The sequence below is a fragment of the Schistocerca nitens genome, chromosome 5 (genome assembly GCF_023898315.1).
Source record: "Schistocerca nitens isolate TAMUIC-IGC-003100 chromosome 5, iqSchNite1.1, whole genome shotgun sequence".
NCBI lineage: Eukaryota > Metazoa > Arthropoda > Insecta > Orthoptera > Acrididae > Schistocerca > Schistocerca nitens.
Genome location: NC_064618.1, coordinates 604,825,533 through 604,897,621, shown reverse-complemented (window position 1 = coordinate 604,897,621; position 72,089 = coordinate 604,825,533). Strand labels below are relative to the sequence as shown.

The window sequence follows — 72,089 nt, the reverse complement described above, 5'->3', positions numbered from 1 at the left end:
CTTGAATCCAGGTCTCTTGCTTACAAAGCTGTGATACTATTCCAATACTGGAGAGCATCGGTAATACTGAGAAAGTGTAACACTAAGAAGAGGAAAAAGAGCTGAACGCATGAAATGAAGTTTGTGTCAATTCATTTCTTTACCTTCTATCATTACCTAAGATAAAGTTGTGACTCATATGTCTCAAGGAAAACGTAATTCCAACAGATCAGGAATAATGATGTTTGGAATAAAAAGGTGTTCATGTCAATCTTTAGCTCTCAAATATAAACTAGCATGCGTAATTCACAGACAATTATTTTCATCATCCTGAGTTTTCTTAACATTTCTGTTTCTGTGTTTTATCTATTTTGTGAAATAAAATGTGTTTAAGTGAAATGTTCACTCATGGCTCACCATAATCCTACCACTTCCATGTTCCATAACAAACGTAACCAAAAATAATATTCTTCCACTCTGAGCCAAAATTACACCATTTTGTACCACAGATGTCATTTCACAACTTATTCAGTAGTTGCCACATTTCTGTTGAAGCGTGTAATACTTGAAAAATAGATAATGTGGGACACGAGGAATATCTAAACAACCATGCGGAATATACGTTTATGTGAAATAAGAATTAATGATATAGCTTTTATTACTAGTAAATTTTTGATGGCCACAGGTGAGGCAAAAATTATTCAAATAACAAGAGAAAACGTGTATATGAAGGTGAACTGCAGTATTAAATACATCGTCATAAAACATCTCCAACCCATACCTTCGTCTTCCTGCCACCACTCTAAGTACTCCCGTTATCTTAGTAGTAAGACATTTACTTGACTTGGTATCAGTACTATGACTTTATATATCATTTTGCAACTTCTTATTCCCGATTTTTTACTATTGATTAGTGTTTTCTGTTTTCAGGTACAAAAAACGTTAAACAGTGATAAAAGATCTTGAAAAACAAGTTGCAAGGTGATATAAAAATAATTTTACATAAAATTACGCTGACGGAAACTAAAAATGTTACTTCACAAATAACTAGACCGAACGCTACCATACTGGTATTTCCATATCTGTGTTACAAAAGTTACTTTCAAAACCCTGTAGAAATAACAAAATGATCAATAGATGGCGCTGTATATAAACTTGTAGTTCACTGAGTTTTGCCCGAACACTAGACATACCCGTGAGCAAGGTCCATAAAATCCTACGAAACGTCCTTCTTTGCTATCCATTCAAAATTACCTATGTGCACGAGTTGCTTCCTGTTGACCTGCCAGCAAGAGAGACCTTTGCTTTAGAATTTCTTGCTCTCATGGATGAGGACAATAATTGGCCATGGAAGATTTTGTGGACAGACGAAGCCCACTTCCATCTGACAGGATATGTCAATACACAGAATTGTCGAATATGGGCAATGGAAAATCCACACGCAAATCAACTAGTACCACTTCATCGTGAAAAGGTCGCTGTGTGGTGCTGGTTTACGGCATCATTCATCACAGGACCATATTTTTTCGAAGAGACAGGAGCTTCCGGCCCTGTTAAGCGCTATGAGTGTCTTTTGCGCAACCACGTCATTCCAGCTCTCCAACAGCACGGATGTGTGGACTGGATCATTTTTATGCAAGATGGCGCACCTCCACACATTGCAAATTCGGTTAACACTTTCGCTGCGGCTGACGCTGATAAGCGTCACAACAAGCCACGAGCCAGTGCGGCTGACGCTGATAAGCGTCACAACAAGCCACGAGCCAGTGCGGCTGACGCTGATAAGCATCACAACAAGCCACGAGCCAGTGCGGCTGACGCTGATAAGCGTCACAACAAGCCACGAACCAGTGCGGTTGACGCTGATAAGCGTCACAACAAGCCACGAGCCAGTGCGGCTGACGCTGATAAGCGTCACAACAAGCCAAGAGCCAGTGCGGATGATGCTGATAAGCGTCACAACAAGCCAAGAGCCAGTGCGGCTAACGCTGATAAGCGTCCGCACTCACTGTCGGGTTACTCAGTCTAGTTGCAACGTCTAAGCTAGCATCAAAGCGTGTAAACTTTGTTTTGTGTGGTCAGTTATCGAACGTATACTGTTCATAATGGCGGATAATGAACCAACACCTGGACCTTCCAATGTGAAAAGGAGCAGAAAAAGCGTTAAATTGACAGAGAAACAGTTACTTAGTGTACTAGACGACAGTGATTTTCTGTGTAGTGAGGACGAGGCATACAACGGAGATTCATTTAGAGGCTGCAAAAGAATTGCAGGGTGATGATAGTGTGGAAGCACAGCTTTCGAATCTGTTTCGTGACAGTTCCGAATCTGACGACACGAATCACGACGAAAAAGAGCCCGACCTCTCACACGGAGATAATCCAGGTGAGTCCTGGCATAAAGAACCACATAATATGCAGTATCACCCAAAGGAAGAAGTTCTGCAAATTCATCCTGCTGGCAATTATCCTATGGATTTCTTAAGATTGTTGGTAACAGACGAATTGTTGCATCTTGTAGGTGACGAAACGAACGATAACGCAGTCAACAAATTGCTGAGCGAAAATACAAAAGAGGGATCTAGGATCTGTAACTGGAAACCTCTAAGTGCAGGCGTCATCATTAAGTCATTATAGAACATGATCCTACAGATCTTACAGGGTCTTGATGTCGGCCTGTAGCTCGGGTGTGCTTAGGAGCGTCGGCTCCGACCGGTACCTGCCGTTTCAGAGTGTTACCGGCCGGCACTCGCACGTTGCCGCGCCGCACTGGAGAGTTGCGCGCCTGCACCCATGCCGCAGCGAAAGTGTTAAGCAGCTGCTGAAGGTCATTTCGGAAATGCTAAAATTATCAGCCGTCATTTGCCTACAGCCTGGCCGTCCCGATCACCTGATCTTAATCCATGTGACTTCTGGTTGTAGGGCTATCTGAAAGATGTTGTGTTCAGTGTTCCGATTGCAAACTTAGTTGCATTGAAGGCACATATTTTGTGCCAGTAGCACGGAAATTAATAATCCGATTTGATTTTGATTGATGCTTTTTATGCGGTTTTTGGCGTCATGACAACTAAAAACCGATGTGAGTTTTTGGCCTCAGGAACATTAAAAACTGATTTTTCCCATCCGATGTGATATGACCTTGCCGTGGTGGATGGGATTACGTAACTAACAGTACCACGCCTATACACCCATGCACACTGGATAGTACAATTTGTTTAATGTCAAACGTACACCTTAGGCATTTTTGTATGATTCATTTGTCATTTGTAGTGGGCCACTATTAAATTATGATGCTTACAGCGCCATCTATTGCTACATTTTGTAACTATTTATTTTTCATCTGCCATACGTTTTCCCCCTTCTCCGATAATATTTCGTTGCAATTTGACGTTTAACTTTAATTATAATCACCCTCTATATGGATACAAATTTCATCCTTAAGCACGCTTGTTTTCAGTACTTTCTGCACAAAAAAAGTTATTTCTACAGATGAAGAATTATGTGAATACACGATGGCTGTTGAGTGTCTCTAATGTTACTGGAACTATTGAGGTGTAGATTGCAACGCAGTATGCCCATAAGACGTGCGCCTTCAGATTACCGCCGTCTTTCAGACTTCAAGAAACATCAGATCACTGGCGTGAGGGACATGGAAGCATCGTATAGATAGATCGCACAGTCAGTTGACTGTAGTACAATGGCTGCACAATGAGTGGTGACGAGGTGATCTCAAGATAACAGTGTGGCAGAAAGGGTGGTCACAGGTCGGTCTAGAAGAACGACACTGTGAGAAGATCGTAGAAATGTTCGACTGACTCTGATAGACGGATGAGAACAGCTGAAATATGTGCAGAGTGCCACCACGAACTGTCGGAAACAATTTACTGGAAGCTGGGTTAAGATCTCCATTTGCCATGCGACTTTTCCTCCATCACCGTACCACAGACGACAAAGACTTACATGGCATAGCCCTAAAGTCAAATGGGACATTGAGTGGCGCATTACAGCATTCAACGAGAAGTCTCAGTTCCGTCTGTGGAGGTCAGACTCGCCAACGTGTCCGTAGGCAACCTGGCGGACAGTCACGGGCAGTGGCGACTCTCGAGACCAACACCACTCCTTCTCCTTGAACCATGGCGTGGGAAACTATTGGATGCGAGAATAGGACTGCTTTGGTAACTGTTTAAGTTAGAATGCTCGTTAGTATGCGGCAAGAATGGTAACCCTGTTTCCATATGCTTCATCAGGCTACAAAATAACATATCCCAGCAGGACAATGCGTGACCCCACTATGCCGTTCACATCGGAAATATCTTTAGCAATGTACGGAACGTTGACTGGTTTCCCAGTACCCTGGTTTGTCATCCACAGAACGTGTCTGGGCTGTGATGGGAAGATGTAGTCTGTAATACCAGCCTCCAGGAAGCGGTCGTCATAAAATAAAGCAGAATAGTTGAAGATGTGGGAAGAAATTCCCCAAGATAAATTTCAGAGTGTGTTTGCTCCCATCTACCAGCAAGACTGAAGTCGTGTCCATTGGGCTCACACATCGTACTGATGTTGACGATGGACACCAGTTCCAAGTGGAATGAAAGTTTAATCATTTAATGCCTGTTATGTGATGAACATCTTTACAAAGTATGATACACACAGGACTGATGCTTCATGGTTTAAAATTTTCCAGTTATATCAGTGTATAAAATAAATTATGCTATCAGAGAATGAACAAAAGTATAGCATTAGAACGAAATATTGTGTCTCGTTTGTTGTTATTTCCAAATCGCAACAACAAAGAACAAACCACATCTTTGTGTATGTAACTACCCTTTGGCCATCAATGAACATCGAACACAGATTTGTAAATTACATAGGAAACGTAAACAATTGTTGACGGCTGCAAACAAACGAAGATGACATGTTCTACCGTTTTTCTGGTACAGCCCACTGGAATACAGTCTTTATCCAATAAGAAACGTGTTGCACATGTACAGCGACAACGAAAAAGATGTTTTTCGTATTTCAGACTCTTTTGATGACATATGATATTTATTTAAATATCTCCTTCCTTTATTTCATTCAGATGAGGCACAAATAGGTTACTGCTCTGAGTTGATCCGCTTTTGTGAAAAGTAATGGACTTCGATTACGTAACAACTTACTCGGCGATTGTACCTTATGGAGAATGTATATTATGGTTCTAACTTAAATAATCGTACATTTTAAAAACTGTTTTAAGGATTTTGAGGTACATTTTCTCATGCATCACCCACTGAAAGGAAAGGATTTAAAAGCAAGCATAGCTGAAGAGGAGGAACAGACAAAATCAATAATTGCGATACAACATAATGTAACATGGTGTTCTTGATATAAAAAGGTTTTAACATATTATTTTTTGCATACGCTTCTTGCGTACCCTCCACCGTATTCAGGAGTATCACGAATCAATTTTCGCTTGTTAATGGTCACATCTTTGGTCTGTTCTGGGATGTCAGGGCTATGCGGCTTTTCTATGACACCGTTTCATTGTAGCACCTGTGATTTTCTGTCAGAGATTTCTCCCTTAGTTGTAAAATCCTAGTATTTAGGCATCTGGGACTCACCTTTCAAACTCTGCCTTTTACTTCGACTGAGAAAAGTGAGTCGCTCGAAACCCATACAGACAGCAGAGTACATACGACGGATATGAGAGATTTTTGGGGATTTTAAGGGATGTTCTGGAGAAGATTATGAAAAGAGTAACCGTAAAAGATTCAAATATATACTGAATAACAAGTACAGTAACTGAGCATAGAAAATACTGCAGTGGCCATAGAACCCTTGTGCTGTCCGCCTCTGAAAGCTTGCATATATGTACTAACTGCCAGGCGAAATTAGGGTACATTACGGTAAAAATAACGACGAAAATAGGCTATTTAACTTGACCCTTGGATGAAGAAGATGACGACAGTGGTGATATACATACGTGATACTACAGCGTATCGATTAATTTAGTAAATATTTTCAAAACCTTATGAACAAAAAATGTAACACGTAAACTTTGCTATAGACATATAAACTGGAGAAAAAAAACGCGGTAATTAGAAATTAAACTCAGGATCCAGTGCTCGTCATATGCACTTAGTATCAACTGCATTAGACACATCTACTCAGTAAAATGTTGCAAAAGGTTTCACTTGAGCGACTTTCAATGTGGACATCCATAGTTCCGTATTGTACCCCGCTGTTCTGTGCTGATGGCAGGAAGTTTCACCACCGCCAGTAGTATATTCTGGCCTGTAGCCGGTGAACGAAACAGGAATACAAAAGTACAAAGTCTTTATGTTGTCAACAGAGAAGCAGTAACGGCGTAATGGGTCGATCACGTGCGCTCAGGTATTTCGAAAGTGGGCTAATCACTGGATATCACCTAAGTAACAAAGCTACCAAAGAAATCACAGTGAATCAGCGGAAGGAATTAGTCGTCAGGTCCATAGTGCTGCCAGCAGTCGAACTAGCGCAATGACAACGAGTAAGGATTACAAAAGAGTGGGGTAACGTGGCGACCAGTTCCTCAAAGCCACGCTTTTCTGTAGTCCACGCTAAGCGACGATTGATGCGGTGTAATAAGCGAAGCCGGTGGACAGTGGAGACAGGAAACGAATGATCTGGAGTGATGAATCACGGTATCCAAAGGAAGGGTTTGGGTTTGGTGAATGCCTGGAGAACGTAGCTTGCTGTCATGTGGAGTAGTGCCAAAGTGAAGTATGGAGGAAGTGCTGTTACGGGGGAGGGGTGTTACTTGTGGTCAGTATGTAGTCTCCTTATTACGCTTAAGAAAACTGTAAACGCGGTGCGATACGAAAATATTTTACAGCATTATGTACTGCGTACAGTAGCCAAACAGTTCTGAGATGATTCCTGTTCTTATCAACATTATAATGCACCTTTTCACTGACTACCATCTGTGAGACAATTGTTTGCCCACAACACGATTCTTCAAAAGGATTGGTCTGCCTAGAGTCCCAACCTCAACCCAATGGAACCCCGTTCGGATGAGTCAGAACGTCGAAGTGACTCCAGACCCAGCGTCCAATATCAGTATCGTCTCTGGTTTCGGTTACTGAGGAAGAATGGGCTATGTTTCCTGAACCGACGTTCAGACACCTCGTCTATAGTGCCCCCAGCAGAGTTCAAGTTGTTATAAAGCTGATGAGCCTCAGACAGAGGTAGGTGTAGAGAGGGCACAACAAACTTTCAGTAGAAAATTGAATAAGAATGTAGGGAAGTCAGCAAAGAGAAAGAAAGTTTTGTTGTTAGGTAGTTCACATGCCAGAGGTGTAGGCCAACTTTTGCAGGACCAGTTAGGATCAGAATACCAGGTCACAATTTTTTAAAAACCAAGTTCTGGTCTGGGTCGGGTGACAGAGGATTTAGGTTCACTCTGTAAAGATTTTACCAAGGAAGACACCGTGGTTATTCTGGGTGGGCCCGGCAATGATATTGACAGAGATCCTGGGTACAATATAGAGTGTGACCTGGCAAAGATTGCATCAGCAACGAGACATACCAGTGTTGAGTTTGTGTCTATTCCGAGACGCCATGATCGACCTCATTTAAACTCTTCTGTCGGGAGAGTTAATTTGGAGTTGGAACGGCTGCTTGGGTCGGGTGCGGGGCCACATATTAGTTTCGTTCCTGTTGATTCTCTCAGTAGGTGGGATGATACTAGACATGGCCTACACCTCCACAGGAAAGGGAAGGGAAAACTCGCTGGACTAATAGCAGGAAATGTAAGGGGGGAGGCACTGCCATGAGTGGTAATACACCAGTGGTCATAGGTGATGGAGCAGCACCTTTCTTAGGATAGGTAGGACAGAACAAAATCAAGTTCTGAGAGAAGTAAAGACTGAAACAAACCTTCAGTTTGATAAAGAAATCAAACAGCATAATCCTGGCACTTTGGATCAGCGAACACAGCTGTTGGTTAAAAGCTTAAAGCAATTAGCAGAAATTTTATTTCCACCCGATTTCATCTCGGTAAATGTGAAATGCCAACTATCTTCAGTGCATCAAAGTATTCGAGGGCTTAGAAGTAAAATTAATGAACTGCTTATGTGCATTGATGAATTAGAGTCATCGAACCTAGTTGATATAATCTGCCTCTCTGAACATCATATGACCATTGGGATAGATATGTTAAACCTTACAGAATTTAAGTTAGTCTCCTACTTCTGTAGGCAAAAGATGGAGAAAGGAGGAGTTGCCACATTTGTTAAAAACAGTTTTAAATTACAGATATTGACATTAATAAATTTTTGCTTAGAGGAGCACTTAGAACCATGTGCAACAGAGATAGAATTTCATAATGGGTCCTTTCTATTAGTAGCCATATACAGAGCACCTTAAGGAAATTTCAACCTGTTTTTAAATGATCTTGAAGATTTATTATCTCATCTAAAATTACAAAACAAAGAACTAGTGGTTGCTGGTGATTTTAATATACACTCCCGGAAATTGAAATAAGAACACCGTGAATTCATTGTCCCAGGAAGGGGAAACTTTATTGACACATTCTTGGGGTCAGATACATCACATGATCACACTGACAGAACCACAGGCACATAGACACAGGCAACAGAGCATGCACAATGTCGGCACTAGTACAGTGTATATCCACCTTTCGCAGCAATGCAGGCTGCTATTCTCCCATGGAGACGATCGTAGAGATGCTGGATGTAGTCCTGTGGAACGGCTTGCCATGCCATTTCCACCTGGCGCCTCAGTTGGACCAGCGTTCGTGCTGGACGTGCAGACCGCGTGAGACGACGCTTCATCCAGTCCCAAACATGCTCAATGGGGGACAGATCCGGAGATCTTGCTGGCCAGGGTAGTTGACTTACACCTTCTAGAGCACGTTGGGTGGCACGGGATACATGCGGACGTGCATTGTCCTGTTGGAACAGCAAGTTCCCTTGCCGGTCTAGGAATGGTAGAACGATGGGTTCGATGACGGTTTGGATGTACCGTGCACTATTCAGTGTCCCCTCGACGATCACCAGTGGTGTACGGCCAGTGTAGGAGATCGCTCCCCACACCATGATGCCGGGTGTTGGCCCTGTGTGCCTCGGTCGTATGCTGTCCTGATTGTGGCGCTCACCTGCACGGCGCCAAACACGCATACGACCATCATTGGCACCAAGGCAGAAGCGACTCTCATCGCTGAAGACGCCACGTCTCCATTCGTCCCTCCATTCACGCCTGTCGCGACACCACTGGAGGCGGGCTGCACGATGTTGGGGCGTGAGCGGAAGACGGCCTAACGGTGTGCGGGACCGTAGCCCAGCTTCATGGAGACGGTTGCGAATGGTCCTCGCCGATACCCCAGGAGCAACAGTGTCCCTAATTTGCTGGGAAGTGGCGGTGCGGTCCCCTACGGCACTGCGTAGGATCCTACGGTCTTGGCGTGCATCCGTGCGTCGCTGCGGTCTGGTCCCAGGTCGACGGGCACGTGCACCTTCCGCCGACCACTGGCGACAACATCGATGTACTGTGGAGACCTCACGCCCCACGTGTTGAGCAATTCGGCGGTACGTCCACCCGGCCTCCCGCATGCCCACTATACGCCCTCGCTCAAAGTCCGTCAACTGCACATACGGTTCACGTCCACGCTGTCGCGGCATGCTACCAGTGTTAAAGACTGCGATGGAGCTCCGTATGCCACGGCAAACTGGCTGACACTGACGGCGGCGGTGCACAAATGCTGCGCAGCTAGCGCCATTCGACGGCCAACACCGCGGTTCCTGGTGTGTCCGCTGTGCCGTGCGTGTGATCATTGCTTGTACAGCCCTCTCGCAGTGTCCGGAGCAAGTATGGTGGGTCTGACACACCGGTGTCAATGTGTTCTTTTTTCCATTTCCAGGAGTGTAGATGTCCTGAAAAACACTGTCAGTGAACAATTAGTGAAATCGGTTACATTGTCATTCAAATTAATTTCTACTGTAAATTTCCCAACTAGGGTATACAAATGTTGTAAGACTGCCATTGATAATATATTTATAGACAATTCAAGGGAACTAAGCCACATTACAAAACCAGTAGTAAATGGGCTATCTGGCCATGACATGCAACACCTAATATTAAATTTTGAAAACTGTCAGGGTAAAACATCTATCAGAACTGAGTACAGAAGGCCAATAAAACAGTCAAAAACTGAGAAATTTAGGATATTGTTCAAAGAAATTAATTGGATGGATGTTTACAGCATCCAAGACACAAAAAGAAAATACAAAACATTCATTAATAAAGTTAGCACCTTATTTGAAAATTAGTTCCCCTTAAGGTAACTCAAATTATGCAGAAGTCATCAAGAAACCATGGATTACACAAGGGATAAAGATATCATTGAGACAAAAAGGAAACTCTATCTGGTACATAGGGAAACCTTTGATACTAGCATTATAGCATATTACAAAGTTACTGCAAAATATTGAAGAAGGTTATCCAGAAATCTAAACACCTGCATTATGAGAAGAAGATAAATAAATAAAACAAAAACAATATGGGATGTAGTTAACTCAGAGAGAGGTATGACCAGAAATGAGGAGGAACAAATAGCTCTAAAAATAAATGAAACCCTGGTAACAAATGCATATTGTGTTGCAAACCATTTAAACAGATATTTTGTCTCTGTTACTGACAGCATGGGGTTGCCAGGTTCAGTAAATAATTCAATGGAATATCTGAGACCAGTGCACACAAGCAATCTCAGTAAAATGGAATTGACACTTACTTCACCCAAAGAAATAGAATTCATCATAAAGTACTTGAAATCAAAGCATTCTAGTGGTTATGATAACATATCAACAAAGTTAATAAAAGAGTGTTCATGTGAGCTTAGTCATATCTTAAGTTATGTGTAATCAATCACTTGTCACAGGAACATTCCCGGACTGTGTTAAATATGCTAAAGTTATACCTCTCCACAAGAAAAGGGACAAAGCAGTCTCGTCAAATTACCGAACGATCTCACTTTTGCCAGCTTTTCCAAAAATCTTTGAAAAGGTTATGTTCAAGCATCTACTTAAGCACCTTAGTGAAAATAACATACTGTCAAAGTCACAGTTTGGGTTTCTTAAGGGTTCTGATATTGAGAAAGCTATTTCCACTTACAGCGAAAATGTCCTTCATTCATTGGACAACAAATTAGAGGCAATTGGCATATTCTGTAAGCTGTCAAAGGCGTCTGACTGTGTGAATCAAAGCATTCTTTTAAGTAAATTAAAACTTTATGGCGTCACTGGTAGTGCTGCAAAGTGGTTTCAGTCATATCTTACTAACAGAAAACAAAGGGTGTCAATACATAACACTTCAGCAGTAGGCAATCAGACATCATCTGACTGGGAAAAAATTACATGTGGTGTTCCCCAAGGTTCCATACTAGGTCCACTACTGTTTCTTGTATATATTAATGACCTGTCATCTGTTATATTACCAGATGCCAAGTTTGTCTTATTTGCACATGATACAAACATTGCAGTAAATAGTATATCAAATATAAATTTAGAAAGGGCAGCTAATCAAATTTTTACTGACATTAATAAGTGGTTCATAGCCAATCCACTGTCATTAAACTTTGAAATGACCCACTATATGCAGTTCAGAACATCCAAGAGATTTCCTTCTGGTGTGCGTATAAAATATGATGACATGGAAATAGGAGAAGTTGAGAGTGTAAAATTCTTGGGATTACAACTTGATAATAAATTCAGTTGGGAGCAACATACTAACGAACTGCTAAAGCACCTAAACAAGTCTGTGTTTGCAATGCGAATGATGTCAGACATAGGAGATATAAATATTTTTAAAAAAACTGGCATATTTTGCTTATTTTCACTCCATTATGTCATATGGTATCATATTTTGGGGTAACTCCACAAACAGGATAAAATTTTTAGAGTACAGAAGCGTATAATAAGAGTAATGAGTGGTGTAAATCCAAGAACATCATGTCGAAACCTATTCAAAGAATTGGGCATATTAACCACAGCTTCTCGGTATATTTATTCCTCAATGAAGTTTGTTGTAAATAATACATCTCTTTTTCCAACTAACTGCTTAGTACGCAGTATCAATACCAGGAATAAGAACAATATACATAAAGATTTAAAATCACTTACTCTTGCCCAGAAAGGAGTTCAGTATTCAGCAACGCATATTTTCAATAAGTTACCAGCAACCATTAAGAATTTAAACATAATTTAAAAGAATTTTTGGTGGCCAACTGCTTCTATTCCATCCATGAGTTTCTCAACAAGTGCAATAGACCATTTTAATGAAAATTTATTATACTTTAATTTTTGACAATACTTGGTTGCAACAGCGAAGTAAGTACCTACTGTGTGAATGATGGATGTATGGAAAGTAGATGTAAGTGTTAAGTCTCTAAATGGTGCAAATTTAATTTTAAATCTTGTACATAATCTGACTGCTCTTAACTGAGAATCACTGAAATGAATAATTTACTTTAATTTTTGACAATACTTGGTTGTAATAGCCAAGAAACTACCAAATGTCTGAGTGATGGATTTAATGAAAGCAGATGTAAGTATTAAACCTGTAAATATTAGAAGTTTAAATTTAATTCATGTACATAATTTTACTATTTATTGACTGAGGATCATTAAAATTAATGAAACTCAAATTTTTCTAATTACATTTTTATAATGTGTTTATCTGACTTGTTCCACACACAGGAGGATTCCCTCGTTTATGGGTCTATGGAATGAATAATTAATCGAATCTAATCTAAAGCCAACAGTGGAACATCCCGTATTAACGTCCTTTATTAGGTATCCAGATAATTGTGATCATATAGTGTATTAGTGTCTTTTGCTGCAGAACAATGTTTTCCCAAGTCCTGTGTCCTATGTTACTTATATTTTTATAAAAATTCATACAGAAGCAGCTCTCAGTCACGAAAAAGCCATTACATCGGTTAATTTCAGGAGCTATGAAGGACCACATGAGTCCCTTCTCGAATGTTAATGATACTGTACCAGGAACCCGATGCTTTAATCACTTCGTAATGCCTGAAATCTAACTCTACTACAATAACAGTTACCTGAAGTACAATGAACACCTCAAGACAGATCTGCGGAAACCGAAATGCATCGAGTAGTTTATCAAAAGACTTATTTTCGTGACTGAAGGTGACTATAAACCATAAAAGTAATTTAATATATGCAAGTTACAGAAAGAACAGAATTATTCTTTTTTGTTGTTGCTTATTTTGTTGTTGCTTAATGGCATTTTTACAGTGAGGTTATTGCACTTGGAATACTATCTCAGTTTTGATTAGGATACAGACAAGCATTGGATTGAGTTTTATCGTAAAGTCAGTCCTTCGGCTCCTCTAGAGTTTATTCCTGATACCTGTAGGTCGCACGAGGCCTACAATAGATGACCGGACAACTGCCTGACCGTGACTCGCAGCTGTTGTGATTCCAGAACTTCACCACCGGGCGGCGTCGCTCACCCTCCACTGCGCCAGCGCCGTTTCAGTGTCGGAGTGTTCCTGTGGAGCGGCAACTGCCGCAATTTTCCCGCTCTTGAGCCGCAGAGCGCCCCTGAAGAGCGGCAATTGCGGGGACTTTCGCCCGAGCCATTTTGTGCCTTTGCGTGTCCGGAGGCGGTGCTTGCTGCCAGCGATGCTCGCCGTGTCGCGCGGTACGTGGAGCTTAGGCCCCGACACTGTGCTCCAGGGATGGTCAGAGACAGTGGGGCGTCGGCGACCCGGTGCCGTGGTGACCCACACGGATTTTGACTGGTGCTCTGCTGTGGTGGCATTGGCGGTGGTGGACCCGCTGCCGTGGTACATCGCCGTGACCAGCCGCAGCGCGAAGTGCGGCACCTCAGCCAGGGACAGCACACTCACCCCTAGGAACAGGCTCAGGATGCCGCCGAATGACACTGCAAACGCACGACATTGCTCACAGTCTTCGTGTTATGCTTTCAAAAATCACATTATACAAGGTATCTATTGATACGTAATCAGCATGGTTTCAGAAAACATCGTTCTTATGCAACGCAGCTAGCTCTTTATTCGCACGAAGTAATGGCCGCTATCGACAGGGGATCTCAAGTTGATTCCGTATTTCTAGATTTCCGGAAAGCTTTTGACACCGTTCCTCACAAGCGACTTCTAATCAAGCTGCGGGCCTATGGGGTATCGTCTCAGTTGTGCGACTGGATTCGTGATTTCCTGTCAGGAAGGTCGCAGTTCGTAGTAATAGACGGCAAATCATCGAGTAAAACTGAAGTGATATCAGGTGTTCCCCAGGGAAGCGTCCTGGGACCTCTGCTGTTCCTAATCTATGTAAATGACCTGGGTGACAATCTGAGCAGTTCTCTTAGGTTGTTCGCAGATGATGTTGTAATTTACCGTCTAGTAAGGTCATCCGAAGACCAGTATCAGTTGCAAAGCGATTTAGAAAAGATTGCTGTATGGTGTGGCAGGAGGCAGTTGACGCTAAATAACGAAAAGTGTGAGGTGATCCACATGAGTTCCAAAAGAAATCCGTTGGAGTTCGATTACTTGATAAGTAGTACAATTCTCGAGGCTGTCAATTAAATAAGTACCTGGGTGTTAAAATTACGAACAACTTCAGTTGGAAAGACCACATAGATAATATTGTGGGGAAGGCGAGCCAAAGGTTGCGTTTCATTGGCAGGACACTTAGAAGATGCAACAAGTCCACTAAAGAGACAGCTTACACTACACTCGTTCGTCCTCTGTTAGAATATTGCTGCGCGGTGTGGGATCCTTACCAGGTGGGATTGAAGGAGGACATCGAAAAGGTGCAAAAACGGCAGCTCGTTTTGTATTATCACGTAGTAGGGGAGAGAGTGTGGCAGTTATGATACGCGAATTGGGATGGAAGTCATTACAGCAAAGACGTTTATCGTCGCGGCGAGATCTCCTTACGAAATTTCAGTCAGAAACTTTCTCTTCCGAATGCGAAAATATTTTGTTGAGCCCAACCTACATAGGTAGGAATGATCATCAAAATAAAATAAGAGAAATCAGAGCTCGAACAGAAAGGTTTAGGTGTTCGTTTTTCCCGCGCGCTGTTCGGGAGTGGAATGGTAGAGAGATAGTATGATTGTGGTTCGACGAACCCTCTGCCAAGCACTTAAATGTGAATTGCAGAGTAGTAATGTAGATGTAGATGTAGATTTAGGTGAAAAAAACTTCACGCATACGGGTTTTACAATGTGATTGATTGCCGGCTAATGAAAAAGAAATGTCACATTTTTACCGTGGAAAATGGGCGTCAAATAATGAAAATTAGACAACATTAAAAGCACGTGTACGAAAGCATACTAAAACTAAAACTAAACTCCTCCAGAACAGGCCAATGGTACCGACCGGCCGCCGTGTCATCCTCAGCCTTCAGACGTCACTGGATGCGGATATGGAAGGGCACGTGGTCAGCACACAGCTATCCTGGCCGTATGTCAGTTTCCGAGACCGGAGCCCTACTTCTCAATCAAGTAGCTCCTCAGTGTGTCTCACAAGGGCTGAGTGCACCGCGATTGCCAACAGCGCTCGGCAGACCGGACGCTCACTCAACCAAGTGCCAGCCCAGCCCGACACCGCTTAACTTCCGTGATCTGACGGGAACCGGTGTTACCACTGTGGCAAGACCGTTGGCACACGAAAGCATACTACTGTGCAAAAATTAAGAACGAATGTAATTTTTGCATGTGTCACAGCTAAGTAACGTAGCTCCATGAAACTCTGACCACAGATAGAAGGAACTGCTAGAGTATAGTACAGAAGGTAACTGAAGGAAATACACGAGGAGGCGAGTAGAAATGACACTGTTATTCAAAACAATAATTACGCTGAAATCACTGCGATTTATTATGTTCCGCTAGACATTACTGAGAGCTGGTTTCTCAGGATGGGGCAGGATAAGATTACAATTGTGGACGGGGTCGAATCAGTTACTCCCGCTTGCACAACAAATACGTAAACTTTATTTAAAGAAATCTCTTAAAAAAACACAATTGACTGTATGACGACTGAATTCCACAATTTTAGGGCCGAAATGGCTGAAGGCCTAATAGGAAGTCAGCACATATTAAGATAAATACTTCGTTTTAAACTCGACTGAAGGCCACAAACAATTCCAAATAACAAACGGCTGAAGGCCTGAATTATAAGTCAGGAAAACAATTCCAAATAGCACACATCTGAACAGATACCTTGCCTTTAAAACAAATTTGCTTTAAAAAAACTTATTGTAACAGCACTGAAGGCTTTATTATGAAATAAGTGTAATTATTGCTCGGCTGAGGGCCACGCAAACAATAATTAGAAAATTACAAATATCCTTAAAACAAACAACATAATCTAAGGAATCAGGACAAGCGGTTCTCAGCAAGTGTTCCAAGGGTCGGCCTGGGAAGGTAACTCAAACATAAGCTAAGGTGAGACAGGCAGCCAAGAGCTGTACTCACGTAACAGGATGGCAACTCAACTACGGGCAGCTTAAGCACCGACCGACCGACTAACCAATCCGCCTAACGTCCGATCACCGGTATAACGATGGAATATTTTTAGGCAAGGGCGAAGAGACAGACAGCACTACGTCTTCAGAAAACACCCAAGGCTGAAGGAAACACTAGAACCAAAGTAGACGTCAAAAAAATGCAGAGTACTGTACAAGAGACTGTCAAACTACACGCTGTGTCGGACAGCATGAACACGACGAGGAAATGTACACTGCCGGAAAAGTACACTAACGCCCAGGGCAGGTAACTGGAGCGTTAGCGGCCACAAGGCAGAAAATACCGCTGGTTGCACTTCACTAATAAGAATAATACTAAATTCAATGATGAATAACAAATAGAGAAAGACGGCTGCCATATTTCACCACCTTGAAACACTTCATTCGTTGCCGCCGGGCTCAGCGGCCCTGGGAGCAACAACTCACCGACCGAAGGCGAGATCTCAGAATTGTCAAGGTTACATTAGCAGTTATCTCTTCACTCAAACGTCAAGGGTTCGGTGTGCAACGAAGTCGTCGCTCTCACAGCTACCCATATTCCACCCGACAGTGGCAACACGCCACCAGCGGCCCCGCCTTGCCATCGCGCTGCACGGACCTGCTCGCTGCTGCGCCCCAACCGACTGATGTCCGTTCGCAACTCCCCCAAATCCAGTACGCAGACAGCATTAAAATAACTGCTGATTCAAAACCACAAGATACACACGGATCCGGGAAAACAATTCCACCAACAACTCACAATACTAAATGTGGTGTCACCGCTAGACACCACACTTGCTAGGTGGTAACTTAAATCGGCCGCGGTCCTGTAGTACATGTCGGACCCGCGTGTCGCCACTGTGGGATCGCAAACCTAGCGCCACCACAAGGCAGGTCTCGAGAGACTGAGGAGACCTCGTCCCCAGTTGTACGGACAACATAGCTAGCGATTGGACGTGCTAAGCCTTGCTCTCATTTGCCGAGAGATAGACAGTAGAATAGCCCTCTGCTAAGTTAACTGGCGACCACCTAGCAAGGCGCCATTTGTATCAGTGCCTATAGCTTACTAATATTCAAGAGAGACGTATTCCAAGGACTAATTAAAAGTTAAGTAACAAGCATCTACGTACTTTTCTTCTTATTCATTTATAAGTCTCATGTTCCAGACTTCACGCCCGTCTGCGTTAGCCTTGCGTGCCCTGTCGGCTACAGCATTGTGTCTAGGCAGTATGGTCTAGACACAACACTAAAATCAATCACTGTGAAACAACACGGACAAAGCCAGAAGCGGTCGGAAGACCAAATGCACGTCGTCCGCTACGACGACTGACTGAATGACCAACCAACGGTCGTCCCTACTCAAGACAGGCGCGGGAAAGATACCAGTATAAATCGTCGACTGACAACTTATTGCCACGAGGACACACACACACACATACACACGCACAGGTGAAAGTTGCACTACTAGAATATCACGCACTCTCGCGACCACATCCTTCCATCGGACAGTGCATGTATGTTGCGAGCGGTCGGGCGAGTACTGGCTGTCCGGACCTTACTGCTGCTCCGTCCCAACTCCACTCGCTCGACATACGACGACCCGGAAATACTAGAGGCCGCTCCAAAGATGTTACCACAGTACGCGCTACCGATAAGCGCTGCTGCTGCCACTCATGGACAGACAAGGCGAACAAACGTAGTGGCGCCAGTGAACACATTAAGAAAACGAGACGCCACTATCGCTACTGCAAGATTCCAAGCTATGAACGACATCAACGCGAGCTGCACATGGCTCACTTACAAAAGGTGAGACATGGTTGTTAATAGAGGGTTTGATCACCACGGACAGAAACGCATGATCTGCAATGTGCTCTCATGCGGCAACAACGTCTGTAAGGAGTTCTTGTGGTCGGGCGTTCCGATCCTCCACCAGCGACTGATGACAACTGCTGGACGGTAGCTGGTGTATGCGGACGAACTTTAATACCTTTCCCCAAAGTGTACCACATGTGCTCGACGGAAGTTAAGTTGGGAGAACGATCGGGGGAGTGCATTCTCAGAAAACCCTCTTGTACCAATGACTCCTTCACCTGCACAGGATGATTCGGTCGCGCAATGTCATCCATAAAAATGAGGTCGGGGCCAAATGCACAACTAAAAGTCGCACATTGGCGAGAAGTACAGCATGACAGTAGCGTTGACCGGTGAATGTACTGTGTTCAAAGCTCTGGAGGTCAGCACCCCCATGCAAAATTATGCCTGCCCACACGAGAACTCCTGGACCACCAAGACGATCACGTCTGTTCTTGGGTGCATTACACGTTCCCACCTCTCGCCATATGACATAACGTCCAGCACTGTTGAATATGATCGTTGTGAAGGTCTAGTTGTTATGGTGTGGGGAGGAACAATGTTGCATGAGCATACTGGCCTCCAAATCTGTGAACACGCTGCACTCACTCGTCAAGATTATTGCGACACTGTACTCCTTCCCCAGCTGTGTTTTTCAATGGTGCATTCTGTCCCGACTTCATTTTTATGGACGACAATGCGCGACCGCATCGAATTGCTCAGGAAGCGGAGTTCTTTGAACGAAACGATATTTGGCGAATAGACTGGCCTGCCCGTTCCCCCGACTTAAATTACATCGAGCAGGTAGGGGTTGCGTTGGGGAGACGTACTGCGCGCGTCCACATGCACCAACGACCATCCAGTACTTGTGAACCGCGCTGGTGACAGAATAAAACACCCTACCAAAAAACCCTCACCAGCCTTGTTTGCGCATGGGAGCTCGTTGCGGATCATGTATTGCTGTCCGTGGTGACATGAACCGTATCCTGTCTTTTGTAATGTCCAGGGGACCATCACAAATCGCGGTGACTACAGCGTAATTATTGTATTTGAATAAAAGTGTAATTTCTGTTCGCCTCATTGCGCATTTCTTTGTTACTTTACGTACTACACTGTACAATTTCTTTCTATATTTGGTCCAAGTTTTATCGAGATGTTACTTGGCAGTCATACATGACAGGACATTTACTTTCGTCCTTACGTTTTGCACACCAGTGTAGCTTCATTCAGTACAGTGAAACACTGTTGCAAATTTAGTGCAGTGGATAGAGTTTCTTGATTATAATACTGAAGGTGGATGGTTCGAATCCTGTTTTCGGATTTATTTTATTTTTATTTGCAAATTTAGTTCAACCCAATAATACTGTAGTATATATTGTTTCTTAACCCATCTGTGACCTAAATCCCCTGGATTCCTTACTGTTGAGGTATTTCAAAAAGAAACACGTTTATACCAATTCCCCAAAGGCAGTGGGTGCACTGGTTACAAGCTTCTATGCGACTCTTGTAACTGCGGATGCAGAGAAACGTGATACAGCGAGTTTGGAGATGTAGGGAGGTCGCATTGAGAATCAGCTTTCATGATAACGTATGTTTTGTGAACGATATTCTATCACTGATGGTGTGTTTATAATATTTAAGGAAGTTGATTACGCGCTACGTCTAGCCACTGATATTGGATGTAGTATGTTTTCTTAACACTCCATACTGATAGGTTTTGCAGCTATCTCCATCCTAAGACACGTAATTTTTATTTGACTTATGTGTCTGACCTATGACAATTACGTTCACTGTTAAAAAAACTGTGGCTGCGAGACGTATACGGTTCACGAAAAAGTGTATACTAAAGTAGAATTTGGCAGAATAAATGTAACGAATAATATGAAAGAACACCTAGATCCAGAATCTAACTCTCTACCTCGTGTGTTCGCAAAACTCTATCCACTGAACTAAATTAGCAGCAGGGCTCTGGTGTACTGAATGAAGCTATGGTTACATTAGTGCCAAACTGCCAGTTTTGGCGTCCGTTTCCTACCGAAAATACAGGTAGACTGAAATTTTGACCGGCCGGTGTGGCCGAGCGGTTCTACGCACTTCAGTCTGGAACCGTGCGACCACTATGGTCGCAGGTTCGAATCCTGCCCCGGGCATGGGTGTGTGTGATGTCTTTAGGTTAGTTAGGTTTAAGTAGTTCTAAGTTCTAGGGAATTGATGACCTCAGATGTTAAGTCCCATAGTGCTCAGAGCCACCACTGAAATTTTGCCAGAGACGTTTTTGCAATATTAGCATGCAAGGAATCACACTGTGAAAGAGTCCTGGAATGTTTCTTCACTCTGTGTAACACGCAATCGTAGTACCCGCTTTGTTTGAGTTGCCAAAATCACTAAGGGTGAACGTAAACTAAAGGCAGATGAAAGTTTTTTTTTTTTGTAACACTATGAGCTGCTAATAAACAAAGCTTTATTTACTATCAGTCATCATGAGACAACATAAAAATATTTCATGGTGCCTCAGAATGAGTAGCTAAATTAAAACCGCTAGCAAATATAGATTCAGTTATTACCGGCTCGAGCTTTTACACAAACGAATGCTTTCTTTTACTATTTACGAAGTATATAGAATGAAAACGTCCAAAAACTCTTTCAATGATAGAATCACTATATTTCTTCTTAATCACATTACGTTTTGTTAAGGTGGGCGTATGTGTGAGGCAATAACCTTTGATGGAAGAAATGAACACGACATAATGGAGGATCAGGTTGACCAACACATTGAGCAGTGTTAAACTGAAGGAAAGTATCCTGTCGAAATTTTGTTTGTTACAGGCGGTAACAGTCACCTGCAAAGTGCGGAGGGATTGTAGTGAGTTGAATTTCCTACATGGAGAACGTAATATTGTTAGACTTTGGAGCAAGCATCTACCGGTCTCTACTACTTCTTCACTGATGAAACGGTCGCTCGTAAGGACGGCAACATTATCATTTCCCTGTACCACCACGGTGACATTGATTCTTATTCAGTGCTATTTTTAGTCATTGAAGTAATTAAAATTTGCTCTTGAGCGCGGGAGTAGCACTCAGCGCAATGACGTACGCTTACTGCAAGGAATGCGAATGCGCACAAAGCACTTGCAGTTTTTCGTAATAAACTCATTTCATTTCGGCTTGTGGCTAAGTTAACTGTACATTTCTATTTTCAAAACGAATGAACTCGAAATCAAGTTTTGATGACATATAAATACAACAGGAATTTCATTTACGGAGAATTAACACTTGGTCATATTGCTCATTGCTTACTCTGGTTTAATTTATGGTATAAGCAGTGGGAAAGAAATTACTGAAAGCGTCAGAACACGAAATCTCCTTTGTGAGGGGACAGACACGCTGTACTCGTACATTCAGCCTAGTGAAACCAATGTTCGAGCTGCTTGACGAATATGTACCGGCTCCAAGGCCAAGAAAGCCGAAAACGACTGCGAGAGAGATGTGCCGATCCAATGCTCCTTTATACCGCATCCGCATAACGTCACTGGCAGGATGACACGAGGCCAGAACGTGGACTTTTTATGCTCCGTATTACGGCATTTATGAAGACCGAAAATCTCCTGTGTGGAAAACAATACGGGTTTCCAAAATGACGATCGTGCGAAACCTAGCTCGGTCTTATCATCCACGAGACCTAAGAGATAATACAGAGTGGAGCGCGGTAAAGTGCTTTTGAATTCACGTTGTAGCGACACTGTTGGTCGAATAGAGGGGTGAGTGGGCGTGGTCCATAGTGACCGACGGGAGTTTGTATACAATTGTTGTTCAATTTCGAAAATGCAGTGGACTCGTGAAGAGCGCTCATTTTGTGTCGAAGTGTATTTCTCGAATTCCCACTCGCTCATTGCAGTGCAGCGTGCTTTTCATTTGCGATTTGCAGTACCCCACGCGGGCGTGTTCCTGGACGGGACTGAATTTAATTTGGGTAAGTGCATTCAGAACAATAGGGAATGTGTCATCTATACGAAGAGGACCTGAGAGAAGCGTTACAACACCACAAACTGTCGAACGAGTTAGAGCAGCAGTACTGCAATCTTCGAAATGATTAGCTCGGAAACACGCACTTGCTCTTGGCATTTCAAGACGTTCTCTCCACCCATGTAAAATGTGCGTGGTCCAACAATTGTCAGTACGGGGTTATTTAACGCGGAGAACATCTAATGAAGAGATGCTTGCAACCATACCCCGTCACGCAAATGTGTTCTTTTCTGATGAGGTACATTTTCACCTCAGTGATTGTGTAAACAAACAGAATATGCTGTACTGGAGCGACACGAATCCCAGGAAAATACACCAGAGACCCCTGTGTGGTGCGCCATATCACGAGTAGGCTTCATTGGCTCTGACTTTTTCCACGAAAATCTTCGTACTGTAACTGTGATTTCGGATCGTTACTTAAGTATGGCCGGCCGCTGTGGCCGAGCGGTTCTAGGCGTTTCAAACCACGCGGCTGCTACGGTCGTAGATTCGAATCCTGCCTCTGTCATGGATGTGTGTGATGTCCTTAGGTTAGTTAGGTTTAAGTAGTTCCAAGTCTAGGGGACTGATGACCTCAGATGTTAAGTCCCATGCGCTTAGAGCCACTTGAACTTAACTATGCTGCAGGAGTTTTTTTTTTTTTTTTTTAAAAAAAGCCGTTCAGATGTGTGTGAAATCTTATGGGACTTAACTGCTAAGGTCATCAGTCCCTAAGCTTACACACTACTTAACCTAAATTATCCTAAGGATAAAACCAGCATTTACCGCGCTGTACCCTGTAGATACTGCTGCCCATCTTAACGTCGTGTTCATTTACTTTCGGAAGGCTTCATCTACTTCCTGAAGGCGTTCGATACAGTTCCACACTGACGCCTAAGGAACAAAATGAGAGCGTAGGAAATATCAGATCAGCTCCCTGATAGACATGAAGATTTCTAGCAAACTGAACGTAGCATGTCATTCTCTACTCAGAAAAATCTTCTGACGTGAAAGTAACTTCGAGTGTACCCCAAGCGACGGTTACAGCACCATTACTTCAGAGAGTATATAGGGTGTTCAGAAACAGTCTGAAAATACTATAAGGGTGTTGCAGGGCAGGCTGTGTTGACAAATAATTGCCGGCCGCTGTAGCCGAGCGGTTCTAGGCGCTACAGCCTGGAACCGAGCGACCGCTACGGTCGCAGGTTCGAAGCCTGCCTCGGGCATGCATGTGTGTGATGTCCTTAGGTTAGTAAGGTTTAAGTAGTTCTAAGTTCCAGGGGACTGATGACCTCAGATGTTAAGTCCCATAGCGCTCAGAGCCATTTGAACCATTTGACAAATAACTGTTGAGAAAAAAATTCCATCCGTCGCGCAGTTTGCGAGTTATTTAGCATTGAAGTTAGCCAATCATGTCATCGCGAGCTCAAATTCAAGCAACCTGCCAGAGACGGTTTCGCCAGACGTGTTCTTCGTTAGGTTTCCTCTAAAGGAATAAACGTAGTTTTTGCTCACCTAACTAAATTTACCACTTCCGAAAAAGGTATATTTTTAAATGGTAATGAGCATTTGAACAAGTGATAACTGACAGACCCAGAAATGTCTGTGCATTATCGCAGTTTAACGCGAGCAACGAGCTAATTGGCGAACTCCAGTGCTAGATAATTCGGAAATGGTGCAACATATCAAATGTTCTCTCTTGACAACTATTTCTCACCACAACCTCCACTGCAACGCCCTTTCAAGCTTTTCATATTATTTCTGACTATTCTGTATATAAATGACCGTGTGAATAAAATCGGAAGTTCCATGAGGCCTTTTGCCGATGATGCTGTTGTGTACAGAGATGTCACAACGTTAGAAAATTGTACCAAAATGTAGGGAGACCTGCAGATCGACGCTTGGTGCAGGGACTGGCAGTTGACTCTCGACATAAATAATTTAAGGTGTTGGCCATAAATAGGCAGATTGTATGATTGTATAACAATCACTGGTAGCAGTCAAACAATAAAATATCTAGGAGTATGCGTACGGTGCTGTTTAAAGAGGAATGACCACATAAAACTAATTGCAGGATTCAGTGGATTCAGTGGAAGAATACTCAGGATGTGTAGTCCACGCTCAAAAGTGGTAGGTTAAAAAGACTCTCGTTTGATTTATACCTGAATATTACTCGTCAGTGTGGGGTCCGTATCAGACAGCGTTGATAGTGGAAATAGAGAATATTCAAAGAAGAGCGCCTCGTTTCGTTACAGATTCATTTAATAAGCGCGAAAACGTCACAGAGGAGCTCAGCCACTGCAGACGCTGCAAGAGAAGTGTTCTTCATCACAGTGTGGTTTAATGTTAAACTTCCGAACGTGTACGCTTCTATAATATTCAAGTAATACATTTCTTTCTCCTTTGTATACCTCGACAAACGACTATGAAAGAAGAAATTGAGAGATTCGAGCCTAGACGTACGCTTAGCAGCAGTCATTCATCCTGCAAACCATTCGGGACTGGACTAGGAAACGTGGGAAGTAGCAAGCTGTGTTTCCAAAAGTAAACGGGCGGTGATCAGATACAGGCATCACGTCTCTTCAATGACAGTTGTGCTAAACCTGACAATATTTATGTCCGAAACAACAGACACCAAATATATGTAACTAAGGTCAGGATGGCCAACGATCTCTTCAGTGCAGTTGCACACCAGGTTCGAACTCTTATGGGAATCGGCGAAATGCAGCGATTAATGAGGGGCACTACATTAGTAGTGTGTGGATAACTTGAGAGTTTGGGTCTGACGGGAGGCGTGCTGTGGTAGTCCGTGCAGTTGCCATGACCACTGCGTCCGGGTGGCTTAGTGGTGAGAGCGTCTGGCTGGTAAGCAAGACTCGGGTTCGAATCCCTGTCCAGAACAAATTTTCAACCTTCCCCGTCGATTTAAACCAATACCCATTTGCAGCCAACGTCTGTAATTCCTTTGCATCCGATAATAATTGCTGCTGCCGATGAATAGACGTCTATCTCAATCAGTTTCCGAAGGGACACTGTGAAGTGAACCACATGCAGTGGACGTCTGAAGCCGGGTGCTTCGTGAAAGCTATTGAACCAAATAAGCAGCACGTCTTCAGCGGGTCAAATAGCCCATAAAATGGATAGTTGCTGAATGGAGGCGTTTGGTGTGGTCCCATGAGTCGCTATTTTGCCACTTTCTAAATGATGCAATATATCGAGTGCACCGCCCGCCCAGTGAGGCATTAACCTCTTCATGTGTGGAGGGTGTAGATCATGTCGCTAGCAATTCTGTGATGTTTTTGGGATCTTTTTCGTTTCCTGACTCGGACCTACTCATTCATGTTGTTATACATGTGGACCAGGACGCTTATTTCTACATTCTTGGTGACCAAGTGCGGCCCTTTCTTCTATTTCCCTACGACGAGTATGCTGTGGACACTTCCGTCTTCCAAGATGACAACAGTCTTGTTCGCATTGCTGTATTAATACATTCCTGCGTTCCTGGTTTGGAGAAGACTCAGGAGCCATATAGCTCCTCGACTGTTCATTAAATTACCCGATATTATTCCCATAGAAAAAGTAGGCTACGGGATTATTTGGAACAGTAGATGAAACATAATAAACAACACTCTGGGAATTTTATAGCTCTTTAGAATCCAATCGTCATGGCTTCAGCTGGATATGGGAATACCTGTTGACTCTACCAAGCAGAATTGTGGACATTATCTACGCTAGAGACAGTGTTTCATAGTAGTAAGTGACAAATATTTTGTATAGTGCGCTTGTTTAAGAAAATTTTTGGGTCTCTCTTCCAAGATTATAGTTATTTCTCTCGGACAAACAAAATATTTGTAGGCAGCATGTGGTGAAAGTGATTAAGTGTATGTGGTTACTAGGCGATGGTCAGCGCAAAATCCATCCTGCGACAGGGAGTAGAGAAGACTCTGCATGCGGTGCCAGCATCGGCCAGGTTGGGCCGTGGCAGGCAGCTGCTAGCTATGAGTCTCGCTTGCGGTCATCGTTTACGCAAAAAAGACTTGCACATCGTATCAACAGATAGTGAAATACCTTATATCAGGTCTGGCAATGAAATATCCCTTCTTAATTATTTCAGATGCCTTTGCAGTTGAAGAGTATGCTTTGAATCAAAATTTAGTTCCTGCACATTGGTCTTCCTTACCGACTGTCCCTCTCTGGAATCTGATAAAATATATTTTATATCAGTTAACATGTTACTCGATTCGCACTGAGACTTGGAATTTATGAGAATAAGACTCTCTGCGACATGAAACACCTACCTTGTAGAGTCTCTCAGTCGCGTTCGTTGAAGATTATTGTGACGCTCTCGAGATGACTAAATAAATTTGTAACGAAGCAAACAGCTCACCTCTGAATCATCTGTTTCTTTTCTATATTCTAGTTGCTAAGGACCTGAATACAATAAAAAGTAATGAAAAACTGGTGGGACAAGCTTCTTCGTGAGTGAATTACAATTCATAACTCTTCCGATAAATTTCATTACAGTATCTACCTTTCCCTCGGATAGATTTAGACGGTCGTTCTTTCTTAAAGCGCTGCAGGCATCTACTGGTAGTAACTTGACGGTTGTGAGATTTCAGTGATTGATTACTGATATGTTGTCAAACGACAGTTACTTACGCTGAAGGTCAGCTATCAGACTCTGCCACAAACTGTCATCAGTTTTATTGGGTTCGAGAATAGTTTTCTAACCATGCAACCCTCCTGTTCAATTGGAGTCCGTGCTTTCCCAAACTGGAACAATAATAAATAGTTCTTCTGCTTTGTTCTTGTTGTGGTCTTCAATTCGGAAACTGGCTTAATGCAGTTCTTCATGCTATTGCTTCCTGCGCAAGCACCTTCACCTGTTGCAACCACATCCATTCGAATTTGCTTACTTTAATTAGGGCTTGGTCTCCCTCTCAAAGTTTTTACACCCCAAACTTCCTTCCACTAAGAAATTCACGATTCCGTGATGTCTCAGGCTGCATGCTATCAACAGAACCGTTTTTCAAGTCAAGTAGTTCCATAAATTTCCTCTTCCCTGAAATCGATTCAGTACCTCATTAGTTATCCTATCTATCCATTTAATCTCTAACTTTCTACTACAGCACCACAGTTTAAAAGTTTCTATTCGCTCCTTCTCTGAACTGTGTATCGCCCGGATTTCACTTCCGTACAAAACTACACTCAAAAGAATTCATAAAAGACTTTCTAACACTTAAATTTATATTAGTAAGTAAAAATGACTCATTTTAAGGAACTCTTTTCTTGCTGTTGTAGATCTGCATTTTATATCCTCTCTGTTTCTGTCATCGCCATTTCCTTTGCTGCACAAATACCGCCAACTCTCGATAATTCGAAATTTAAGGAACCTCAGACAAAGGTCTAATAATTGACAGCTAGACTTAACGACTGTTTGACTAGCCATGGTTGAAGCAAGGAAAAGTCAAAATAAGGGTAAAGATTACAAAAATAAAGTAAAAAAAATAGTGTTACATTTTGAATAACATTCGTATTTCTTTCCGAAGGGAATCAGAAATTAGCTACTATTCATTTTATTTTAACATTTCAGACCAAAGGCACATATAATTTCGGAAAAAAATGCAAGAAAATCCTAATGTTATTTTGCAAAGAAACCAGTCATCTTTTGAGTAAACAACGGACTGCTGTGAAGAAATTGATGATGAAACAATTGAAGAGTTTATTCGAACTAACGAATATTAAATAGCGGCTAACTTCGAATTATAAAGTGTTTGCGGACGTTCTTTCAAGATAATGCCTTCGATTTTTCGAGTGTACCAAAATACATAGTATTTATTCGATTTCTAGTTCAGTTGTAGAGAAATTCGATTTATCGAGGTTCGAATTAGCATAATTGACAGTAGTAACATGCATGCAGGGTCTCATTTCCTAATCTAATTCCATCAGCATCGTTCGATTCAATCCGACTACATTCCTTATTCATTTATGGGTAACCAGGAAACCTCAAACGCCGCCTGCAGACCAGGTAGCTGGAAAATAAATATGCTATACAATGTACCCTGCACCACACACTGTTTGGCGACTTGAAAAGTATATACGAAGTAGAAATATGAAACGTTTTAAGTGTAATATTTTTTCAGAAAACGCTATTCAGTGGTATTGTGTCCTCGGCTATCTGTTGCATGTCCCTAGACTTGTTCCAAATGTCAAATCGCGGAGTAAATATTTGAAATATTCATCACCAAATGGTGCAAGTTCTTTGTCCCAAGCAGTGCTTCCCTCTGGAGTTCCGAGTGCCGTCCGTCAAGATTTGCTCCATTTAGTCTGGGATAATTTGAAGAGAGAACATATAAGTTTTTGATGAGTGCGCACTGATTTTTGAGGTGCGACATATATTTTACACTCATAGAAAAGCGTAACTGGTGAGTAAGCCGTTTGTTGCACAAAATTAAAAGAAAAATATTCTTGAGCCAGCGAAACTCATGAGCTCATTACATGTAATTCCATTAGATAAAACTAAGTTCTTTGGTTTTAAAGGTGCTGCTGAAAACACTGTCGCCAAGTGATTAACTTTCACTGTTGCGAGGCTGGTTTGTAGGACCTGCAAATGCGTTATGATCAAAGTGTCACATAGTCATCCATCTCAAATAGCTATTAAAATTTTACTGTGAGACACTAGAATGGAAAAAATGTGAATGTATTCAAAAGAGGAAAGACTACGGCTGATGTATGACTATGGATGATATATGCCTGCCGCCCTTCATCTGAAAGCACAGTCATGTAAGCCAGTTGCAAAACATAAAGACCTACTGACGAGGTTGCCACTTATTCCTCGGCAGTGAGTTCTACAGTAAACCTTGCAGCGCCTGATACCAAGATTGAAGTTGTGTGTCAGTACAGAAACTTTTTTTCTTGCATTTAATTTTGTTAATCCAAACAAAACGCAGTGCGTCAGTATTAACGACACTTAAACAACTTTCTTTTAGCCATCAGTCTTCTGAGTAGACTGATGCCACGTGCCTTTGTTGTGCCAACCCTTTAATCTCAGAATAGCACTTTAACATACACCCTCAATTATTTGCTGGATATATTCGAGTCTCTGTCTTCCTCTATGGTGTTTACCATCTACATCTCCCTCTAGTACCATAGACGTTATTCCCTGACGTCTTTACAGATGTCCTATCATGTTGCCCTTTCTTCTTGTCAGTGACTTTCATACATCCCTTTCCTCGGTGATACAGCGTAGAACCTCCTCATTCTTTACCTTATCAGCCCACCCAATTTTTAACATTCTTGTGTAGCACCACATCTCAAATGTTTCAGGGCACGTTACACTACCACACAACGATTTTCTCCAAACGTACATTGTCAGGAATTTCTTTCTCAAACTAAGATGAACGTTTGATACTAGCAGACTTCACTTGGCGAGGAGTGCCCTTTTTGCCAGTGCTAGTCTGCTTTCCATGTCCCCCTTGCTCCATACACCACGGCTTATTTTGTTGCCTAGGTAACATAATTCCGTATCTTTGTCTACTTCGTGATCAAGTTTGATGTTAAGGTTCTCGCTATTTTCATTTCTGCTGTATCTCATTACCTTTGTCTTTGTCCGATTTACTCTGGATCCATTAGATTGTTCATTCCATTCAACAGATCCTGTAATTTTTCACTTCACTGAGGATATCAGTGTCATCGGCGCACCTTATCAATCATCTTATAAGGTACCGCTTATTTGCAGTTAATAGCGCATTTTACTTTATTTCTGGTTTTGCTACTTCATCTACATGAAGTGAATGTATCAGCACTGCGCTGCAGTACAGACGGAGTAAGAAGCGAGCTGTTTGTTGCCACGTTGGCCAGCAGAGGCGGTTGGCCGTCTTGCACTTTCAGGTCCAGTGGTGTGTGGTACCGATGCAGAAATCACTTGTGACGTCAACAAAGAGATTCGTAGGAAGAATACATTTATTCTGGCGGGAATCAAGTAATTGTTATTAAATATTTTCTAACAAAATTTGTCTTTTGCCACTCATGCGATAGGAGGAGTCAGCGGGTTATAAATACTATCTTTCAGGGATTTTTAAATGCCAGAAAACGTTGACATTAATAAATAAACGAATAACTTCGGCATAACCGAAGATGTACTGTCTTATACCTACTATGCCGATTATACGCTCAAGTTACAGACAGTGCACCACAGCCTGCAGTAGTCGGTAGGACGGATGCCATTCGATATAGTCATGCGGTATACCATGCTCTCGTACTGTTGATAACCTATAATCACTGTGAACAAGTTTATTTTATGATGTTTCTTAAGTAAACGCACCATAATGGCATCCCGAGTAAAAATAATCAGCACAAAAAACTTTTGCTTGCTTCATTACGTAAAACGTAGACAGTATAAAGGCTTGGTGGATGGACACAGGTGGTCGGACACCAAAGTGAAAGTGTCTTAACATAAGAAGAAAGAAATAGAAGAAGCGAGAGAAGAAGAGGTATTGGGAAGGAAGAAGACGGGCAGAACAAGCTGCACGTGATCCTGAAGGGTCCTAACGAAGGCTCTGCAAGGGGACATAAAATTACAAAAGCATCTCCACATAACAGCTGAACTGAGACATTTCTTGAGGTTTAGTACGAGTAGTGGAGGGGGGGGGGGGGGAGTGGGGGGGAGTCCCACTAAAGAACCTTTCTTCTATTTCCGTAATTGCTTCTTTGAAGTATAGACTGAACACCAGGGACAACGAGAGGCTACGACCTTGTCTTACACACTTTTTAATCCGAGCACATCGTTCTTGCTCCTCCAGTTTTATTGTTCCCTGTTGGTTCATGTAAATATTGTATAGTGCCCGTCTTTCTCTGTAGCTTTTGCTCAGAATTTGTAACATATTGCAACATTTTATAATGTCGAACAGTGTTCCTCCAGATCGACAAATCCTATAAATGTGTGTAGATTTATCTTCAGTCTTGCTTCCATTATCAACCACAACGTCAGAACAGCCTCTCTGGTGTCTTACCATTCCTAAAGTCGAACTATTCGTCGTCTAAGAGATCCTCAATTTTCTTTCCCATTTTTGTATGTTATTCTTGTTAGCAACATGGATGAGCCTTAAGCTGATTGTGCGACAGTTCTCGCACTAACCGGCTCTTTATATCTTCGGAATTGTGTGTATGATGTTTTTCCGAAAGTCTGATGGTATATCACCAGTTTCATACATTCTACACACGGACGTGAACAATCGTTTTGTTTCCACTTCCCCCACAGATTTTAAATATTCGGAAGGAATGTTATCTACCGCTTTTGCCTTATTTGATTTTAAGTCCACCAAAGCTAAATTCTAATTCCAATACAGGATCCCCTACTCTTCCCTATTGACGCCTACTTTTTCTTTTTCGCGTCATCAGATAAGCCCTCCCCCCTCATAAAGGCTCTCAACTTACTCCTTCGATCCATCCGCACTTTCACCTGCATTTAGCAGTGGCTTTCCCCTTGCACTGTTAATGCTACCACCCTTGCCTTTTTTAATTTCACCGAAGGTTGTTTTGACTTTTCGACATTCATTTGTGTTTCAATTTCTCCACATTTTTCATGTAGCCATTTCGCTTTAACTTCCCTGCACTTCCAATTTATTTCATTCCTAAGTGACATCCATTTCTGTATTCCTGAATTTCACTGTTGTACTTCCTTCTTTCGTCGACCAAGTGATGTATGTCTTCTGTTACCCTCGGTTTTTTCTTGTACCCACGTTTCTCTTTCCAACTTCTGTGAGTGCCCTTTTTAGTGATGTCCACACCTCTTCGATTGAACTGACTGCTCTGGTATTTCTTGTTGCAGTATCCACTTCTTCAGGGAATTCCAAGTGTATCTCTTCATCTGTAGTAGGTCTACTTCCGTATTCCACTCCTTTGCACACTAGTTCTTTCTCATTGGCACATAGTGAATGTTGGAGGAAAATTTGTGAGCCGGCTTTCGGCGCGGCTCTGACAACGCGGTCCTACAAGGCCGACACACAACAGCGCGCTGCACTGGGTCGCTGGGGCAGTGGCCTCAGCACTGCGGGAGCCTGTGACTCGGACCGAGGAGAACGGGGCGCTGTATTGGAAACAAATAAATTATTTAGAAAGTTCTCGCCGAGTTTTAATATGGCACATTCTACCTCCTGGCACCAATCCACTACATTTGGTGTCTTCCCGCTGCATTTGGTCATCCTGATACATTCGGTGGCAGAAGTCGGCACTACATTTGGTGTCAGACACCACTACAGTACTTAGAACCAGTTACTTCCCTGGTATAGCACTTAGAACTTTCTTTTACAGTATACTTAATTTCTAATTTATGTCATTACTTTACGCAGTGATGCGAGCTGCAGAATTTTGTGATATCGGGATACCTTCCCAATTTATAGATACAAATACGTTATGTACAGAAGCAGATATATTGTGTTTTGATCCTCATGAAAAAATGCGAGATTTGGCACTTCAGAACTCTTCATATGATGGTTTAAATGTACCCTATCTTTAAGTGAAGACCATCTTGCTGAGAAACAGTGAACCTCATACATGTTTTCATTTCGTTTTCAGGTCAAGGACCATGAAAGCTGTGCTTCAGCTTGGTTCCCAGTAAGCCGAAGAAAAGTGGCTTGGGTAATACCATAGGGAACTCACCGATGAACCGAGCGAGGTGGCGCAGTGGTTAGACACTGGACTCGCATTCGGGAGGACGACGGTTCAATCCCGCGTCCTGCCATCCTGATTTAGGTTTTCCGTGATTTCCCTAAATCGCTCCGGGCAAATGCCGGGATGGTTCCTTTCAAAGGGCACGGCCGACTTCCTTCCCCGTCCTTCCCTAATCCGATGAGACCGATGACCTCTCTGTCTGGTCTCCTTCCCCAAACCAACCAACCAACCAACTCACCGATGAGCTGCGCCGCGTCGAACGTGAGCTCCCGCAGGTAGAAGACGGCGGCGGACTCTGAGTAGTAGACGTCGAGGTAGGCGTCGGACCGTATGGCGGGGTTGGCCTCGTAGCGCGCGTCCACGCCGTACTCGTAGATGTGGCAGTCGGGCAGGCACGAGCAGTTGAGCGCGCCTGCCGACTGTCCGCTCTCTGCCGCGCCGCCGTCGTCCACGCGGTAGAATCGCAGGTCTCCTGCGGAAGTCCGGGAGCAGTTCTCATAATATGCAAAGAACAGCACATTCCTCAAACTGGGGAACTATCAAGAATGGGGTTCCACAAGGGTCAGTCTTGGGTCCTTTGTTGTTCTTAATATATATTAATGACTTGCCATTCTATATTCATGAAGAGGCAAAGTTAGTTCTCTTTGCTGATGATACAAGTATAGTAATCACATCTGACAAACAAGAATTAACTGATGAAATTGTCAATACTATCTTTCAGAAAATTACTAAGTGGTTCCTTGTAAACGGACTCGCACTGAATTTTGATAAGACACAGTACATACAGTTTCGTACAGTGAATGGTATGACGCCATTAATAAATATAGACCTTAATCAGAAGCATATAGCTAAGGTAGAATATTCCAAATTTTTAGGTGTGTCCATTGATGAGAGATTAAATTGGAAGAAACACATTGATGATCTGCTGAAACGTTTGAGCTCAGCTACTTATGCAATAAGGGTCATTGCAAATTTTGGTGATAAACATCTTAGTAAATTAGCTTACTACGCCTATTTTCACTCGTTGCATTCATATGGCATCATATTTTGGGGTAATTCATCACTGAGGAATAAAGTATTTATTGCACAAAAGCGTGTAATCAGAATAATAGCTGGAGTCCACCCAAGATCATCCTGCAGACATTTATTTAAGGATCTAGGGATATTCACAGTAGCTTCTCAGTATATACACTCTCTTATGAAATTTGTTATTAACAACCAAACCCAATTCAAAAGTAATAGCAGTGTGCATAACTACAATACTAGGAGAAAGGATGATCTTCACTATTCAAGATTAAATCTAACTTTGGCACAGAAAGGGGTGAATTATACTGCCACTAAAGTCTTTGGTCACTTACCAAATAGTATCAAAAGTCTGGCAGATAACCAACAAGTATTTAAGAAGAAATTAAAAGAATTTCTGAATGACAACTCCTTCTATTCAATAGAGGAATTTTTAGATATAAATTAAGAAAAAAAAACAAAAAAAATTATTTAAAAAAACACAAAAAATAAGAAAAAATGTTATATTAACTTAAGTATGTTGTTAAATTAACTTAATTATGTCATGTATTGGGAAATTTGACTCGTTCCACATCATTACGAAATATCGTATTCATGATCCATGGAACTAGTATTAATCTAATCTAATATAGGCCGTCCGGGACTTCCGTCTCACTACTGTAGCACTGCCATTCATCTTGATTTACGTCATTTTATGCAACACCTTAACGGAAAGATGGAGTTAGATGCTGGGATACAACCCGAGGCATGAAGGAGTACATAATTCGGGAATATAGGGAAGTGTAGAGAGTAGAAATAGAGAGTGAGCAATGCTTGACTACAGTAAGACTCAAGTGAATGTGAGTTGTGGTAGTTAAATGAAGAAGCTTGCACAGGACAAACATGTAGAGCAGCATGGAACGAGTCTTTGGAGCGACGGCTGGAACAACACAACGTATGTCCATTGAGTAGCAGAGAGTCTGATAAAACAGGGTACTCTGATGAAACAGGGTATCGTACTTTTCTCGTCTGATATGTGCTGCCATCTCCCGGTAAAGATAGTAACCTCTTTCTCACTCGATGACCTTCATTCTTAGAGTAGCTTCCGGGCCTTCAAAAACATAAATGAAATGTTGATGGTGTGGTGAGGCCCTCAACTACGCACCCACAGACTCAGAGTTGAAATATTGAAAGTTTTCGCTGGTTTTGTTGTCTAGGGGCTGGATACGTAGTTGCCGCATTAAATGCCAAATACTGCTGCGTCTACAGTATACAATATGAATATAAAAATGAATCGAATGGTCGAAGGTTCCTATCACTCGGCAACAGCGAATGTAACGTAGAAATTTATAAATAAAATATTAGGATTAATTAAAATCTGCAGCTACTATTTTTAACGACTTTAATTTTTTTTTCTAATCTTATGCGACTTAACTGCTAAGGTCATCAGTCCCTAAGTTTACACACTACTTAATCTAAATTATCCTAAGGACAAACACACACACCCACGCCCGAGGGAGAACTCGAACCTCCGCTGGGACCAGCCGCACAGTCCATGACTGCAACGCCTTAGACCACTCGGCTAATCACGCACGGCCGACTTTAAATGATGAGTACGATAGTACAAGTACTTTTGAGAATGTGGTATATTTCTGAAAAACACTTCCCGGTGTCGATGGTCCAGCAATTAAATTAAATATAAGTTGAATCACAGGGAAACAATAGATTCCTACTTCACGTAATCAGTTATGAGCAACAACATGGCTCGCGAGATTTTCACTTCTTAACGCATACTGCGTCTTCACTGCAGAAGCCACAGAAATCTCACAAGTGCACAAGTCGGCATTACAAAATATTTCTATCTCCCGCGACCACGCACAAACTGCTCCACTCTCCAAGTCTTTCCCGCGACTGTCCATCGCTTCTTCGTGTCCAGCACTCTCTGTGTCCTGTACGACTCTTCCTCGCGCTGCACTGTTCCACACTGCCTCGTGTCCTCTCCCGTACCCCCTCACTTCCATATAATCTCTCCACGTGTCCTTTTTGGAACGATCGCTGTGATTGGCTAGAGCGGTCCTGCCCTGTCTTCAAGCCAACGCACACATACAAATATACTGAAAAACATTACAACTACTGAATTTACATTTAAATAACTTGAAATTAAATAAATATTCCTATGGCTGGACCACAAACACGCTCTAACACACATTATTAAATATATAAACAAATTAAATAAACATATATCAAAGGAACAGCAACAAAAGGTAGGCCAGTAGCCTAATGTCTCTGTGCTTTCTAAAACACAGTAAATATTTAATCAATTTCTTCATAAATAGTATATATCAGATATAAATACATAGAAGAATAAATATATTTATAAGCATGCTGCTACCGTTTTTTCGTGTAACTGTGGAGTGCTTATGACCTGATCCGATCGATAGTAATCGGCCACTTTGACCTCCAATAACTCAAGTACTATTCAAGTTACATGCCTGTAATTCATACCAGTTTAGGTTCACACTAATAGCTTTCTAAAGACACGTCGATCGACGCAATCGGATGAACCGTTTAGATTTTGGAAATTCGTTGCTGGATGTGACTTGTATAATTTACGGTAAGATACTAAACTTTAAACTAATAAAGATATTGAAATTCTGATTACACCATCAGAATCGTCGTGCATATAATGGTAATGTACATGTTTCTTTTTGAGGTATCATGATTCATCTGGATACTATTAATTACTATACGAACTGTGAAATGTCTGCCATTAAGGTTTCACAAAGTCCGCCATCTTAGGCACTCCCGGCGCGTCTCCTTCATCGACACAACGTCATCATGGAATTCCCAGCCACACAGCTGGACTCACGTGTTACCTCACAAGCTACAGTCTGTTGAAAGCAACCAAGAGTTCGCTCGGTGCAAAAAAATGTTTTTGCAGTGTTGTGTTGTAATATTCGAATGTGAATTGTGCCTTTATATTTGCGAAAAACTATTTTGAAGACTGTAAAGTAAGTATGATATAAGTTAAACATTGTCTGCACTACAGATCGTTGAGTGTTTCAAAACGTTTGTCCCGCTCAAGGGCTGTTTAAATCAACTTGTTCTTAACATGGCGTTGTCGGATAAAACAGGGTGCCACTAAGTTTCATAAAACAGGGCAGTACCCTGTTTTATCTAACTGATTTAAAAATCGCCATTTGCGATTTTCAAATTTTTTATTTAGTTTGTTCAATTAGCAAATTTATTATTATTCACAGGATCGAACTTAAATTATGCCATAATAACGGCTGCTTACAAAAGAAAATTGACAAACAGTCATGGAGTCAAGAGAGTATGAAAGTTGGCCCAAACAATGGGCTATTTGAAAGCATCAAAGTCCTTCGGGGTTCCTCTACTTTGGAAGCACGTGAAAAAAAGGCCCGTAGTGGAATGTGTTCAGAGGAGCAACAAAGAAAGGTAGGCCTACTTACTATTTTAGAAGAGATTAATTAAACTGTTGCAGTTATTATTATTATTACTGTTGTTGTTGTTGTTGTTGTTTTAGGTCTAGGTTGCTACAGACCTGAATTTAATCAGGAGCAGGAAAATGGGCTGGCTGAATACATCCTGTTAATAAAAGCAGATTGTTTTGATTGACCATCGATGAAGTGCGGAGTCTTACTTTCGAACTTTCAGAGAAAAATAACTTGCTGCATAGCTTCAGCAAGACTTAGTAAATGGTGGTTCTATTCGTTTTTGAAGAGGAATTCGGAAATAAGCCTGCTTTCTGCCGAGCCAACATCTCTTGCAGTGGTGAAGTAGTTCTTTGGTTTGCTGTTAGAACTTTATAATAGGTACAACTTCACAGCCCATAGTCTATAACGTGGATGAGACAGGAATAACAACAGTCCCTAAGAAGCAATCAGAAGGTGCTTGCCTTGAGGGGAAAGCGTTAATTTGGCGGTTTGGTTTCTGTGGAGAGAGGCATCTTAGTGACTGCTGTAGCCTGTATGAGAGCCTCTGGAATTTATATGCCCACAATGTTTGTGTTGCCTAGACACAGAGCCAAGCCTGAACTGCTGGATAATGCTCCGCCAGCATCTACTGCTGAGTATCACCCTAGCAGATGGATGCAGAAAGAAATTTTCCTGAAGTGGTTTCAATGATTTGTTGAATTTTCTAAAGCAACTGCAGAGAAACCCGTTCTTCTGCTCTTGGATGGTCATTCAACACACACAAAGAATATTGGACTTATTGATATGGCTAGAGAAAACCATGTTCATGTCACCCACCGAAAGCAGCCCCGGGATGTTGCGTTCATGACCCCACTGAGTAATTATTACTCTCAAGAGGTTTGAAAGTGGCTTCAGTGTCATCCTGGACGAGTGATAACCATCAATCAAGTTGCAGGGCTGTGTGGGACAGCATTCATGAAAGCTGCTTCTATTGAGACTGCTCTAAATGCATTCCGTAAAACTGGAATCTTCCCACTGGATGCAGATATTTTCCCTGATTGGATGTGTCAGCCTGCTGAAACAAGAGATGCTGACCCACCGCTGGAGAAAGGTGATGTCCCGCCTTCGGAACCTACTTCAGAGTCATTAAACAGAGAAAAATCTTTTCCAACCACACCAGGGTCTTCCCAGTCGGATAGGCCTAAGCCTTCAACTTCAGCTTTCCATGTCTCTCCGAAAGACATAAGAGCAGTGCCGATAGCTGAAAGAAAGGAACAAAAATCTGATAGAAGAAGAGGAAAGACTGTTGTTCCTACAAGTCCACCTTATAAGGAAGAACTGAAGTCTTCTATGAAAAAGGGGAAGACTCCCAAAAGGAAACTTCAAATGGGGCCTCATTGTAACAGTCTAGGCCTACTTAAGTCAGCAATGTTGGACAGAAGAAAGCAAAGAAAGTTGGAAACGTACTGGAGTATAGCACATTGTCAGAAGAGGAAGGAGAAGATAATAATACAGCTTTCATTTATTGTAATGAACCTTTCTCCAATTCTAAGTCGGAAGAAGGTTCTGTGAAGTATTATAAGTGTAGTGAATGGGCTCATGAACAGTGCGCCGGCATTAATGATGATGATGAACCATATAAAAATGTGATTTTTGGACATGAAGTGATTATTAGGGTTTGTAAATGAAGTTTTTTTTTTAAATTTTCATTATAACGTAGTACCCTGTTTTATCCAACTTGTATGACAAAATGGGGTAATTGGCGCAAGTGTAAAAAATTCTTTTCTATGATGAGACATTTTTTTAAATGTATGTTTTTCATGTCCAATTGTAAGTAGACAGATTGGACAATTAGTCATTAAAACTCAGAAGATTGGTACACATATTTCATTACATATGCCACTTTGTTTATTAAGTACCCTGTTTTAACCGACTCTCCCCTAAGTATAATTCCAAAAGTCTCAAGAGTGTATCCCGGGTCTAACCATGGGGATGGGGAGCTCTTGCTGGTTTCATGGAATGAGGAGGGGTGGAGGAAATGACACAAGTTTATCTCATAATGAATCTCAATATGAGGGAATAATATTAAGGAAGCACAAGCTAAAGCATCAATAGAAGCACGTGGCACAACAAAGAAAAGTTTTTTTCAAAAAGAGCCTGTGATACAGGAACGATGAAATACGTAGTCCGTACTCTAGTTGAAGATAAGAAACATCAAAGCTCGCACTGAATTCTGTCAGCGTTTTCGAATTCTGGTGGATGTGATGGCCGACGAGATTTTAATAAACTGAGTGTTGGGTCCCAAAATTGAAACCACTGTCTCTGTTTATTACGTTTCACGACATCTTTATTTCCGACAGACTTCTTAACTACGCTGCACAGAAACGTGGCGTTTGCGCCAGAATAATGATCTCATCGTCTACGTCCAGACGATATTCAGTTCGGCGATACTTGTACAAGTGTGCCTGAATTTACTGTCTTCATTCTAATGCCTTGCTGTGTCATCGTTCACCCAAAGTTGTTGGAGGAGGAGGCACATAGACGCAGTAATTCACAAGCCCCAACAAAAAATTCACGTAACGTGAGATCAGCCGATCACGGAGGCCAATGGTGCATAGCAAGATTCATGCGCCCCTTAGGACCAATGCGTCGTTGAGGCAACTCATTGCTAAGAGATATTCTTAGGCTATGTCCCGTATGAGCAACAGAAGCGACCAGCTCCGCAGACAGCTTCAGGTGACAAAACACGACTATAGGTGTAGCTACAGAAGCGTCCTAGATTGGCGACGCCTCTGCCAGTGGTAGTTGTCAACTACAATTGGAGAACTGTCCGATCTATATAGAATGTGCAGAGGAATAGGCGACCGACAGTGAGGTTCCCAGAAACTACAGACAGAACTCGCGTGGACATTACAAGAAGTCCTCGCAAGAAGGTTGTCGCACCAGGTTGGTGTATCTCGTACGTCTTGTAATCGTGCACTAAAAGATGTGAAATTAAAAGTCTATCGTGTGACTATGGTGCAAGAGCTGAATTGCAAGGATCAAGAAAAAGGAGTTAGTTATGGTAACTGGCTGTTAAAATTAATTGCTAACTGTTAATTGGATCCCTTGCCTTACTGCATGTCAGATGAGGCATGGTTTCATTTGTCAGGTCATGTAAACTCGCAGAACTGAAAGCACTAGTCGCAGGACAAAAGAACCTCTTCAGTCAGAGAAGGTAGGCAGGCGTTTGGTGTGCGTTGTCCCGTAAGCGCATTACTGGCCCTATATTTTTCAGTTACATCTTAAACAGTGTCAGATATATAGAGATCTTCGACTCTTTCTACGCACAGTTAACAGACGCAGAGAAGCTGTATGCAATATTCCAACAAGATTGAGCAACCGCTCACACATCCAACAAAAGTGTGACCCACATCACCAACGTGTTCTCTGAAGACAGCCTTGTCAGTAGAGGTAGCTGGTCCCAAAGGTCCCAGTACTTAAGAGAATGTGATTTTTATTCGTGCGCCACACTAGAAAGCAAAGGGTATGGCGACTGTGGTGTCACTGCCAGACACCACACTTGCTAGGTGGTAGCTTAAATCGGCCGTGGTCCATTAGTACATGTCGGACCCGCGTGTCGCCACTGTGTGATCGCAGACCGAGCGCCACCACACGGCAGGTCTCGAGAGACGTACGAGAACTCGCCCCAGTTGTACGACGACGTTGCTAGCGACTATACGTACGAAGCCATTTCTCTCATTTGCCGAGAGACAGTTAGAATAGCCTTCAGCTAAGTTAATGGCTACGACTTAGCAAGGCGCCATTAGCCTTAAATAGCTTGTATATAAAGAGTCACTTGTATCGCCACAATCTCCAGATGTCTCATCAAGAACGATGTATACAAGGATGTATTAAAAGTTAAGTATATTCCAAAGATACGTATTTTCTTTATCACATTCATTAAGTCTCCTGTTTCAGACCTCACTCCATCCTTCGTGAGTTAGCGCGTGAATCTTGGCCGCCTCTTTCAATTAGTGTGCGTAGTGTTGGCAAGTCTGCCGACACTACAATTTTGGCGACGAGCGTAAAAACGGTCTTCGTTCTTCTTGCTTTGCTTACATTACTTGTGTCATAGCTTCGCCAGATGTACTGTCCGAATTTTATCGCATGCAGAATCAGCAGACGCAGGCGTTATTGGATGCCCTTGGACAGCTCGTCCAGGGTCAACGTGCGCTGCACCCCGATGCGGCCGCCGCCGCTTCATCCCTACCGCAGCCACAACACGCCGTTGCACCTCTGTTTCGTAGCTTCGACGCAGCCCACGAGTCTTGGACTGAGTGGTCCCGACAATTCGGCTTCCATCTAGCCGCCTACAGAATTCAAGGTAATGAGCGGCAGCCGTTTTTGCTTTCTTGTGTCGGTGTGTCCACCTACCGTGTGATAGTGAAATTGTTTCCCCGACGCGACGTAGCAACTCTGTCCTACGAAGAAATTTTGTCTGCTTTAGATGCCTATTTCAAAGAAACAGTTAATGTAGTTGCCAAAAGGTATACGTTCTTTCGTACAAAATGTACGGCCGGTCAGACTAATAGGGAGTGGGTTGCAACATTGCAAGGACTTACTAGGGATTGTGATTTTGCATGTGAATGTGGACTTCCGTATTCAGATACTATGGTGCGTGATGCAATTGCACAGAACGTTTCTGATGTTCGCATACGGGAACAGATTTTGAAACTAGTAAATCCCTCCCTTCAACAAGTGATAGACATTTTAGATAGGCAAGACACACTTGACTTTGCTCAGGAATCATTTGAAACTTCGCCAGCAGTGTGTCACATTAACCGGCCCGCCGGGCGCGCAATACGGGACGTTAAACGGCCCTCGCGCACGTCCGAGCAGCTGCAGCCGAGCTCGCCAACACGTGTGCCGCGTAAGCAGGCCAATGCCGTGCTCAAATCATGCCCGCGGTGTGCAACTAGACATTCGCGTGACAATTGCCCGTCACGCCAAGCTATTTGCTTTTACTGTCATAAGAATGAACATGTTCAAAGTGTTTGCCAGAAAAAGCTAAGATCAGACAATCAAAACCATTCCAGGCCCTTTGCTTCGCGCCGGAATCGAACCAGGGACAATCAGGCTCGTGAACCTTCGCCCATGGACATTCATGTCGTTAATTCCACCCCGTCCAGTGCCACTTTATCTAACAGTGACTGTGTTCGTCCCACAAAAAGTGTGCATCGACGTCGCCGGAACTCCCGTAAAGTCGCAAGTGCTTCTGTACCTGTATCAGTTCCAATTGCACGTGAAAGTCGCTCTTGTCGTCAGCAGGACAATAAACTTTTTGTAGACTTAGACTTTGGAGGCAAAGTGATACCATTCCAGCTCGATACCGGAGCTGCAGTTTCATTGCTCAATCAAGACACATACAAACAACTGGGCAGCTTCCGTTGCATGCCGCAAATGTTCAGCTCAGTAGTTATTTAGGACAGCAGATACCTGTGTTAGGACAGTGCAGCCTTCTTGCCACATACAAGGGACAAACAAAACTTGTATCATTTTACGTTCTTCGTTCTTCTACGGCAGTGAACTTGTTTGGTTTCGATTTATTTCAGTTGTTTAACTTGTCAATCGTAAATCAGGTCCTATCAGTGAATCAGACTGTGCCTTCCGCCAGTGTTTCTCGTCTTTGTGACGAATTTGCAGACATTTTTGCACCGGGCCTTGGTTGCGCTAAGAACTATGAAGCACATTTGGAACTCAAAGTGGACGCGCAACCGAAATTTTACAGAGCGCGCAATGTTCCCCACGCATTGCGTGATGAGGTCGCAAGAACATTACACGGTTTAGAATCTCAAGGTGTAATTGAACGTGTGCAGGCTTCTCTCTGGGCCTCACCCTTAGTAATTTTGCCAAAACCTTCCGGAAAATTGAGACTTTGCGTGGACTTCAAGGCAACTGTGAATCCACAACTTGTGACTGCAACTTTTCCTTTGCCCCGCCCGGACGATCTTTTTGATAAACTGTGCTCGGGTAAATACTTTTCGAAATTGGACCTAGCAGATGCGTACTTGCAAATACCAGTGGACGCAGAATCCCAGCGCGTCTTGGTGGTTAACACGCATCTTGGATTGTACCGATTCAAAAGACTGCCATTCGGGTGTGCATCCGCCCCTGCATTGTTTCAGCAATATTTACAAACTGTTTGTGCGTCGGTCCCTACTGCTGCCAACTATCTGGACGATATTGTGATCTCCGGAACGACAGAAGCCGAACATTTAGCCAACCTACGAACGTTATTTCAGGTCTTGCGACACAATGGTCTTCGCTTGAGGAAGGACAAATGTGTGTTTTTTGCTCGTGACTTACCATATCTGGGCCATGTCATAAATGCACAAGGCATACATCCGAGTCCAGAGCACCTCCGTGCCATACAGGAGTTGCCTTCGCCACAGAACTTGAAACGGCTCCAGAGTGTGTTGGGAAAAATTAACTACTATGCTAGGTTTGTGCCGCGCGCTTCTTCCATTTCAGCTCCGCTTCATCGCTTACGCCGTAAAGGTGTTCCGTTCGTCTGGACGACGGAATGCGAACGCGCCTTTCGCCAGTTGAAATCGGCGTTGCTTTCTCATACCTGCCTTACGCCATTCGATCCCCAGAAACCACTTTTGTTGATGGTCGATGCATCGGAATTCGGGATCGGTGCTGTGCTTGCGCACAAAGATGGATCGCATGATCGTCCTATTGCCTTTGCTTCAAAATTGCTCTCGTCTGCGCAACGCAATTATTCCCAGATGGAGAAAGAAGCTTTAGCTCTCGTGTTTGGTGTTACTAAGTTCCATGATTTCTTGTATGGTCGTCACTTTACCATCATCACGGACCACAAACATTTGACATCGCTTTTTCATCCGAACAAGCCTGTACCTCCACGTACAGCGCAGAAATTCATTCGCTGGTCTCTTTTTCTCTCGCAGTACCGCTACGATATCTTGTATCGGTCCACTGCTCAGCACGGAATCGCTGATGCGTTGTCCCGTTTGCCTGTTACTGAGGATAAAGCATTCGATTCTTCCGAACTTGCTTGCATGTTCATTGATTCGGAAACCGATGACATGGTCGAATCGTTTCCGATTGATTTTCGTCGTGTAGCTGCAGCCACAGCAGCTGACCCTGTCCTTGCTACTGTTTTGCGTTTTGTTGCTACGCAATGGCCCTTGTCAAAGTCACGGATCGAGGATCCGTTGGTTCGCCGATTTTCTGCTCACAAGGGGAGACTTTTTGTATGACGTGGTGTTTTGTTGTTGCGTTCGGATAATGATCAATCCAGAGTCGTGGTCCCACGTTCGTTACAGTCCTCTGTCTTACGGCTTCTTCACCACGGACATTGGGGTATAGTGCGCACAAAACAACTTGTTCGTCAGCACTGTACTTGGTTCAGAATCGATGCTGTGATTGCGAATATGTGCTCTTCTTGCGTGGCGTGTGCCGCACAACAATCCGCACCGCCGCGGAAATTCTTTGCATGGCCGACAGCCACTTCCCCTTGGCAACGCTTGCACATCGATTTTGCTGGTCCATTCTGGAATGCTCGATGGTTGGTTGTGGTGGATTCCTTCAGTAATTTTCCTTTTGTTGTCCGGATGTCTTCCACGACGTCATCTGCCACCATCCAAGCGTTGTCCGCTATTTTTTGCATTGAAGGTCTTCCCCAGACTATTGTTTCCGACAATGGCCCACAATTCATGTCCGCAGAATTTCAGTCATTCTGCAGGGCCAATGGTATTCAACATCTGACGTCCGCGCCGTTTTCGCCTCAGTCAAACGGTGCCGCTGATTGGTTGGTCCGGACTTTCAAGTCACAGATGTTGAAGTTGAAAGAGTCGCATTCTAGGGAGGACGCATTGTTGCTCTTTTTGTCTTCGTATCGCTCTCAGCCCCGCGATGGTCATTCGCCGGCTGAGTTGCTCCATGGTCGTCCTCATCGAACCTTGATGTCTTTGCTGCATCCGCCGCATCAGGTTCCAGTGCAGCGGCAGCCTACTGCTTTTGCTCCTGGCGACGTTGTTTTCTATCGCAACTATCACGGTTCACGGCGTTGGCTCGCAGGGCGCATTCTTCGCTGCCTCGGCCGCGCGATGTATTTGGTTTTGGGGGCCTCTGGTGAGGTGCGTCGGCATCTCAATCAGCTGCGCCTCTGTCGTCGCCTGGGTTCTGCCGCTCCCCGTCTGCTTTCAGCGACGGTGCCGTCTGGTCAGCGCCCTGGGGACCCATCTACTGGCTCGCCTCATCCCCAGGTGTTACCGACGCTGCCTTCCATTTTGCCTCATGGCGACGCGCCGCCGCCGCCGCCTGTTCTCCCGCCGGCGCCGCCCGCAGTGGACGCGTCGCTGCAACCGCCTGGCGCCTCCCTGGGTCACGCGCCGCCGCTCGCTTCCCGTGACCGGCTGTCCTCCACCATGGAACTCTTGCCCGCTCCGGACCAGATGTCGTCTTCGCCCGTTGGGTGCCCCGACCACATGGAGGTCGACCCTTCGGCCCCTCCTGTCTCTCTACGGGCGCATACGCCGCATGTTGACGTGCACCCTGGACTAGGTTTTCAGGCGTTTCCTAGCTCCCCTCGGACCGAATGGCCGGGTGCGGGTGGCACAGCCTCGCCTGTTGTTAGGCTCTCCACCTCATCGCATACGTCAACATGGGGTCCTCCCCACGGCGGGCGGAAGCCTTATAACACGACCGTTCGCCGATTTGCGGGGGAGGAATGTGGTGTCACTGCCAGACACCACACTTGCTAGGTGGTAGCTTAAATCGGCCGCGGTCCATTAGTATATGTCGGACCCGCGTGTCGCCACTGTGTGATCGCAGACCGAGCACCACCACACGGCAGGTCTCGAGAGACGTACGAGAACTCGCCCCAGTTGTACGACGACGTTGCTAGCGACTATACGTACGAAGCCATTTCTCTCATTTGCCGAGAGACAGTTAGAATAGCCTTCAGCTAAGTTAATGGCTACGACTTAGCAAGGCGCCATTAGCCTTAAATAGCTTGTATATAAAGAGTCACTTGTATCGCCACAATCTCCAGATGTCTCATCAAGAACGATGTATACAAGGATGTATTAAAAGTTAAGTATATTCCAAAGATACGTATTTTCTTTATCACATTCATTAAGTCTCCTGTTTCAGACCTCACTCCATCCTTCGTGAGTTAGCGCGTGCATCTTGGCCGCCTCTTTCAATTAGTGTGCGTAGTGTTGGCAAGTCTGCCGAGACTACAGCGACAATCCTCACACATAAGACGATCTTGAACAGAACTTTACTAGAGATACTAATATCACGCCTCCAGTATTACAGCGTGTTGCTGATAACGCCAACACATGAAGTCAGCGATGCCTCGATTCCCATGCAAACCACTTCTAGTATCTCTTATAAACAGGTATTTAAACTGTCTATTCTGATTTACTTAGTTCATTGTTACTTGAATCTCGCGCGTCAGGCATACTGGTTTTGTGAGGGACACCCTGTTCTTATCATCCGATTTTAAGAAAACTATTAAGTGAAAAAACTTGATTCTTTCGTGTCTTACAGCTTGATATTTTCACTGAACACTTTTCGTTATGCGACATAGTTACTGTGCTGTAGGAAACATAGTAAGTAACTGCAAGAAATTGTTAATAAGAGTTTGCACAGATAAAAACGCATTGCGTGCACTTTGCATATAATTCATTTTAGGTCAAAATTATTGCATATGAAACGCAGACAACATATTGAAATTGTATTTAAATTCGAGATCAACGATATCTCTCTTAGTTCTCGAGATTTTGTATTACATCCTTGCGGACCGATCGTGCGTGGCGCACTAGATTCTGTCCCTGTGCATAGGGGATCATATGGTTGTAAAAATCGTCATATTTCGTAAGCGGTTCAAAATATCGAAAAGAGATTTTTTTTGAAAATGTCAGTACACAAAGGGGAAGTGTTTCTCCGTATGATTAACACTCGGCCAAATTTTTGAGGGGAGCGAAAACACGACTCCCTATAAATTACAGAATAGTTTTTTGTCCGAATTTTCATAGGCAAGCTAGGTGTGTGGAAATGGGGTATCAAACTGACCAGCATGAGGTCTAGTTTTGCAAACAAATATTTAACTCGGGTAACTGACAAAAACTTAATGAGTTAAGGGAATAGCTGCTGTTAGCTATGGAAATGAAGTGTGGCAGCGGTTTGGCAAAAATACTTTAAAAATGTATCACAAACAGTCTTGACCCTAATAAAATATTTATTTGCAATGGTTATCGGTTTTGGTCAGAGTGTGAACGTCCTCAAACCATTTATAACACAATGGTAGGCGGTGGCTGTGAACGGTGCAGGTATTGTGACTCCTCGAACGTCAATTGATTTCTAGCTATTTTGTTCACACATTGGTGTGATATTTTACTGTCAAAAAGGCTTCTTTTGAATAAAGTACTAAAAATAGAACATTTCAAGAACATAAGAGTCTCTGAAGGCAAATGAGTTGTCAATAAGATCATGCTCTCTGAATGAAACTTGAAAATAAAATAACAAAATGAGAAAGAAATCGTTCAAATGTTTTGTGAAATGATTTCTCTAAAAGACATAAAATATACTGGAAAAACATTTGACATTTCTTTGAATGATGCTCGAAATCATGTGCAGCAAATGAGGGGCTTGTCATTTTTTATCAATCTGTTTTATTTCTTACTTTTAGACAAATAATTTCACAAAATATTCGATCTCTTTCTTCAAAAAATTTGATATGCTGTATTTATACCGACTATTTACATTAATGAAAACACTTGGTATAAACAATGGTTCAAATGGCTCTGAGCACTATGGGACTTAACATCTGTGGTCATCAGTCTCCTAGAACTTAGAACTACTTAAACCTAACTAACCTAAGGGCATCACACACATCCATGCCGGAGGCAGGATCCGAACCTGCGACCGTAGCGGTCACGCGATTCCAGATTGACGCCCCTAAAACCGCACGGCCACACCGGCCGGCGTATAAACAATGATTGATGATGAATTACGTTCCCAAAAACCAAATATCAGTAAAATTCCTTGGCTGTTGAATTTTTTATTAGAATTTTAATATGTATTATATATTGGGATAGGTGTGTATACACTTAAAGTACTTTGAGAAGACCTTAAAATAACTCTGAAATGCAGCGTAAAGAGTATAGATAAAACTTACTACACAGAACAGTTGATACGATTATAGTTGAGTCAGTTAAAATATAAGAAGTAACAGTGCCCGAACCTTTGACTCACGAAAACTCAGATTAAATACCTTAGACACTAACGCTACACCACTGACACCTCTTTACCGGGGATTACTCATTTTCCTTACTGATCTTAATCAGTCATTCTTCTGCACTTATTGGCTGCTGAAAGTTTGTGGTCACGTAAGAAACACTGGTTTTAAATTCATTGATGAGATAGTCAAACGTATGTACGCTTATCGTGACATCATTGAAGAATTTCTCTGATGGTGTTCGTGGTTGAAGATATTATAAAATTCTCCATGTAGATTCCTTCCTTTGTAAATTTCGTCCACGCGCTCCTTTATCGTCTTATTTTCCTACGAAAAGTTGATTTTCTTGCATTACTCTCGAGCTATAATATTCTATGGGTTACGAGCGGCATTTATTAGAAAAAACTGGTCAGGAATTGCAGCTCGTAGCTTGTCACTCACACGAAGGACACTGGAGGGTATAGACCCACACTGTTGCTTGTAGCAGGAATGTCGCACATCCACATGTCACGCGCTGTCGGTCGCTTATTTCGCTCATTACGTGACCTTAAATGCAGGCGCTAGTGCGGGGGTGCTCCATTCCACTGAAAAATGAAATTGTCGGCATGTTATTGTAATTGCAGAAAAAGGCAGATCACCAACATATCGATATGCGTGAATCTTGTAACCGTGTAACCATCTTTCCCACAAAAAATAATGGGCCCTAGATCTTTTCCCGGGAAATGGCGCACAACACGTGACCTTTAAGAGAGGTCGTCTGGTGCTCGACTGTGGCAAATTACTGTTGCGTTCCTCGTGTTCCTACGTGGTGGAGATCCACTTCTCCACTAAAATGATATGTAGCATCTTCATTGACACCAAACTTTAATTGAAATTGTGATCTTCCTTCTACACGCCCAGAATGAATTCACTAAACTGAACACACTGTTGTTTATTACCATCGTTAGGTGCTGGTAGCAACTGAATACGGTATGGTTTCAGAGAGAAACATCGCCTCAAAACACGTCATTCAGACACATGAGGAGCAATAGACTCTAGTCTGGGACGACGAGGAGACTTCTGTAGACTATGTGCAAATCTGTTCAGTGTGCTCTACATCTTGAAGGAGCTCAAGGGATCGGCTGGGGTTTTCACTTACATAAGCAATCAGTGACTTGAAACTTGCTGATTCCATCGTCGAATGATTTGTGCTGTAGGAGGTGCGTTGACGGAAATGACTCAACAGAGTCGTAACTGCATAGAACCCGTTGAAACGGAGAACGCAAAACGCCGTTTGCACAGTGTTATTTCCATCTAGAGTCTGTGCACACTGGATGATGAACGAGCTAACAAGAAAGCTGGCTACACCATGAAGACTCTCGGAAAGCACGTGAACTAGCGAATTACAACTGACACTAAGCCAACCTTTTGGTTACGACGCGAACGTTAAAATTCACAAGTTTCTACCTTCATTCATATTGAAGAGATACACCGTCCAGTTAATGTGACCACTATCAACGTTCGACGCCATCGTGCAATAACGACTCACAGATGGTAGGTGGGAGCACTGGCAGTGGAGGACGTACAAAGCGTGCCGTGAAGACGCGGAAAACAGTGCATTCGTTGTTATGCGGGCATGGAATGATTTATTTGACGTCCATAAGAGCACTACCATTGGCTTTCGGCCAAGGGCGGCGGCGTTTCCGAAATGGCTATCTTTGTAAACTTTTCGCTTGCCGCTGTGATTAAAGTATACCGTGCATGGAAAAATGGCGCTATCCAAAACAGGCGTCGAGGCAACCGTGGTGCACCAAGGACCGTACACGACAGAGTTGAACGACTGCTACGGGGATGTGTACGGGCGAATAGACGTGCAGCTATTGAACAAGTGACCGCATAGATGAACCAAGGGTAGCCTCAATGAACATTCAGCGAATGTTGCTGCGTATGGGCCTCCGCTGCAGGTGCCTAGTTAATGCATACAGTGCCTCTACTGGACGTCAACTGAGTGACGACACATGGTGTTGTAAGATGAATTACGTTTTATGCTCCATCGGACATGAAACGTCTGAAAGCAAACCCTCTGTAAAAATCATTGGATGAGTTCAGGACGGAGAGTTATTGTCTGGGGAATGTTTTAGTTGCATTCCCTGGGTGATCTCGCTGTTCTGGAAAGCACAATGGATCGACAGAAATCCATTCTTTTCGACCATGTCCACCCCTACGTGCAGTTTGTTTTTGCTCGGCACTATGGCATCTACCAGCGGGACAATGCAAGGTGTCACACAACTGTCAGCGTACATGCATGGTTCGAACAGCACTAGGATGAGTTTCCTTACTCCTCTAGTTACCAAACACCCCGAATTTAATCCAATCGAGAATCTGTGGGGCCACCTCGATCGGACTATTCGCGCTACAGATCGTCAACCGAGAATCCTTGGACAGCTGGTCACGACACTGGAATCGGCATGCCTCCTCATCCCTTTCGGTACCTTCCAGAAAAATCACCGATTCTCTTTCTGCACGCCTCGCTGCGGTGCGCGCAGCAGAAGGTGGCTGTTCAGGCTTCTGACAGGACAGTGTAGTCTTGTGAAGCAGGAGAAAGCTTTCTGGTATTTTGACAAACACTGTACAGGGAGTGTAGTAACAGAAGCCAATATCCGCCAGGATAGCCGTGCGTGTTAAAGCGCCGCTACGGTGACTGGGAGGAGCACAAGCCAAGGATTTAATGCCCCTGGAGGATTAATGACGATGGTCGGTGTACTGGTCAGTCCTGATGTTGTTTTCAAGCAGCTAGGTGAATACCAGGCTGGTACCCAAGTGACGCCTCAGTCAGACGATTCGAAAACATTTAGAAAAACTTTCGCTCACTTTCACATGAATAACACTATACGTAGGCAGTTGGGAAACACGTATTCCGTCTTGGGAAGTAACGGGGTGGCGACAGGTAGGACATCCAGCCACCCCTTAAACTAACCTACCCCGATTCAGCACAAAGGCATAAGAAGAGGAAGACGGAGAAGAAGAAGAAGGAGAAGTAGTAATAGACGTCAGTATTCTGAGATATTGATACGGCGCAATGAAGGCGAGAAGGGGTCTGGTGTGGTTCTATACGCAAACTTGACAGTAGAACAGTGCGCTGACAAGTACACATTCGGGCTCTAAACCGGTCACAGAGGGTTTCGCTCTTAGAGAGAACATGTGACACGGCTTAGGGTCGATTATAATCGGGAATGAGACAAACAAACAAGAGCCCCTCTAATGCAGTTGCCAGGTATCATCCACAACCAGCCCATGTGAACGAAGTTGTTACATTCAATTGACGATGTCCACGTGTTGGGGAGAGATCTAGCCACTGTATGTTTAATTGTTTCAAGAAACTTCAGTCAAAGAAATCTTATGTAGCTTGCGCATATGTTGTAACACTACGTGATCAAAAGTTTACGGACACCTGGATGTAAATGACTTAAAAATTCGTGGCGCCCTCCATAGGTAATGCTGAAATTCTATATGGTGTTCACCCACCATTAGTCTTGATGTCAGCTTCCACTCTCGCAGGCATACGTTCAATCAGGTGCTGAAAGGTTTCTTGGGGAATGGTAACTCATTCTTCACGGAGTGCTGCTCTGAGGAGAGGTATCGGTGTCGGTCTGTAAGGCTTGGCACGAAGTCGGCGTTCCAAAACATCCAAAAGGTTTTCTACAGGATTCAGGTGAGGACTATGTGCAGGAAAGTCCATTATACGGATGTTATTGTCGTGTAACCACTCTGTGGTGTCACCGCCAGACACAACACTTGCTAGGTGGTAGCCTTTAAATCGGCCGCGGTCCGTTAGTATACGTCGGACCCGCGTTTCGCCACTATCAGTGATTGCAGACCGAGCGCCGCCACACGGCAGGTCTAGAGAGACTTCCTAGCACTCGCCCAGTTGTACAACCGACTTTGCTAGCGATGGTTCACTGACAAAATACGTTCTCATTTGCCGAGACGATAGTTAGCATAGCCTTCAGCTACGTCATTTGCTACGACCTAGCAAGGCGCCATGTTCAGTTACTATTGATATTGTAAATAATGTACAGACAAGAGCTACGTTCAACATTAATGGATTAAAGTTAAGTATTCCACCATCTGTGTCCGTTTTTCTGGGTTCTGATTTCCTTGTCCTGTTCCAGACCTCACGCCAGCCTGCGTGAGCTTAAACGCGTGCCTTTCGGCTTCCTCTTTTCATACGGGTTGGCTCTTAAGCCAATCCACAACATTTTGGCGACGAGGCCAAACCGCGTTCGTAACTATACTGCCCTGATTTACTTGTGTAATGGCTTCGCCACCATCTCCAGATGTAATGTCCGAATTTTATCGGTTACAGAATCAGCAGACGCAGGCCTTACTGGATGCCCGTGGACAGCTCGTCCAGGGTCAACGTGCAATGCAAAACGATGCGGCAGCCGCCGCTCCACCTCTACCGCAGCCACAACACGCTGTTGCACCAACTTTTCGTCCTTTTGATGCTGCACTGGAAAGCTGGACGGAGTGGTCACGCCAATTTGGATTCCATCTCGCCGCCTACAGAATTCAAGGTAACGAGCGGCAGCCTTTTTTGTTAGCATCCATCGGGGTGCACACGTACCGTGTGATTGTCAAATTATTTCCCCGACGCGACGTAGCAACTCTATCCTACGACGAAATTTTGTCTGCATTAGATGCATATTTCAAAGAATCAGTCAATATAGTTGCAAAAAGGTATACCTTCTTTCGTACAAAACGTACGGCAGGTCAGACTAATAGGGAGTGGGTTGCAACCTTGCAAGGCCTTACTAGGGATTGTGCTTTTGAGTGTCAATGTGGACTCCCTTATTCAGATACTATGGTATGTGATGCAGTTGCACAGAACGTTTCTGATGTTCGTATATGGGAACAGATTTAGAAACTAGTCAATCCCTCCCTTCAACAAGTGATGGACATATTGGATCGGCAGGACACACTTGAATTTGCTCAGGAATCATTTGAAACTTCACCAGCCGTGTGTCAGGTTAACCGGCCCGCCGGGCGCGCTGCACGGAACAGTAAACAGTCCTCGCACGTGGCCGCGCAGTTGTCGCCGGGCTCTCAGCCACATGTGCCGCACAGGCAAGCAAATGCAGTGCTAAAATCATGCCCGCGGTGCGCTACTAGACATTCGCGTGAGAATTGTCCGTCACGCCAAGCTATTTGCTTTTTCTGTAATAAAAAGGGACATGTTCAGAGTGTTTGCCAGAAAAAGCTCAGATCGGACACTTACAACCATTCCAGGCCCTTTGCTTCGCGCCGAATTCGAACCAAGGATACTCAGGCTCGTGAACCTTCGCCCATGGAAATTCATGTACTTCATTCCACTCCGCCCAGTGCCACTGTCTCTAACAGTGACTGTGTTTGTCCCACAAATAGTGTGCGTCGACATCGATGGAAATCCCGTCATGTCACAAGTGATTTTGTACCAGTGTCAGTTCACGTTGCACGAGACAGTCTCTCTTGTCATCAGCAGGGCAATAAACTTTTTGTCGACTTGGACATTAATGGCAAAGTGATACCATTCCAGCTCGATACCGGAGCTGCAGTTTCACTGATCAATCAAGACACGTACAAACAGCTGGGCACACCTCCGTTGCGTGCCGCAAATGTTAAGCTAACTACATATTCAGGCCACGGGCTCCCTGTGTTAGGACAGTGCAGTCTTCTTGCAACATACGAGGGACAAACAAAACTTTTGTCATTTTACGTCCTTCATTCTTCTTCTGCAGTGAACTTGTTTGGTTTCGATTTATTTCACTTGTTTAACTTGTCTATAGTAAATCAGGTCCTATCAGTGAACCAGACTGTGCCTTCAGACAATGTTTCTCGTCTATGTGAAGAATTTGCAGACATTTTTGCACTGGGCCTCGGTTGCGCTAAGAACTGTAAAGCACATTTGGAACTGAAAGTAAATGCGCAACTGAAATTTTTCAGAGCGCGCAATGTTCCCCACGCCTTGCGTGATGAGGTCGCAAAACCTTAAACGATTTGGAATCACAAGGTGTGATTGAACGTGTGCAGGCTTCTCTCTGGGCATCACCCTTAGTAATTTTGCCAAAACCTTCTGGAAAATTGAGACTGTGTGGACTTCAAGGCAACAGTGAATCCACAACTAGTGACTGCAACTTTTCCTTTACCCTGCCCGGAAGATCTTTTTGACAAACTGTGCCCGGGTAAATATTTTTCGAAGTTGGACCTAGCCGATGCGTACTTGCAAATACCAGTGGACGAAGAATCCCAGCGCGTTTTGGTGGTTAACACGCATCTTGGTTTGTATCGCCTCAAACGACTGCCATTCGGGTGTGCATCCGCCCCTGCATTGTTTCAGCAATATCTGCAAACTGTTTGTGCATTGGTCCCTACTGCAGAAAACTATCTGGACGATATTGTGATCTCCGGAAAGACGGAAGAAGAACATTTAGCCAATCTCAGAACATTATTTCAGGTCTTGCGACAAAATGGTCTTCGCTTGCGGAAGGACAAATGTATGTTTTTTGCTAGCGAATTGCACTACCTGGGACATATAATCAATGCCCAAGGCATACATCCCAGTCCCGAGCACCTCCGTACCATACAAGACTTGCCTTCGTCGCAGAATTTGAAGCAGCTACAGAGTGTGCTGGGAAAAATTAATTATTATCATCGCTATGTTCCCCATGCCTCTTCCATTTCAGCTCCGCTTCATCGCTTACGCCGTAAAGGTGTTCCGTTCGTCTGGACGACGGAATGCGAACGCGCCTTTCGCCAGTTCAAATCGGCGTTGCTTTCCAATACTTGCCTTACGCCATTCGCTCCCCAGAAGCCCCTTTTGTTGATGGTGGATGCATCGGATTTCGAGATCGGTGCTGTGCTTGCGCACAAAGATGGATCGCACGATCGCCCTATTGCCTTTGCGTCCAAATTGCTCTCATCTGCGCAAAGAAATTATTCACAGATCGAGAACGAAGCATTGGCTCTCGTATTTGGTGTTACAAAGTTTCATGATTTCTTGTATGGTCGTCACTTTACCATCATCACAGACCACAAACCTTTGACATCTACATCGCTTTTTCATCCGAACAAGCCTGTACCTCCACGTACAGCGCAGAAATTCATTCGTTGGTCTATTTTCCTCTCGCAGTACCGCTACGATATCTTGTATTGGTCCACTGCTAAGCACGGAAACACCGGTGGTTGTCCCGCTTGCCTGTTGCTGAGGATAGAGCATTCGATTCCTCCGAACTTGCTTGCATGTTCATTGATGCGGAAACCGATGACGCGGTCGAATCGTTTCCAATTGATTTTCGTCGTGTAGCTACAGCCACAGCTGCTGACCCTGTCCTTGCTACCGTTCTACGTTTTGTTGCTACGCAATGGCCCTTGCAACAGTCACGGATCGGGGATCTGTTGGCTTGCCGATTTTTTGCTCACAAGGAGAGACTTTTTGTTCGACGTGGTGTTTTGCTGTTGCGTTCTGATAATGATCAGTCCAGGGTCGTGGTCCCACGTTCGTTACAGTCCTCTGTCTTACAGATTCACCACCAAGGACATTGGGGTATAGTGAGAACGAAACAACTTGCTCGTCAGCCGTGTACTTGGTTCGGAATCGATGCTGCGATTACGAATATGTGCTCTTCTTGCATGGCTTGTGCCGAACAACAGTCCGCACCACCGCGGAAATTCTTTGCATGGCCAAAAGCCACTTCCCCTTGGCAACTCTTACACATCGATTTTGCTGGTCCATTCTGGAATGCTCGATGATTGGTTCTGGTCGATTCATTCAGTAATTTTCCTTTTGTTGTCCGGATGTCTTCCGCGATGGCATCTGCCACCATCCAAGCGTTATCTGCTATCTTTTGCATTGAAGGTCTTCCACAGACTATTGTTTCCGACAATGGCCCACAATTCATGTCCGCAGAATTTCAATCATTCTGAATGGCCAATGGTATTCAACATCTGACAGTCGCGCCATTTTCGCCTCAGTCAAACGGTGCCGCTGAACGATTGGTCAGGACTTCCAAGTCCCAGATGTTGAAGTTAAAAGAGTAGCATTCTCGGGAGGACGCGTTATTGCTCTTTTTGTCCTCGTATCGCTCTCAGCGCCGAGATGGTCGCTCGCCGGCTGAGTTGCTCCACGGTCGTCATCATCGAACCTTGATGTCTTTGCTACATCCGCCGCATCAGGTTCCTGTGCAGCGGCAGACGCCTGCTTTTGCTCCAGGCGACGTTGTCTACTATCGTCACTATCGAGGTTCACGGCGTTGGCTCGAAGGGCGCATTCTTCGCTGCCTCGGCCGCGCTATGTATCTGGTTTTGGGGGCCTCTGGTGAGGTGCGCCGACATCTCAACCAGCTGCGCCTCTGTCGTCGCATGGGCTCTGCCGCTCGCCTTCTGCTTTCAGCGACGGTGCCGTCCGGTCAGCGCCCTGGGGACCCATCTACTGGCTCGCCTCAGCCCCAGGTGTTACCGACGCTGCCTTCCATTTTGCCCCATGGCGACGCGCCGCCGCTGCCTGTTCTCCCGCCGGCGACGCCCGCAGTGGACGCGTCGCTGCAACCACCGGGCGCCTCCCTGGGTCACGCGCCGCCGATCTCTTCCCGTGCCCAGTTGTCCTCCGACATGGACCTCTTGCCCGCTCCGGACCATATGGCGTCTTCGCCCATCGGGTGCCCCGGCCCGATGGAGGTCGACCCTTCGGCCCCTCCTGTCTCTCTGCGGGCGCATACACCGCATGTTGGCGTGCACCCTGGAGCAGGTTTTCAGGCGTTTCCTAGCTCCCCTCGGACCGAATGGCAGGGTGCGGGTGGCACAGCCTCGCCTGTTGTTAGGCTCCCCACCTCGTCGCATACGTCAACAAGGGGTCCTCCCCACGGCGGGCGGAAGCGTTATAACACAACCGTACGCCGATTTGCGGGGGAGGAATGTGGTGTCACCGCCAGACACCACACTTGCTAGGTGGTAGCCTTTAAATCGGCCGCGGTCCGTTAGTATACGTCGGACCCGCGTGTCGCCACTATCAGTGATTGCAGACCGAGTGCCGCCACACGGCAGGTCTAGAGAGACTTCCTAGCACTCGCCCAGTTGTACAACCGACTTTTCTAGCGATGGTTCACTGACAAAATACGTTCTCATTTCCCGAGACGATAGTTAGCATAGCCTTCAGCTACGTCATTTGCTACGACCTAGCAAGGCGCCATGTTCAGTTATTATTGATATTGTAAATAATGTACAGACAAGAGCTATGTTCAACATTAATGGATTAAAGTTAAGTATTCCACCATCTGCGTCCGTTTTTCTGGGTTCTGATTTTCTTGTCCTGTTCCAGACCTCACGCCAGCATGCGTGAGCTTAAACGCGTGCCTTTCGGCTTCCTCTTTTCATACGGGTTGGCTCTTAAGCCAATCCACAACACACTCCGCCACAGGCCGTGCATTATGAACAGATGCAATCGCCATCCCCTAATTTCTCCTCAACAGTGTGAAGCAAGAAGGTGCTTCAAACATCAATGTAGGCCTGTGCTGTGATAGTGCCACACAAAACAACAAGGGATGCAAGCCCTCTCCAAGAAAAACACTTTGTTGTTGTTGTGATCTTCAGTCCTGAGACTGGTTTGATGCAGCTCTCCATGCTACTCTATCCTGTGCAAGCTTCTTCATCTCCCAATATGTACTGCAGCCTACATCCTTCTGAATCTGTATAGTGTATTCATCTCTTGGTCTCCCTCTACGATTTTTACCCTCCACGCTGCCCTCCAATACTAAACTGGTGATCCCTTGATGCCTCAGAACATGTCCTACCGCTACGGTCGCAGGTTCGAATCCTGCCTCGGGCGTGGATGTGTGTGGTGTCCTTAGGTTAGTTAGGTTTAATTAGTTCTAAGTTCTAGGCGACTGATGACCTCAGAAGTTAAGTCGCATAGCGCTCAGAGCCATTTGAACCAACATGTCCTACCAACCGATCCCTTCTTCTTGTCAAGTTGTGCCACAAACTTCTCTTCTCCCCAATCCTATTCAATACTTCCTCATTAGTTACGTGATCTACCCATCTAATCTTCAGCATTCTTCTGTAGCACCACATTTCAAAGACTTCTATTCTCTTCTTGTCCAAACTATTTATCGTCCATGTTTCACTTCCATACATGGCTACACTCCATACAAATACTTTCAGAAACGACTCCTTGACATTTAAATCTATACTCGATGTTAACAAATTTCTGTTCTTCAGAAACGCTTTCCTTGCCATTGCCAGTCTACATTTTATATCCTCTCTACTTCGACAATCATCAGTTACTTTGCTCCCCAAATAGCAAAACTCATTTACTACTTTAAGTGTCTCATTTCTTAATCTAATTCCCTCAGCATCGCCCGACTTAATTCGACTACATTCCATTATTCTCGTTTTGCTTTTGTTGATGTTCATCTTATATCCTCCCTTCAAGACACTGTCCATTCCGTTCAACTGCTCTTCCAAGTCCTTTGCTGTCTCTGACAGAATTACAATGTCATCGGCAAACCTTAAAGTTTTTATTTCTTCTATATGGATTTTAATACCTACTCCGAATTTTTCTTTTGTTTTCTTTACTGCTTGCTCAATATACAGATTGAATAACTTCGGGGAGAGGTTACAACCCTGTCTCACTGCCTTCCCAACCACTGCTTCCCTTTCATGTCCTTCCACTCTTATAACTGCCATCTGGTTTCTGTACAAATTGTAAATAGCCTTTCGCTCCCTGTATTTTAAGCCTGACACCTCCAGAATTTGAAAGAGATTATTCCAGTCAACATTGTCAAAAGCTTTCTCTAAGTCTACAAATGCTAGAAACGTAGGTTTGCCTTTTCTTAATCTAGCTTCTAAGATAAGTCGCAGGGTCAGTATTGCCTCACGTGGTGCCATATTTCTACGGAATACAAACTGATCTTCCCCGAGGTCGGCTTCTACCAGTCTTTCCATTCGTCTGTAAAGAATTCGCGTTAGTATTTTGTAGCTGTGACTTATTAAACTGACAGTTCGGTAATTTTCACATCTGTCAACACCTGCTTTCTTTGGGGATTGGAATTATTATATTCTTCTTGAAGTCTGAGGGTATTTCGCCTGTCTCATACATGTTGTTCACCAGATGGTAGAGTTTTGTCAGGACTGGCTCTCCCAAGGCTGTCAGTAGTTCTAATGGAATGTTGTGTACTCCCGGGGCCTTGTTTCGACTTAGGTCTTTCAGTGCTCTATCAAATTCTTCACGCAGTATCATAACTCCCATTTCATCTTCATCTACATCCTCTTCCATTTCCATAATATTGTCCTCAAGAACATCGCCCTTGTATAGTCCCCCTATATACTCCTTTCTGCTTTCCCTTCTTTGCTTAGAACTGGGTTTCCATCTGAGCCCTTGATATTCATACAAGTGGTTCTCTTTTCTCCAAAGGTCTCTTTAATTCTCCTGTAGGCAGTATCTATCTTACCCCTAGTGAGGTAAGCCTCTACATCCTTACATTTGTCCTCTAGCCATGCCTGCTTAGCCATTTTGCACTTCCTGTCGATCTCATTTTTGAGTCGTTTGTATTCCTTTTTGCCTGCTCCATTTACGGCATTTTTATATTTTCTCCTTTCATCAATTAAATTCAGTATTTCTTCAGTCACCCAATGATTTCTACCAGCCCTCGTCTTTTTACCTACTTAATCCTCTGCTGCCTTCACCACTTCATCCCTCAAAGCTATCCATTCTTCTTGTACTGTATTTCTTTCCCCCATTCTTGTCAATTGTTCCTTTATGCTGTTCCTAAAACTCTCTACAACCTCTGGTTCCTTCAGCTTTAATCTACAGTTCATAACCAATAGATTGTGGTCAGAGTCCATTGTGTACCGTGATTCGTCAGTCCACACAACATTTTTCCACTGTTCAATGCTCCAATACTCTTAACACCAACCGAGGCGTCGTTTGGCATTTACCGGCGTGATGTGTGGCTTACGAGCAGCCGCTCGACCATGAAATCCAGCGAGGTCGGCCTGCGCGCTTTTGTGCTGTACGTGTCCCTTCACGTTTTCACTTCACTATCACATCGGAAAGTGGACCTGGGGATGTTTAGGAGTGTGGAAATCTCGATTACAGGCGTATGACAGAAGTGACACCCTATCACTCGACCATGTTCGAAGTCTGTGAGTTGCCCCGAGCACTCCATTCTGCTAACTGACAATGTCTAATCACTACTGAGGTCGCTAATATTGAGTACCTGGCGGTAGGTGTCAACATAATGCACCTAATATGAAAAACGCATGTTTTGGGGTTGTCCGGGTACTTTTGTCACATAGTGTATATATTCACAAATACTACAGTTTGTGTCCAATACTTACGTTTCAAGAGTATCGCGAAACCAAAAAGGAGTTGTGCGACATAAATGAAAGTTGGTAAGGCTGTTTCTATATCGGGAAGATGATGTCTTTTCAGATTTCGCGACGGTCGCATACGAATGGCGCTAGTAGCGCCATTCTGAGTATCCAAATCATGTCTGCTTTAAATGCAAGTTGTAATGACAGTCAACGTTAGTTACCTTTGAGGTCGGTCATGGTGAGTTGATGTTAATCAAGAATGCCTAAAAGGCGACAAAGACGCCATTATCAACATTTCACAATATTTGAACTAGGTTGAGTGATAGAGTTACGAAAAGCTGGATGTGTCTTCTGCGCTACTTCTGAAAGATGGCAGCGGTGGTCACGAGAGTGCACGGTGGCAAGAATACCGGGCTCCGGACTGCCACGTGGCACCATCGCGTTCTGCGTATGCCTCTGACGCATTGCTCTGCATCTACAGCAGCAATCTGAGCAGCAGTTGGCACGACAGTGACGCAACGAACTGTTATAAGACGGTTACATCAAGGACAGATCCGAACCAAACGCCCTATAGCTTGCGTTCCACTTAACCCAAACCGTGGCTCATTAGAGAGCAGGGTGGAGGTCTGTTGTGTTTTCTGATGAAAGCTCGTTCTGCGTCGGTGCCCGTGACGGCCGTGTTTTGGTTAGGAGGAGGCTAGTTGCGGGCTTGCAAGCAACCTCTCTGCGGTGCTAGACACACTGGACCTCCACCTAGAGCTATGGTCTGGGTCGCGATTTGCTATAACAAAAGGAGCACATTCGTGGTAATCCGACGCACAATGACTACAAATTTGTCCGTCAATCTGGTGATTCATGCTGTTCTGTCATTCATGAAGAGCGTTCCAGGAAATGTGTTCCAACAGGTTAACTCTCGTCAACATACCGCTGCTGTAACCCAACATGCTCTATAGGGTATCGACATGTTGCCTTAGCCTGCTCGATCACCATATCTATCTCCAATAGAGCACATATGGGACTTCCTCGGAGGACAACTCCAGCATCATCTACGAACAGCATTAATCATCTGTGTACTGAATAAGTGCAACAGACATGGAAGTCCGTCCCAAAAACTAACATCCGGCACCTGTCCGGCACAATGCATGCAACAGTCTGGCGGTTACACTTGTTATTAATGTACTTCACCAGAAAGTGATGGTACACTGCTATACATAAACCACAAACGTCGTCTAACATAAAAACGACCTCCTCTAACAAAGGTCTCTTAAAATACATTGATTCAGTTCTGCATTTTAAGTGATCCTGTCCAAACAATCAGCTCTGCATTCATACTGGTGAGGAGATTAACGGGGAAGATATTAATTTTTGTCGGGCCATTTGACGGGTATTATGGAAAAATTGGAAATTTGTGGTAAGTTCCTATGGAACCAAACTGCTGAGGTCATCGGTCCCTAGGCTTGCACACTATTTAATATAACTATAACTTACACTAAGAACAACAAACACACCCATGCCCGAGGGAGGACTCGAACCTCCGACGGGGGGAGCCGCGCGAACTGTGGGAAGGCGCCTCGGACTGCGCGACTGTCCCGCGTGGAAAATGCGCAGTGTATTGCTTCTGGCGAATCCAACTTCAACGGTAAAGCACTTTTGTTCTGATTCACTGGTGATATGCACAACAGACCATTCTAAAATTACCAGATATTTATAAGTCACTAACGGAAACTAAAATGCAAGTGGAGTCAGGTTTGTGACTCGCAGCACTAACTGCTAGCATACTTACTATCGATGCTCGCGATGCACCCAATGCTGGACAAGTTGCATGTTGGGTAATCTGAAAGAAAGAAATGTATCGTTCTTCACATTTTTAAATTTATCTTATAAAATGTAAGGTCACTGACAATGTTTAATAAGATATTTCCTCCTAAGATATTTTGAGTCAACTGCCAGATGTCTATCACTTCCTGCCACGATATTGAGGCGTCGAGTCTTCTGGCCATCATCAGGTGAATACTAGCAAAATACCCTTAGTTCCTCTAATTAAGACACCGTTGGCACATACGAGTTGTACCCAGCAGTCACAGCGCATGCGCTGCTTGAGCATACGTGCTTCTGCTGCAAGTCAGCGAAAGCTTCCTTCGACGATATCAGATAAATCATCTTCAAATGGTAAAATTGCAGTACGTCACTGGCTGTGTAGGGCGCCAAGTTTTTCTGTGACAAGATTCCATGTAGAATTTGACTGGAAGCCGCCGTCTCGATTGATAAGAAAATCAAACATTTCTATTTACACTGATTCACTGATAATGGAGCTCCAAAAGTTTGATGTATGGACAAAAATTTTTATTTGATTGTAAATCTGTCTGGGTCCCTTACCAAACTGGATTGCACCATCCAGTTACTTTCTGCATGGAATCCTGTCATAGAAAAACTTGGTGCTCCGGGTAGCCGGCGTCGTACTGCGATTTACACCATTTGAAGACGATCGAGCTAATATCGATGTTGCAGGCCTTCACCACGGAAGGCGCCGTGCACTGACTTGCAGCAGAAGCGTGTGTGCTCCAGCAGCACATGCTCCATGACAAATGAGCATGTGCCGACGGGGTCTTAAATACAGGAGCTCAACGTATTTGCGCCAGTATTCATCCGAAGATGGTAAGAAGAGTGCGCCCAAATATTGTAGCGGCAAGTTGCAGATGCGTGCCCGAAATTTCATGGAACAATCTATACGCTGGGGAAGTTTTAAATTTCACAAGCTTTTCATTTCGCTTCCAACAATAATTTTTATTTTCTATGTGCGTAATTTGTCAAGCAGGGCAGTATTTAATGCGCCAAATATTTTACGTAACCCAAATATTTTACGGCACATTTTTACTGAATAATCTGTCTAGTTTAAGTCAAGCATTAACGACTGTCATCTTTGGAAACCAAGTGAGATACTTTGTGGCTACGCTTATTTTAAAATTTTTGATCCCAATTTAATTTCACAGGAAATGTACTTGAAGAATTAAAGAAAGTGTGTAGGAAGTGAACACATGGCCACTTTGCTGTTCTGGTATTGACAGAAGTGTCAAAGACTAAGGTGACAAGTTATGGGACAGCAGTATTCACATATACTGGTAGCGGTGGTACTACACACACAATTTATAAAAGGACAGAGCATTGGCGGAGCTGTCATTTGCACTCAGGTAATTCCTGTAAAATGGTTTCCAAACTGATTATAGCTGCAGGACAGGAATAAAGAGACTTTGAATGCGGAATGACGTTTGGACCTGAACACATGGGCCATCTATTTCGAAAACCATTAAGAAATTCAATGTTACGAGATCCGCAGTGTTAAGAATGTGCCGAGATACTAGATTTCAGGCATTATCTCTCACCGCGGCAATGCAGTGGCCGACGGCCTTTGCTTAATTACCGAGAGCAGCAGCGTTCGTGTAGAGGCGTCAGTGCTAACAGACAAGCAACACTGCATGAAATAATCGCAGAAATCAACGTGGGACGTATGTCTGTTATAAACAGTGCCGTAAAATTTGGTATTAATGGGCTTTGGCAACAGACGACCGACGCGAGTGGCTTCGCTAACAGCTCGACATCTCGTGCAGTGCCTATCCTGGTCTCGTGACCGTATATCTTGGACCCTAGACGACTGGAAAACCTTGGCCTTGGCAGATGAGATCCCGATGTTCGTCTCTGTTGAAGTGTGTAAATTGCTCTGGACCTCACCCCGTCTGGAGTCTGGACTGCAGCGTGTATGTGGAAGAATGGAAGATACAGGAGCTTAAAACTATGAAGTGCATCCCCTACACTGACAAGGGGAGGCCACGACGTTTGGAACGCGGATTTACTGCAAACTTTATACACTCGTAGTACTCCATTAGGACAACAAAATGTGTAAGCAATAGCGCGTACTTCTCAAGTGTTATTGAGAAAATGGCCTCCCTCGTACTTTAGTCACGAAGTTTAAAAACGCTTTGTTTCTGTGTAATTCATTAATGGTAACGTGCTAGATTTTCGCCGCTGAACCGAGCGAAGTGGCGCAGTGCTAAGACATTGGACTGCTATTTGGCAGGTGTACGCTTCAAATTCACGTCCAATCATACAGAGTATGGTTTTCCGTGGTTCAAGTTAACTACTCAAAAAATATAACGGAATTTTTAAAAAATATCAAAGCAGACTCTTCTCCGTCTCTAATGGTCTACGGGTCGTTAAACCGTAATAGTTCTTCTTTCCTTTTGCACAGATGTCTTTAACAGCATACGTATGTGCAATGGAGTTGTCAAAAAAGGGCTGAATGGCTTTACACCTGTCTCACTTTTAATGTCACTTCCCCATTGTTAGCGTCAGCAAATTATTTATGGTGTGTATATTTGTAAAGCGTAAAAACATTATCATACTTATGACAAATACAAGAAAATGTAATTCAGTCTTGCAGAATAGTAGAACACATTTATAACATTTCTTTCAGATCACGTAATTTTTATAACTGCCCATAGTCCCTTTCTAATAAACACAAACACAGAAAACCTACAGCTTCAAAAGACCATCCAGAAAGGGCAGAAGTTGAAGTTGTCGGCAAGACCTAACGATATTAGACAATGAGAAGACTACGCTTTATGCGTGGTAGCACTCCACCACGTTTAGGCATTTTGTTCGGGGTGCAAATATCTGCGGTAGACCTTCAATAATAGTCTACTCGTATATTTTATGGACCTTATGAGTATGCTGTGTTATAATGACACGTAGAATTGAAATTTCAACATAATCATGAAACGACGAGATTAAGGAAAACAAATTCACTGTACAACATATCACTGTGGCACAGCCAGTGTCAGCCCCTACTATTCGTAAATACATGTTCTGTGGCCGAGCGGTTCTAGGCGCTTCAGTCCGGAACCGCGCTGCTGCTACGGTCGCAGGTTCGAATCCTGCCTGCGGCATGGATGTGTGTGATGTCCTTAGGTTAGTTAGGTTTAAGTAGTTCTAAGTCAAGGGGACTGATGGCCTCAAATGTTAAGTCCCATAGTGCTTAGAGCCGTTTGAACCATTTTTTAATACATGTTTTATATATGTTTTATCATACAGATCTCTTGCCAGGATATATTATACTGGACTGGTACCTGAGGAGAAATGGTTGCAGCTAGTAACAATGTGTATTAATTGACTGTTACGTCGGTTCTTGGTAGAATATTTTATACATTATGAATGAGAAAACACTCGACACTGGTATAATATTTTGCAGTATTTAGTATTTACGAACCGATTTTCAGTTTTTACTCAGTCACCAAGTACAAAGATAAATATGTGTAGCTATGAAAACTTTTTGGGATCAAATGTTTGAAAGTGATGAAATTATAAAGTATCTCAGTTGATTTCCAAGGATGACAGCTGTCAACGTTTGTGAACTGAAACATGTAACACATTGAACTACATGACAAATGCGAATAACTGTTCTGACAGAAAAAACAAGAGAACAAGGTATAATAAAATTTGGTGACACACTCCACGAGGGTGGTTGAACAAGACAATCTTGTCTTTGAAAAATTTATTGTTACAAACTGGTACACTGTGACTAAACATGTAAATGGAACAATTATAACTTACAACGTAAACTTGGCAAACTTCAATTTTGTTGAAAATCTGAGCAGTTGCTAGACCCAAGATCTGTGGATCAGAAATCAGAGACACTGCCTATAAACGTAGAAGTCGGTATTACTCTACAGAGTGCGAATGTATGTTGCACAACGGTACGAGTACAGCATGGATGGATTGCCTACCGGGCACGTGGTTAAAGTAGTAAGGAACACAGCGGCAATGGCGTAGGATGTGATGGAGGCGGCAGTCCATGAGGCACGTCTTGAACGAGTAGACGGTAGCCAGGAGGGGGCTGGCCTCGCTTTCGAACAGACAGCCCCGCTGGCGCGCGCCCAGCCGCAGCAGGTGGCGCCGGCTGTCGGTGAGCGCGGCGCTCAGCAGCAGCTTCATGGCGTGGCCGCGCCGCCGCGCCACCAGCAGCCCGCGCGCAGACTCCGGTGGCTGCTCCACGTTCTGCACTAGCACCTGCACGCAACCCCCACCTCTCTCAGTTCTCACCTAGTTCCGCACTACTTTCAGCATAATGTTCGCTGGATTTTGATTTATTCAAGTACAAAAGGAAAATCACTGTTCTTAGAAATTATTAGGTATTAACAGGAAACATAACAGTAACATCCGTACACTGCAGTCGTCGTCAACCTTTTTTTTTTCTTAAGAGCCAATAATGACATTGTAGAACGATCCTCACTCACAACGAACACCTCTGAATAACTTACACCATCCGCAAACTTGACTCCGATGAACTTATTGTATCCACTCACCTTTCCAATCCTTGTGTGTTGCCGCGCCTTTACCTGCACATACTTCCAACCCTCCACTTGCTGAACCTACACGTTTTCTCGCAACGAAACCTGTACCGTCTCCCTCTCTCGCATCACGAACACTACCCTGACATATTTCCATCCTACCGACTATGAGCTACGAATCCATCGTTACAGTTATTATCTAAGAACTTTTGTTCTTATATCAAGACTCCAGAAAATATTTGCCTTGTTTGCTGATTTGTTTTGCATATGTCATCACAGCGAAGTAGGTTTCACTGTGGACGTTACTTAATTGCGAAATCAGCAGTGTATTACACCTAAAATAATCATCATAGTCATCATCATCTTGCAAGTATTCTACGGCTAGCGCCGCTTCTCGCTTCGCGTAATCCAAGCCCTCCGTTTATGCCAGTTTCCTTCCTGTAATCACCCATCATGTCTCGGACCTCTCGACTCCAGCCCCTCCTACGTCGCCACTCTTTCTTTTCCCCACTGAAGTAAACTTCCACACCTCCTTTGGTCATTGGCTATTGTCCAAATCACTTTAGTGGTTTCATTCCTACGTTACCCATTTTTCATTTATCGACACCCATAGCCTCCAGTTCGGGCGGAGTTTAGTTTATAACCTCTTTTATGTTACTATTTGGTACACGGTCCAGCCTAGAGTTACCAGAACGACGCCTCCAAAAGTCCATCTCTGGCATAAGCAACTTGTTCATCCGACGCTTGTTTACTACACCCATTTCTGCTCTGTACATGGAGCGATGTTTTCAGCAACTGGATGACATATGACTCGATTGGTCCTTTTCCAGTTGTCAGTTTAGTAGTGTAGCCGTCGTGGCCTACCATATTTCCTATTTTCGTCATCTTTACTTTTTCCATTCGATGACATCATATCCCCCAGATACTTAAAATACTTATATCTCCTGATCTTACTGGCTGCAATCTCCACATCCTCTAGGCTTCTGTCACCAACTTTCGGACATCTGGCTCTCGTCAAGCTTTTTTTAACTTCCAAAGCTTGTACTCAGATTCATCCTGATCTCTTGCTATGATGACCTGGTCATCAGCGAAGTGTGTAGGTGATTTTACCGCGCAGAGGGGCTTCCATGCCTCTGCATTTGCTGCTCCGGGTTTTTAAGTGCTTCCTCTACAATGATTTTAAAAAGTGTCGGTGCTATAGCGAATCCCTACCACCTAACATTGAGTCGTATGATGGTGCATCGCTTTTGTTCGCTAACATAACATGTATTGTTCCAGCGTTGTACCCCTTCTAACGCAGAAAACACATCAAAGGATTACGCCATTTTGGTTTGTCTCCTGTAGCGGCGTGTTTTGTATTGTGCCGCGACCATTTCAGAGTGGCCGGCCGCGGTGGCCGAGCGGTTCTAGGCGCTTCAGCCCGGAACCGCGCGACTGCTACGGTGCAGGTTCGAATCCCGCCTCGGGCATGGGTGTGTGTGATGTCCTTAGTTAGGTTTAAGTAGTTCTAAGACTAGGGGCCTGATGACCTCAGATGTTAAGTCCCATAGTGCTCAGAGCCAGAGCCATTTCAAAGTGTATTGGGGTTGCAGACATGCACTTGCAAACAAACAAAAAAATATATACGTATTTCTTTTTCATGTGGATTAATAAGGCGTTATAAACGCTCCTTGTATCCAGTGTGAATGATAAAAAACGAAGCGGCAGGCCATATGTCTGTGAAGAACCGGCTACGGGAAGAAAAGTGGAGGCCTTGGTACTAGGAGATCGGCGTGTCACAGCAGAGACGATAGTGAAAAAACCGAAACTCATACACGTATCAGTTTTCAGCATCTTGCAAAGTATGTTAAACATGGCAAAGATCTCCGCCTGCTTGTACCGCTCCTGTTTACATCCATTCAAAAAAGCAGCCGGATCGAGGCAGTAGCTCCTGCAGCTTTCACGCTAATTCAGACGACTTCTTCAGTCAGACAGTCACTATGGACGAGTAATCTGTTTAATGCTATGTTCCAGGGATAAAGGAACGTAGAAAGCAGTGAAAACACCGCCGTGAAGCTGAATTCAAGGTTGAGTATTTTTTTGCGACTTCCATGATGTGGTGTTACGGTCTCGTCACAGGAGCATAGTGTTGACATCTGACGTGATTGGATTTGATTATGGGAGGCTACCAAGACAAGGCGTCTTGGGAATTCGGTTTTGTTCCACGGCAACGCTCCAGCTGGTTCTGCAGAAAAGATATGTTGCTTCTTTCCCTGCGCGCTCCTGAAATGGCATCCAATTACTTCTTCCTCTTTCCTCGGATGAAAGTTTTTTTTCTTTTTTTTTAGCACTTTGAACATGACTACGAGCTGATTTTCAAGGTTTCCTGGAAATTCCGAAATGCAGACTTCTATAACCAAAATCTTAGCCAAATAATCCATGGTGTGGAAAAATATGTGTCATTGAAGAGTTAATACGTACAGAAGGACTACTGCCACGATTATAAAGTTTCATGATCTCAGCTTGGTTTTTCGAGATAATGATTCTATATGACTGTCTCTCTTACAATGTCATTATTTGTTATCGTCCGAGGCTTTTCCAGCAGTGTATGTAGTATTTCATACATATATCAGTTATCTTAGCTCCGTTGGGCGATTTTAGTTGAATTTCTATTTCGTGATCTTTTATTCGATGTGTAAAATTCTACATTTGTTCGACGATTGAAATTAGGTTCAGCAATACGAACTTCCTAAGTGAAACAATTTCAGAAGACCGAAATTAGTATTTCGGCTTTCTTTCTGATATCCCTCATTTTGGTGGCAGTAGGATCAGTGCAGTGCAGTAGGTGGTATAGCACTTAGCGGGCCCATCAGTCAACAAATCAGTAACAGCTTGCACTGTACGTTCTTGATCATTGTCCTGGAAAATGATGGTCAGGTCCTGCAAAAAGTGTCATCACTTCTGCCTCAATGCTGATCATTTTTAGAACACACCCTACGACCAGCTTAGAGAGTTCATCTCGATTTCTAAACTGAAGGAAACACTTCACGGCATTCGCTTCAGAACTGCTACAAATTCGTCAGGCAATAGACCGCGTCGCTCGAACTTTCAACACAACTGGCACTGCTAAGAGTATCCTACGACTTTCACATCGCCGGTAGCGGGTTATACACAATGCTGGTGACTACTTTGAAGGTCAGTAAAACTTTGAAACACGTATCTATTTTGTACGAGCTGCAAATAAATAGTTGCCACTATTAAAGTTCCAACCCTCGTTATGCCACATAAATTAATAAGTGATGGTACTGATTCCCAATGGTAAACAAAACGGGTCAGATCGCTGTTGCAGAAGCAACGAAAACAGCATGGCAAATTTAAAAGAACTCAAAATGCCCAAGGTTGGCAAAGCTTTCCAGAAGTTCGAAATATAGCGCTTACTTCAATGCGAGTTGCTTTTTATAATTTCTACAACGAAACTCTGTCTCGGAATCTGTCAGAAAACCTAAAGAGATTCTGGTCATACATAAAGCACACCAATGGCAAGACGCAATCAATACCTTCACTTCTCGATTACAAGGGTGAAGCCATTGATGACAGTGCCACTAAAGCAGAGTTATTAAACACGGTTTTCCGAAACTCCTTCACCAAAGAAGACGAAGTAAATATTCCTGAAAACGAATCAAGAACAACTGCCGAGATGAGAAACATAGAAGTAGATATCCTCGGTGTAGCAAAGCAGCTTAAATCAATGAAGGCAAGACCTCCGGTCCAGACTGTATACCAGTCAGGTTCGTCTCAGAGTATGCTGATACAATAGCTCCATATTTCGCAATTATAGTCAACCGCTCGCTCACAGAAAAATCCGTACCTGAAGACTGGTAAATTGCTCAAGTCACACCAGTACCCAAAAAGGGAAATAGGAGTAATCCGTCCAATTACCGGCCCGTATCGCTAACGTCGATTTCCAATAGGGTTTTGGACGTATACTGTGTTCGAACCTTACGAATTACGTCGAAGAAAACAATTTATTGAGAGATAGCACGGATTCAGAAAACATCGTTCTTGTGAAACACTAGTAGCTCTTTATACTCATGAAGTAGTGAGTGCTATCGGCAGGGGATGTCAAACTGATTCCATATTTTTAGATTTCCAGAAGGCTTTCGAGACCGTTCCTCACAAGCGTCTTCTAACCAAACTGCGTGCCTATGGAATATCGCCTCAGTTGTGCAACTGTGTTCGTGATTTCGTATCAGAAAGGTCACAATTCGTAGTAATGCACGGTAGGTCATCGAGTAAAACAGAAGTAATATCCTGCGTTCCCAAGGGAGTGTTATAGGCCCTCTACTGTTCCTGATCTATATTAACGACATAGGAGACAATGTGAGTAGCCCTCTTAGACTATTTGCAGATGATGCTCGCTGTCTTTTCGTCCTGCAAAGTCATCAGATGACGAAAACGACCTGCAAAATGATTTAGATAAGAGATCTGTGTGGTGTAAAAAATGGCAGTTGACCCTGAATTAAGAAAAGTGTGAAGTTATTCACATGAGTACTAAAAGAAACCCGCTAAATTTCGATTACGCGATAAGTCACAGAAATCTGAAGGTTGTAAATTCGACTTAACACTTAGGGATTATAACCTAAATGGGAACGATCACATGGATCATGTTGTGGGTAGAACAAAGCAAAGACTGCAATTCATTGGCAGAACACTT

At 43.7% G+C, this 72,089-nt stretch overlaps 1 protein-coding gene across 1 annotated transcript; it reads right to left on the bottom strand.

The window, feature by feature from the left end:
* Positions 1-13,260: 13,260 nt before the first annotated feature.
* Positions 13,261-66,917, bottom strand: LOC126260177 (uncharacterized). Its single transcript, XM_049957440.1, has 4 exons — positions 66,833-66,917; positions 62,839-62,889; positions 33,274-33,507; positions 13,261-13,926 (listed from the first exon to the last, which is right to left on the bottom strand). The coding sequence occupies exons 1-4, from the start codon at positions 66,900-66,902 to the stop codon at positions 13,469-13,471; spliced, it is 813 nt and encodes a 270-aa protein (XP_049813397.1). The 5' UTR covers positions 66,903-66,917; the 3' UTR covers positions 13,261-13,468.
* Positions 66,918-72,089: the final 5,172 nt, after the last annotated feature.

Bases quoted from the DNA above. Each gene is read 5' to 3' on its own strand.
- LOC126260177 (XM_049957440.1), bottom strand. From the start codon at position 66,902: ATGGACTGCCGCCTCCATCACATCCTACGCCATTGCCGCTGTGTTCCT. The intron at 33,508-62,838 runs GTAAGTATGCTA...GGACTTCCGCAG, and splicing joins GTGCATCGCGAGCATCGATA to GAGACCTGCGATTCTACCGC. The intron at 13,927-33,273 runs GTGAGTTGGTTG...GTGCGTTTGCAG, and splicing joins CGACGCGGCGCAGCTCATCG to TGTCATTCGGCGGCATCCTG.